Below are 72089 nucleotides of genomic sequence, written 5' to 3' on the forward strand. Positions count from 1 at the left end.
GCCCACATGGGGACCACTGAAGCAGCCCAGAGAAGGCCAGACAGGTGCCAACAGCAGCCCACCCCCATCAGACACGTAGCAGCCCACAGCCCCCGGAAGCCCTATGAGGACGTCAAACACAGAGACCAACCAGGCCAGACCCCGCACAATAAATGAGAGCAGGATGGATAGACCGCAGGCCCAAAGCCCAGAAGGGAAGAAGGAGCCTGGGACAATCCAGGAAACAAAACAAATCTGTGGCTCCGCAACACACCCCTAAATGCCAGCAAAACACCAGGAACACACAACCCATAGGGCCAATCGACGATGTATGTGCTCCCACCAGTGCGTACATGAATGGCAAAACATATAGCACCCCTATGAAGTGCGTACTACCGCCATATGGAACCCGTCATGGCAACCTTAGAATAAAGAAAGGTTGAGAAAACACCTGGAAGTGCCCAAAGCAGTGTTTAGTAGAGCACGGTACAGAGTACCCACGGCTCCTTGATGCCGTGTCAATAAATCAGTAAACTGCACTGCAAAAATAGACAAGAATGACCAGCAGGAAATAAAACCAAGAATTTTATAAACAAAAGGAGTACGTAGCCCCTTCCATACTGCGCTGTGAAGCAGGTCATGGACACAAGTAAATAAGGGGGAAACCAATGACTAAGTAGCACCCAGCCCGGAAAATGTTACCACTATTAACCAATGAAAATCTGCTAGGTAAACACAGACATACTGCCGCAACTGACGCCTGAAACCCTTTCAGGAATTTTGAAAGATATATAACAACAAAGATATAGCACACACCCAGAGCACGTTGTTCCTGTTATACAGCACCGGGTCACCACGATCCAAAAAACCACAAAATGAGAGAGCCTTAACCTGTCTGCAGCAGAAGAGCCGAGTAGATTTGAGAGCTCCCAACAGCACTTGCTCCCAACCACAGCCAGCTGTAAACCAGGTTTTCAGTTGCACTGCGTGAGCAGAATGTAGTGCGAATGTGCTTGTGCAAGATACGTCAAACATACACAATGAAAACTACGCATTTCAAGGCGACAGTACTACAACTCACATTGTACTGAAAAAGATGATGAAGGAATCCACCCTAAGGACCTGCACCACTCAAAGGACACAATTATATATCACAAGCCGCACGCCGTCAGCCCGAGTAACGGTTGAGGTGTGTGGATATAAACGGGACAGGGTTCAAATGAGGCAACGGCAGCAGCGAGCAGCTCCGAGCTGCATGCAGGTGCATGCACCACCTGTCAGCTCGCGTTCCTACTCTTGGAGCAGGTGATGCACAGAATGAAACCCAGGCCGCAGAGTCCACGCTCATCAAAGGAGCAGCCAGAGATAGACCCGGTCGAGGCTAGTAAGTTAACGACCGGCGCCACACGTTCCTCCGAAAAGCCACAAGCACCCGTAGTCAGGCAACCCCCAAACACACGGTAAGCTGGTCAGGACCAACCCTGCGCGGGCCACCACGAGGCCCCCGCAAACTACATAACAATACTAAGGAAACAGAGTTGAGGATGGGGACCGTAGAATGGTCCGCCGCCCCGCCCTGCTGAACGCCCTAGCAAAACGGTACTAGGCAATAGGTTGCCCCTCGCAAAGGAAAGCAAAGACTCGGGGTAAGCCACCCAGCACCTCAAAGCCAGAGACCGGGAGTAGGAAAAAGGGTAAATAAATCCCAGATCAAAGGAGTAACAGCCCAGGCAAAAACAATGTCCCATTACATTGTCTACACAGAAGCGGCCATTAGGCAGAGCCTCAGACCACCCCAGGCACCCCCCTTTAAACCCTTGTCTCACTAGGGCAGAGCCTAACCGGCCCTGACTGGATGCCGGGGGAAGGCAGGGGGGGAGGGCCCTAGATGCCCAGAGCCCGCTAGAGCAGGACCACCAACCATGGACCCATGTTCCTGCTACAGCAGGAACCACTTACCTGAAAGCGCATCTGGAGAGTCTGCGCAGAACAAATAAAACAGGCTGAGGGTTGGGCCAACCCTCCTCTTATAGAGGTCAAGGATGATATGGGTCGGCCATGTTGGGAAGGGATGGAAGTCACGGAAGGCTAACTTTTGCTATGGAGGGTTCTGGTGTTGAGCTGAAGCTCACATCGTTAATCATGTGGCCAGGAAGACTTACGAGGAGGTAATAGTTGCTAGAAGCAGCAGGCAAAGGTGTTAGTGCTTAGGACACTTACAATGACATCTCAACCTCTGATTTGTTCAGTGTAGGCTCACACCACTCTAAGTTGTTATTACGACCTATGAGCTCTGCGAAAATGTATATGTATATACAACCCCTGGTTTTGGGGATAGGTCAGCGACTTTCCCAAGATCAAGCAGTTTAATTTCTTACCAGAGACTTTCCCTATTCCTTCTGAGACTCGGTCCACTTGCTGTGAGATGTTGCTGGTTACCTTTATTTTGCACCAGATTTCCTAATTGCTTTACTGATTTTGCTGTATTGGTGGGACTATTTTGAGTATTCTGCATTGCATTGTCTTTTTGTCAATTGTTTATTCTGTACCTCCTTTTCTTAATTATGTAATGAATCTTTTAAAATTCCACAAGGTCTACAACACCATTATTGAGTGACCTGATATACTACTGGTGTATTGATGTTATGTGATGTCCCCTATATTGACAATCGTGGCAGCTCTACATCTAGATCAAGGGTGCTGGAGCTGAACCACTTGAGGTAATATTGGGTTGAACTGAAATATTGGGGTACGGTGAATATTGCGGTCCTGCTCCCACAATGATATGGGGTGGGTTGCTATGTTGGACACCCCCGGCTGTTTACTGCAGATCTTCCTCCAGCTTCCTTGAATAAGAACAGGAGAGCAGCAAGAAGAACATCTGAAACCGACCACAAACAGCTGCACTTGGTAACATCCTGTCCAACCACAACCGTCTCCAAATCTTCCAGTGAAGACAAACCTTCTCCCAGAGAACATTTCTGTTTTTAAGAACCTTCCAGCCGCTCTAGGATTGCGAACCATGTCCATGGTGTCTGAACAGCACATCTCCCGTTTTACGCCTCTAAGCTACAAGTCATTGTTATCAGTAAATTCTGCTCGCTGGAGGAGTTCGTGGATTTCAGCCCACTCTAGATTACGCTAGTAACGCAAAGTTCTGACATAAGTCCTCCAACTACTGTGTTGCGGAGTTATTTCTCGCATGCGGCTCGCCAGTGTTAAGTTTGCGAGAGCAAGCAAGAACTGTTATTTGTGGGCACTAGAACGGCACCTGGTGAGATTTTCTGAGGCGGGCCTTCGTGACGGTTCATGGTAAGAAGGCTGCCACTTCAGTAGAAAATCTACTAGAGCGGCAGCAAAAAAGCAGCGCCCTCTGGCACGCTGCATGGTGCCCTTTGCACTGATTCTGCTGCATTGAACAAGCTCCCGGTGCTGCTAAACAGCATGAGCAGCGCAACAAACCGAGGGGCATATTAGCAACAACATGCGAGATTTATCGCAAAATGCGTTCAGCGCGTTTATTTCAATCGTTGCCTATCGCCGGATATTTTAGCGGAGAAAACATGCTATTAGCAACATTTATCTCCACTGTGCTAAAATATCCAGCGATAGCGGCGAAATGCCTGAATATCGCTGGAAATCCAGCGATAATCGCGCATTAACGCCATGGTGGACTTAGCCTGAAGATCCACCTCCCATTGAGGAATACAGGCAAGTCAGGTTTCCAGCAGGTGTTAAATACCAGCGATAATAGCGCTTAGAGCGATTTTTTTTTATCGCTTCACCTGCGTTGGTAATAGGCGATAGCTGTTTTAGCGACTGCTTTCAGTAGCTACCAGTTTGGGTACGCCCACTTTGCATGTCATTAGCGATAAATATCACTGACATGCAAAGTGGGCCCCAAACCGGTCGCTATTGCCTGGACAGCTTGATGATAGGGCAATAAAAAAATCGCCGATTTAGATGCAAAAAGTGCCGCTATAGCGGCGATCAAGCCCTTGCTAATATGCCCCTGATTTCTGCACGCTCGCAGAGTTTGTATGCGACTCCGAGGAATGTCGCAGAGTGAAACCCCTTGGGCTCCCTCCCGCGATAGTTATGAGGTCTGTAGGCCCGTGAAATCAGCCATGCTTACAACTGCCAGAGCCCATGAGTGTTACATATAAAATCGCACAGTTGGAATAAATGTCTTGGTGACATTGATCTGGGTTGAACCTGCCTCATGAGGGGGCACCACAGACGTGCCACTGATGGCAACACCAAGCATCACACAGGCCACCAGTCACAGATCCTTTGCAGTTTGATTGGCAAAAGCGCTTCACCTCTTCAGTTTCTTAGCACAGGGCCTGGTAACCAGATACTGGCATTTTACACTGACCATCTCTGCCAAACCACCCAATGAATGCCTGTGGTTATAATTTATTTTGTAATCAATAAGAATTCTGAAAGTAATTAAGACTACAGAGTGAAAATATTTTTCTAGACTAATATTTAACTTTGACAAACAGTGCTACTTTAACAAAATGCAAATATGTTATACGAAGAGCAAAAGTGGAAACACTTCTTCATTTATGAAGCCTTTTAAATAACCCTGTAGTTGACACTGTGCACTGGTGCCTTACTCTGAAGAGCGTGCATTATGGCATGCCCATTGAAGCCCGTGGTATGGCGGGTGTGAGGGTGGCATCCAGCTGTGTCCCCCACTGATCTGTAAGTGAGGAGCCCGAGGGATTCCCTTCTGCAGAATGGCAGGTGTGTAAGGGGTTTGACTTTCCGAAAAGTGGCACTTTCCGCCCTCGTAGCAGCACTCGGGGGCAGCACTGCACCTGTGGGGGTTGTTGGAGCAAGAGGGGACCAGTTGGCCTGATCCCTGCACGCACAGGTGCTCAGGAGGGAGGGACAGAGGGAACGCACCCGACATTATGAAACCTCTCAGCGGGGAAAGCGCCAAGTGAGCTGCTGCGCACACTATGAGTCCCGTCAGGTCTAGAATGAATAGTGTCTGTGGAGATCATAATGTTCACCAGGGATTTCCAGGTGCCTCACACCTGGGCTCAGGCAAATCAGCCCCAAAAACTACCGGGATCCTGTTCTGGGGACACACACCCGCCATAGCTGGGGAACCTGTCCCGGACGCTCTAGGTTCCCCTGCACACCAATGCATGAGCAAGGTTTAACACAGTGGACACATCAGCTGGAAGGAAGCCCTCCAATGGCCAATACACCACTCCTGCCAAACCAAATCGTGGAAACATGACTGAGTCTGCCAACACATGGGCGGAGTGAAAGCCCGTCTCATGGTGATTCTCGCCTCAGACCATAAAAAGAGGACTCAAATTGTGCCTCTCCATGAATACTAGGTTTGAGTAGTGCTGCATGCCAGGCGCTAGTTGACTTCAGGGAGCTTTGTGTCACTATCCAGTAGTAGATTCTAGTGGGGATAAAGAGAGAGAGAGAGAGTGAGAGAGAGAGAGAGAAAGAGAGAGTGAGAGAGAGAGAGCGAGAGAGAGCGCGCGAGAGAGAGTGAGCGCGAGAGAGAGAGAGCGCGCGCGAGAGAGAGAGAGAGAGAGAGAGCGCGCGCGAGAGAGAGAGAGAGCAAGAGAGAGAGAGAGAGAGCGCGCGCGAGAGAGAGAGAGAGAGAGAGAGAGAGAAAGAGAGAGTGAGAGAGAGAAAGAGAGAGCGCGCGAGAGAGAGCACGCGAGAGAGAGAGAGCGAGAGAGAGAGAGAGAGCGCGCGAGAGAGAGAGAGCGAGAGAGAGAGCGCGCGAGAGAGAGAGAGAGAGAGAGAGCGCGTGCGCGCGCGAGAGAGAGAGAGAGAGCAAGAGAGAGAGAGCGCGAGAAAGAGACAGAGAGAGAGAGAGCGCGCGCGCGAGAGAGAGAGAGAGAGAGCGAGAGAGAGAGAGCGCGCGCGAGAGAGAGAGAGAGAGCGAGAGAGAGAGAGCGCGCGCGAGAGAGAGAGGGCGCGCGAGAGAGAGAGAGAGCGCGCGCGAGAGAGAGAGAGAGAGCGCGCGCGCGCGAGAGAGAGAGAGAGAGCGAGAGAGAGAGAGAGTAGCAAAACCACCAGTGGCGCAAATATGGCTAAAAAGGTTAAGCCCCGAAAGCTGTGTGTGGGCACTTTTTATCCTGTTTTCTATCTTCAGTCGTTGGCCACTAAGTCATAAATCGGTTCAGTCACAAAAGTCACTGTGGCTTCCATTTCCAAACATGCAGCTCCTGCAGTAGAGGGATATCGGAGGCAGCTCGGCTTGTCATGAGGTCGACAATCATTCACCCAGTCCTGTTTAGCACCAGCGACAGACACCCCAGGACGCCCTATACTATAATCCTTCATAGAAAAAGAGAGTGAAAGTCTCACTGCTGAACCATTAAAGGTGAGGTCATCCGCCTCTGCTAGCATGGCAATGTTGGTGTGACATGGCCCTGTTTCCATGCCCAGGCCCAGCTCCAGGCCCTGCGCAGGCTCCACAGTCCCTCAGAGATGGGGGTCAGTGAACTCCTCTCTGTGTCATGAATATGCAGCTTGTCAGTGTTCACATGACTGAATATCATAGTGATAGTCATCAGCTGTGTGTGCCTGCAGGCATTACACATACAAAGTTGGTGGATGCAGTTTCATCTAAGTTTGTTTTTTCTGTAGGCTTGTGCTGAATGGAGTCTCCTTGAAGGGTTGGCCTTTGAAGGGTAGGGGTCTCCTGAAGCGATGACACCCCTCATGCTGCAGGGGCTGCAGGGGCCTCTGTTACACCCTTGCTGCAGTTAATTATTTAGATCCATTCCAGAAATGTAGCAGTTCATATCACATCATCTTTTTAGGTCTCGCCTGACCCAGCGCATGCGCTGGTCTGGCGATACTTTTTGAGAGGGCTCCAAAAAGTGCTACCAGGCCAGCCTAGAGCTACAGCGCATGTTCACGGGCGCGCGCGCTGCGCTTTACCACGATTACTTTCACTTTCGCGGCCGCTTTGGTGTTTGATCGCGATCACTTTCGCGGCTGCTTGGCATAGCCAATAGGTCTCGCTTTTGGGACCTTATAAGTATTTAGTTATGCAACTGTTGCATGGCTAAACACATAAGGTCCCAATAGGCGAGACCTATTGGCTATGCCAATGCTTGTTTATAAGGTTCTTCAGCTCATCACTGACGTGAGAAAACCATTCTCCTTAGTCCCATGATGCACTTTACCTTTCTTTTCAGAGCAGACTTCGCCACAGGCAGAACCTCCTGCCAGTGTGTCATTAATGGCAGATCACTTATGAGAGTTCTCAGTCACACTGCAGCTGTGGCGAAGGTTCTGTGCCTCCCTGTATGGCCTCTGATGGAAATTTGAATGTCAAAGAGCTTTCAAGTGCTTCGAACCCCAGCTTCAGTAAACCTGGGTTTCTTCATTATTGAAATAGATTTATTTCACCCTACTTCTATCTACATAGACTGTTCATTTTTTGGACTCGGTACCTACTTGGCAACAGATCTGTCTAGGACTGGGGCAGTGTTCCCTGTTGTGAGAAGCTGGCTTGGTATATAGTGTGCACTTATGTAGGTGGACACCTTGCACCAATCCAGGTGACTATTATGATGATTGCAGTGGTCTTAGACAATCTTAGAAACTCTCTAAGGTTTAGCTGTGGAGAGCAGCCTTCAGGCTTAGTCCAGAAGGAGTAAAAAGCAGCTTGTTTTACCAGAACATACTCCTATTGATATGGATAAAGTGAAAAAGAACCACACAGTGTATTTATAAAAATATGTAGTTATTATATAACACACTAACACATACAGGTATCTCCTAGCCGGAGATACACAGAATGCACACAGTAACAGGTAAGTAGCACATAATACACAGTGGTCAGCGGGGGAGACTTTATCATATATTAAATTAGTGGTATGAATGAATGAATGAATGATTACAGTCTTATATAGCGCGTAGCTACCCGGAGGCATCCCAGCGCTTAACTCACTAGATCTTGGAGAAATCAGGCAAACAGGAAGGTTTTTAAACTCTTCCTGAACCTGAGATGGTTAGCTTCCATTCTGATGGAGTCGGGGAGTTTGTTCCAAAGGGTGGCGGCTTGGAGGGAGAAGCGCCTGCCTCCCATTCGCACTCTCCTGGTTCTAGGAATTGCAATCAGCTTCTTATTTTCAGACCTTAGAGCTCGTCCTGGTAGAAATAAATGGAACATAGATTGAATCAGGGAAGGTCCTATTTTATTAATAGCTTTATGGACCGTAGTCAGCGCTTTAAACTGTACTCTTTGCTGGACAGGCAGCCAATGTAGTTGACGCAGTGCTGGCTTAGCAGAAGTCCGGCGAGGGATATTCAGCAGCATTCGGGCCGCGCAGTTCTGTACTGTCTGCAAGGTTTTTATGGTAGCTTGTGTAGTGCCTAAATACAGCGCATTCGAATAGTCCAAGCGTGAGAGAATCAACGCCTGCACTAATATTCTCCTGGCCTCAAACGGAAGAAGTTTAATTATCTTCCGAAGTAGTCTAATGAAGGCATAGCAGGTTCCTGCCACCTTGCGAGCCTGAACACCAAAGTTCAGGGCTGGATCCAGCCAGACCCCCAGGCTCTTAATTTGTTCTTTAGGTGGCGGTGGAGGGCCCAAATTAGACGGCCACCAGTTCTCTACCGTATTGGATGGTTTATAACCTAGCAGCATCACCTCCGTTTTTGATCCATTCAACTTTAAGAAGGATCGGTCCATCCATTCCTGAACTTTATTGAGGCATAGGGAGAGGTTCTCAAATGGGTCATCCTGAGAAGCCAGGGAGATGATAAGCTGCGTATCATCTGCATACGTTACCAGCTGTACTCCCCAGGGCAGCACCACCTCAGCCAATGGCCTCATGTAAATGTTAAATAGGGTAGGGCTGAGGGATGAACCCTGGGGGACACCGCATTGCAGACGCATTTGGGGGGAACAGGCATCATCCTCAAAGACCGCAAAAGTCCTATCGGACAGAAAAGAGCGCAGCCACTTTAGTGCGCCTCCTCCGACACCTACTTCCATCAATCTATGAATCAAGATGGAATGATTCACGGTGTCGAAGGCGGCACTAAGATCTAATAACAGAATGGCTGCCCTATCTCCATTGTCCACAATCTTCCTAGCTTCCTCCACAACAGTGATTAGGGCTGTTTCGGTGCCCTGCTTAGCTCTAAATCCTGTTTGAGTGATATGGAGGGAATTGCTACTTTCAAGATAGGATCCCAACAACGAGTTCACATGCTTCTCCGCCAGCTTACTGATGGTTGGCAGTAAGGAGATAGGGCGATAATTAGCCCAATCTTCTGGGTTTAGGTTTGGCTTCTTCAATAAAGCTTTCACTTTTGCCTGTTTCCAGGAAGAAGGAACTATGCCTGATGTAAGTGAGGCATTGATCACCTCTTGAATAGCTGGGGTCAAAACATCTGACACCAAATTTAGAATGGTAGGCGGGGCGGGGTCCACTGGAGAGCCTGATTTCAGATTATTCAAGAGGGACCGTGCAGTAGGATAATCTAGTTGAGAAAAATGATACAAACCGGTTTTACCGGTGTCCATTGAGGGGGGCAAGATCCATTCAACGGGCAGAGGCTTAAACGAGGAGAAAATATTATCCACCTTATCGGAGAAATAATGCGCCAATTCATTACAGTGGGAACTTGCCAGTCCAGGGTCGTTAACAGGCACAGGGGGAGTAACCAAGGATTTGAAAATTTGGAAAATTTCCCTGGGGGCATTGGATGCCGAATCAATTTTTTCCTGATAGTAATTTGATTGGGCAATTTTGATTCCCTGTTTATATTTCTTCAGGGCCAATTTATAGGTATCCTTACTCTCTTCTGAGTAGTTTTTGCGCCAGTGTCTCTCCTGCTGCTTACATTGGCGCTTTAAAGCTTTAAGTTCCAATGTATACCAGGGTTTTTTATTGTTGCCCCTCCTATGGGACAGTTCACTTTTGGGGAGGCTGACATCCAAAGAGGACGTTAGCCATTGGTTAAATTGTGTATCGGCTATCAAAGGGTCCTGGGAGAGCGCAGGTAATGAGTCACTCAGTTCCTTCCTCCACCTCTCGGTAGAGAGTTTGGACCAGACCCGTATGGACCTCCTTGTTGTATTAGAGGGCTCAGACAATAACAATGGAACCAAGGAGAGGAGCAACAATTTATGGTCAGTCCAGGGAATATCAATTAATTTCTCAAAAATGAGATTATCCAAATTAGTGTAGCAGTGGTCAAGGGTATGTCCAGCTTTATGAGTAGGGCCTGTCACTAATTGCCTCAGCTGGAGCACTTCTAACCCTGCGTTTAGACTAATGCAGGCTGGTAAATGTGCCTCATCGGAATGAATGTTAAAATCACCCAGTAATGTGAAATTAGAGGTGGTACTAGCATAATTAGTGGCACAAATGGGAAGGTCATCGCAGAATTGACCGTAGGGACCTGGTGGCCTATATAGCAGGAGGCCCGACAGGGTGCAAATTGGGGAAACGGTAATAGCAAAAAATAAGCTTTCCGCACCTTTTATTGCTGCTTTTTCAACCCTACAACCCAGTACGGATTTATAAATTATGGCAATCCCTCCCCCCCTACCTTCTGGGCGATCGTGTCTCAAGATAGAATAGTTGTGTGGTAATGCTCGGACGAGATCTGGGTCTGAGCTATCGTTCAACCAAGTTTCCGTTAAAAATAGCACATCTAGATCTTGTTCCTCTAAGAGCAAGGAGACCTCGATGGCATGTCTTGGTAACGAGCGCAATAATGCGAGGTGATACCGGCGGAGCCTGTCTCCAGTGCTTTTGGATGTTTCACATGTGAAATTATAATTACATCTAGTGCAAGGTGCAATGTTCCTTACATGTGTTCGCAGTTTACTACACAGCGAGCTGGGCGTGCCTCTGAGTCTGAGTAACTCTTTCCGACTGTACCTCATCAGGGGGCAGAGGCGATCTATACTGGCAGCATCCTCGGTCCCTGGGCCCGACCTGGCCCGGACGGGCCCAGACGGGCTTTCCTTAGGCGCTCCTTTGGCGCGGGGATGGCGCATCCGCTCTGCGCGTCCGCTGCGCGGAGGCATACCCGTATGCTTAAGTACTAGCCCCGAGTGCCTTGCAGTGCCTGACAACTAGAACTGCACCCAGCCTGGGAGATACCTCCCTAAGATGGCCGCCGCGTTCCTTCCCCTCGCCTCCTTGATCGAGGCCGGACTGAGCCCTAGATCGGCTGTGTCTCGCTTGGGGGAGAGGTCAGGTAGTTTAAAAAGCCACAAAGCCAAATTAAACCATAACACAAATTACAAAAGTTCAATTTTAAAATACTGCTAAGCGCCGATTTTATTTACTGCAATCGTGATAACAGGTAAAAATGTACAACTCCCGGCTTCCGCCTCAGGAGAAATAGCGAGTCTCGCGAGCCAGTGCAGCTCCTGCTTAAGTACTAGCCCTGAGTGCCTTGCAGTGCCTGACAACTAGAACTGCACCCAGCCTGGGAGATACCTCCCTAAGATGGCCGCCGCGTTCCTTCCCCTCGCCTCCTAGATCGAGGCCGGACTGAGCCCTAGATCGGCTGTGTCTCGCTTGGGGGAGAGGTCAGGTAGTTTAAAAAGCCACAAAGCCAAATTAAACCATAACACAAATTACAAAAGTTCAATTTTAAAATACTGCTAAGCGCCGATTTTATTTACAAACCACGACTCAAGTCAAGACTATACCCATAAGATGTAGAAGTACTGGGGACCCAAGGAACCACCCAAGGTAAGTAACCAGGAGCCCCACGAAGGCCGTGTGCAGTAGGAACACAAACACCGAGGGATCAATGCTTGGGTAAGTCGTGGTTGTTATTTTAAAGGAGAATGACCCTTCCCAGTGGACCATGAAGAAACCCTGTGGAGGACAGATGGCTGCAGAGCCACCCCACCCATGGATATCTTAGGAACTAGGATACCTGCCCCGAGGGAGCCGGGTGCAACGGTGTGAAGTGGCGTTGGAAACCACAGGCGAACCCAATGGAGGACTTCAGGAAGATGCCGTTGCTCGAGAAGGTGAAAGTGTCCAGTGGAACCCAAAGGTGGATTCAAGTCGAGAAGTCCCGGAAAGCAGAGGGGACAAAGTCTATACCACTTGGAAGTGACCAGGAGGCACGGAAGACAAATTCCCACTGATTTCGGGTGCTGTAGTAGAGTTGACGGTGACCTTGGAACTGCAGCAGTGTGGACCAGGCGACGTTGAGGTAGACGAAGAGCCGTACACAAGCTGTACCATGTCGGATGTCAAGAGTTGAGGGGTCGGTGTCCGGTGGGAGCACCAACAAGCCTTGGCAAATGCAAACAACGTGAAAGTAGATGAAGGTGTAATATCGGGACCACGGTCCAGGAGATGCACCACAAGCAGGGCATTCGGGGCAGACCCGAGCAATCAGGGGAGCCCAACAGAATTGAAAAGTGACCCTCAAGAAGACTCACAGCCCGGAGGCACTGGAATCGCGGAGGACCTCGAGCAGCTCACCAATGATGCAGGCCCACGGTGTAAGTCATGTGATGAGGATGAAGATCTTGGTCACTGGAGATGCTGGGGGTTGGGGCTACTTGGAGCACAAAGATCTTGGTAGTAGGAAGCCAACAAGCCTTTCTAACTGCAAGTAGACGCTGTGCATAGAGGTTTGGTTCCTGCTGCTCCGATTTGGGATACTGGCCTCAAACTTGGTGAGAGGACAGAACAGCTCTTGAGGGATGTGAAGAACCACAACATGTGTTTCTGAGTCTTTTGGAGTCCATGGGAGCCCAGGATCAGCAGACCAGTCAGCTTAATTGTGGTGCCTGCAGATGTAGGGAAGTGACTCATTCACTTCAAGGGAGATTCCTTTAGTTATCTTGGATGCCCACAGGCCTTGGAAGTTTTCCTGTATGGTGCACCGGAACAGATGTTTCAGCAGACGAGCAGTGCGAGAAGATGAAGAGAAGCAGGAGTCTTCCGGGTTGCAGCCTTGATGCTCAGAGTGCCAAGATGGTCGGAGAAGAAGTGGTGTCTGAAACAAATCCTGTCCCACAATGCATCTAGGGACCCACCCTCAGGAACGCCCTTATGTACCCTAAGGAAAGGGTTGGGACGATTCAGGGGTTCCTCCCTAAGGATGGGCTGGACGAGGGGGAGGATACTCCCCTGTCCTTTGTCCAGTTTCACATCAGAGCCACAACCAATGGCTCCCTGAACTTGTCGCGTTCTGCTATGGTTTCCGTTGAGTCGAGTGAAGCACAAGGGTTCCACCTCCCGACGTTCCCGGCTCTGAATATAGTAACACAGAGTACCAGGGCAATCAGGCGAGGGAAAGGGAATTAGGAAGGGAACAGCGGAGAATGGGATACCTGTAACATAAACATAAATGCAGTACAATAACCATAAGGCAACCTACTCTCATTAGGTCTCGCTAGTATGCCTCTGCAATGTGTCACCTCACAACATGCTCATACAACAATCACCTAACCTCATAAACATAGTGTCTCAGCAGGAAGCACTTCCCCTTCTACTTATGACCTTCTAGGTGGGAGATAACGCTCTCAATATCACCTGTCTGTTCCCTGAAAATTAAGTGAGAAATGTCAAGAGTTCTCGCACCAAAAATAGTCCTGAACCAAAGGTCCCAGAGAGAATAGTTATAGTCACTCTCTCCCCAAGTTCTGATACTCGTAAGCTCGAACAACCCCCAACTATTGTCCCGAACCGAGCCGCCCCTCCTTCTTGGTGGTCTACCTGACCGTTGTCCAGTTTGCGGCTCCGGTAGTCCTCCTGCTCGTGTTCCGCGTTCGGAGTATGAAGCGTCCGCTCCTACTTCCTCTTTTATCCGGGGGGGTTGTAAAGGCGGCGACGCTTTGCTCAACGTCCCGCTCGGCTGAGATCCGGGGTGAAGAAAGGCGGCGACGCTTTGCTCAGCGTCCCGCGCAACGGAGGTCCGGGGTGATGAAAGGCGGCGACGCTTAGCTCCGCGTCCCGCTCGAAGGAGATCCGGGGTGTTGCCAAAGGCGGCGACGCTTACTTCAGCGTCCCGCGAACAACGTCCTCGGTATTGAACTCCGAGGTGCTCTGACCACGCGCACCCCCACGACGGAATCCTGAGTACAGCGGGGGCACTCCGGTACAATTGTCTCGCTCCTGCGAGCTCCGGCTAATCCTCGTGTCTTCGTTCTGTCTCCACTAGACCACAATCCAAATAGTCAGTATTACGCGCTCCGATTGGTGTTCCTTGCCCGTACTTAACAGCTGTGGCCACGCCTCCTCCCCGCCGAGGTTCCTGGGAGTTGTGGTCTGACTGCATCTTCGGTAGGCACCTGGACTCAGCGCCTGACAGAACTGGTTTGGACTGGACTATGCATGGAGGGTGCCAAGTGTGCCCTGAATGCAGACTATGTGGTGCTGGCAAGCACCCCCACCCTGCCCCAATATACTAAACCCTATCTGGGAGGTGGTCACATCTCCCTTTGACAGGATGCCTATTGTTCTGCTGCATCTGCTCAAGCTTGGCTCAGCAGCAGGAGGGCAGAATCATGTCTCTGGTCGGCAGCAGCCGTGTTGTGCTGGCCCGGTCTAGAAGACTAGTACTGGGAGCACTAAGGAGCATGTGGAGGTATGATTCCAACATGTTTGATACCAAACACTACAGGGCTCGTTACAGCTAGTTTCGAGATGGTCATCGCGTAATGACGCGGTGCCCCTCTATATGTCATATGGCTGTCTCACTTACAACCCAAGAGAATGGAATCCCTGGGCTGTAGAAAATGTTTAATGTTTGTTTTCTTATCATTTGCATTTGTGAACTGAAAGTTTTTCTCTTTTATTTTGGTGGAATGCTTTTGATTTTGATGGTGGCAAATCATGCTGTGGTTTCAGCATTGCTAGATATACAGTTTGTTTAGTTGCATGTATTTGGTAAGGAAATTGTTTTTCCAATGCTTACTTCAACTGAATATGATTCCCAGCTTGAATGCTTTTATCTCATTGCAATACATTGTGTATATTTAGCTTATGTTGTATTGTGTTTCAAATTCACTTTGGAAATCGTGCAACATCTATTGTGTGTTGCCTTGTGCATTTTGTTTCCTTTCTAGGAATCTATTTTGTAGTAGAAAGATCATTGTCTATTGTTTTCTGTTTTATGAGGCAATTTTTTAAGCTATTTTATTAAATCATAGATGCCAACAGTTTGACCACACAGCAGGTTGCTTGATTGCTTTATGAATCTGCCTCCAAGCATGGCTTGGACACTGACTCTGAATCTGAGACCTAGTGCAAGATTCTGGCAGTGAATTTCCTGTCCGAAAGGAATCATTTGATAATGTATCCACTATTAGCACTGATAATGTGCATCATTTGGAAGAGGACATTAAAATGCATATTGTGCAGCTTGAGCATGTTGGATCTCAGCCAGGGGGAGGAAGTCTTTCCATTGAACAAGCTCAATCTTTGGTGCTCCCAACATTGTGCAACATATTTTGACTGCCTTAAGTAGTGTTTCAGGGTATAGAATTATTATGGAAACCTTTTTTGCATGATCAATTTCTCCCAGCACCTTTGTGCCCCACTTATGACCCACTCTAGTGCTGCTCTAGAGTTACCAGATGAACTCATAAGATGAAGCAGTTCTGAGGTTTAACTTTCTCTGGTCAAATTGCTAAGGAAAACATCATTGTCTTAATATTGTCTACTAGCCCCTTGATGGTAACTGCTATTTTTATAGCAGCAACGAGTACAGATCGGAATTTGCTCCCGCATTGGAGGCTGCATTTTGTGGAAAATGCTAGACTGTTGCCATAAGATTACACTGATTGTGACCATCCATTCAAGATTCAGTCTGTCCTTGACTAGTGAGGATTTCTCCGACATCTATGTTCTAGGGCAAGATATATCTGTTTATGAGTCTCTGCTCCTGTGCAAGGACAGTTTGGTTTTCAGGCAGTACACACCCAGCAAGAGAACATGTCATGGTATTAAGCTGTGCATGTTGAGTGGAGGCACCACTGGATATGCATATCATTTTTGCGTATACATTGGTAGGGATTCTTCAATTGACACCCCTTGTTGCCCTTCCACTTTGAAGTCAGTGAACCAAAATGTGTGGGAACCTGCTAGAACACATTCAAACGCAGAAAACTATGTATATATTACACATTGATGATTTCTACACGGGTGTGCAATTATTTAAACAATAGTTCACATTTTGCATTGTGGCCTGTGGCACAATTCCCTCTAATCAGGTAACTGTCAAGAGGCTGTGTGTATAAGTAAGGGGACCGAGCAGCGTCATCCAAAGTGATAAACAACTCCCTTTAAATTTTTCAGACAGAAGAGATGTCCACATCCTCAAAACTATTCACAATGAAAGCACTCAATCCATGACTATTTGGGATCAGGTAGCAAAAGTGCACAAATCAATGAGCACTCTAGAATACAACAATCACATCAAGCAGATTGAAGGTAATGCTGCTTGAAAGTCATACATCTGGTACAAGAAGATAGCTGCTGATTTGTTTTACTTGGCATCCTTCATAGCTTATAAGGATCATTCTCCATATTCCAAGATGACTTTTAGAGAGTTTCGCAATATATGTAATAGACAGCCTTATTAAAGTAGGGCAAGCAATGTCGGAGTGGTTGAGGATGTGGCTAGAACACTTTCCTGATATTTCCCTAGTTGAGTGGAAGTCTAATTATAGCATGCAATTGGCTCTGTTTATTTTGTGTTTTTGAGGAACCTGCAAACTCCCTCAACCAGATTTAGAAAGCATCTGTTGGATGTAATATTATAATGAATTTATAACTGGGCCATCCTGACAAGAAGTTACAGATGAAAATGTTGTCACAAATGGGCGCTTTTTCCTGCTCATATTTATTTTTTATTTCAGCATTCAGTTCTTTGAGAAAACCTTGAGGGATGCACACAAATAGTCCCTTGCTGAATTCAAAATTGTGTCTACTTCTAAAAAATGTATAACTTCCTGGGATTAACCATGGGTTTTGCAGCAGTTTCCACCTCTAACTGTAAGTAGATTGGAACCACAAATGGACTATCTCTTAGAAAAATGCAAAAAGCAGTGGTGAATAAAAATCTTTTTGATACAACTGGGCTTGTTTCCTGAAAGCTGATAGATGGTGGTGAAGAACAGCTAACCTATAGTGGAAGTTTTTTATTTTTTTTTAAAGCTTCCTTATGAAACACTTTTTTCCCTTTCTTCACAAAAATCAAATAATTAACAATATTTTGGCTAGATATTCGGTCCAGGGGAATCCGAAAACTGAGAATTCACAGGAAGATATAAGAAAAGGATGCAAATGTTGTGTGGATGCCGTAGATGGGAAAAGTTGTGAAGCGGTAAGCATGAATTACTCCACCTTGAAAAAGTGTCTAGCATTCCGGGGTAAAAGCTTAGCCGCAAAGGTGTTAATTCTCATTGTGGGCGAGAGGCTGGGTGAGTGTGTGAACTGGTGACAGTGAGACCTTATATTCAGTGTTGCAAAAGCTTTGAGTTTACTGAGCTGATAAAAAGTGAAATGTGTATTTGAACCAAGTGATGCTGTTACAGAAATCCACAATAGGCTCCTCAAATGTTATGTTTTCTTGGTCTTAGTTTTGCTATAAGAGGGTTTTCTTAGCTATGTGATTCAAATCTTATTGAATAAATTTTTGGAAGAATGTATGCTTGTGTATTATTTGGAGGAAAAAACAGTAAACACATTTTTTGGGATGCTGGTGTGTGTTTATGTTCTTTTAGAATTAATCTGTTTTTGTTAGAATATCTGTGATGATTGAAAAACTTTTCATTGATCAAATTTCTAGCATTTCAGAAAAAGCGTCACATTTATGTGCCGATTCCGATCCGGGTCGGAAAGCACTCAAACCGAGCTGGATCCAGAGTGTTTTCTGACCGAGCCAGAGTCCTGTAGTCCGACCGAGCAAGTACGATGCTGCCATATGCTGCCAGACTCGGTTCGGTCGGACTCCCATAGAAGTCAATGGGAGCCGGTCGTACGACGCGTACATGGGCTTCCATTGACTGAATGGGTACGTCTTGCGCAAGGGCGCCCCCTACAGTGGGTACGCTTCTGTGCCATCTGCCCGTACATGCCTGTGTTGGGGGTACCCTTGGGTCTCCCCCTGTGTCCGAGTCGTAGGGCCGCAGGTGACAGGGGGTCCGACGCAGACCCCCAAAGGCAACGACCCGGACGTTTTGTGAGCCGGATACTCCGGCTCGCACAGGCTGTCCGACGCGTGTTTTGTACTGGCTCGGTCGTAAATCGCATCCATTGCACGCCAAGGTTAGCTTCCGACCAAGACGTCCGGAGCGGTTCGGACCTGGAAACAACTCGGTCGGTGAATTTCACGTAGCTCGCATCGTACTTGCTCGCTCGTACAGCTTGTAGGAGTCGGGCGGAAAACACGTGTTCGGCTTGTCGTTTTTCCGGCCGGATCGCGTTTGCTGCCCTTCCCACCCAGATCGGAATCGACCCCTTATTGTTAACCTTTGTGTTAAATGTTTAAACTGTGCTATGCTGTGGTGTGGCCATATGGTGATATTTCCATCTACAAATAAAAGTATCTGGGACTAAAAAAGAGGTGAAGCCTCAGACAGATGCACTTCTAACATTTCCAAATGTCGAGAGCTCTTAAAACAGTTAATACATGTCTGGTGTAAGATGTCATGTATTTTATTAGGCAAAAAAGAGGTATAAAGTTACAACAGAGAATAGTGTGATCTCTCCAGACCTCATCCAACAGGAATCCACAATGCCATCTTTGTACTTTTTGTGTTGCTTCAGTTCTATGTTGTAGCTTTGAATTTCTTTTAGGACAAAACTTTTACAATATACAGAATATATTTCTGGTTTCCAAACCACCACACTAACCACCACATTTCTCAAATTAAAACCAACACATCCGCTGATGGTCCTGGTTAGTTTGGTACAACTATTCCCTCTTCAAAGTGTGCGGGAAGCCCGTTTCTGCAAGCAATGACAATTTTTCTGGTGGTGGCGCTGCTCTTGTACTGACAAGGATGCACTGATCCATCGCCCTTGTTCTTGCAGGTTGTGACGCTGAAAGGCTGGAGACTTACTCTCAGGTCCTTCATATTGTTATAAGGTATCCCTCCTTTGCTGCAGACGGCTTGCACTAACTTCTTGTTGGCATGGATGAACGAGTTGGTTTCCTTGCATTTCTTCTTCGGAGGGTCTAGGTTTGTCATACACCTTCGGAGCATCGTTTTGTCACAGTAGTCATTACCGCCAGAGCCCTTTGGGTTGTCATAATGTTGTCTGAGGAATCTTTGGTAGTCATTCTCTCCAGAAGGTGGTTTACAGTGGTTGTTGGCACAAGAGACAGAAGCCACAAGCAGTAGGAGGCCGAGTAATTGTAATGTGATCAACGACATGTCAATGACCGATCACCCAAATCTAAAATAAAAAATAGGGGAGAAGCAACATTAGACACGTGGTGGTGCAAGGTACTCATTAAAATAGACATTTCATTATATCAAAACATATGTGTAAGTTAATTTTACAGTTTGTGCCGCTGCACGGGCATATTATCAAGGGCCTTATCTCTGCTTTTTTGGCTTTAAAAGCCAAAAAAGCTGAGATAATGTTTTCGCTCTATTTACAAGGCAGTGCTAACATGCATTAGCTCATGTTAGCAGCCTTTTTACCGACGCCTCGCTTTGCATCTCTAATGGGATGCAAAGTGGGCATTTCCTTCAAACACAACACGGGAATCATGGCTAACAGCACTTGTCCCTATCAACAAGCTGGCCCAGGACACCAATACCGATGTTAAAATCAGCGCTAATCGCGCATATCGCCGAAAGCTAATGTCTGCAACCAAGCAGACTTAGCTATACATATGATGGGAGGTGGATTCTATGGCTGAATCCACATCTTCCTATTTGCAAGGAATACCTTATCGCTTCCATTGTTGTGCTGGATTTCCAGCGATGTTCGCGGATTTCGCCGCTATCGCCGGATTTAATATCGCCGTGGAGCTATGCGTTGTAAATAACGCGATATCTCGGCGATCAAATCCGGCGATAGCCGGCGTAAAGCAAATATGTGGTAAGCCCGCTCACCGATATTTAACGCTGTTCTTTGATGATATACCCCCACATCTTCAAATAGCAAGATCATTCCATCGATGTCAGTCCACATTAAACTTTGAATATTTCAGTCATGCACATCAAAACAATGGATCATTCCTCAAAACTGTGAGACCAACTTTCTTCATCTGTTGTATTTTGATAATAATTTACATTATTTCAGCCGTATTGTCACTTCTATCTTTCTGCTCTATGCAATCAAGTGTGGGCCTTGCACTGTTGGCCACATGTCCGTTTGCAGTGTAGTAAGTTTCTTGCAGATGAGAATAAGAGTCAAATTTAAGAACATCTTTTTGATCATGATTTAAGACAGGCAGATCTTACCTAAAAAGCCACATGTTGCAGAGTACATGCTGTTCTTTGTTGGGGTGGGGGTAGCATGATTAATATTTTAAAAATCTCAAATTGAAATAATGCACAAAATCATACCTTGACTCTGAAATAGCTTGCTTAAACTCTACAGTCATACCCACTAGCTAAACTTAAAATGTCATATTCAAAGTACTGCATAATATTTGTAGATGCACTAGGGCCATTGTTGGACCTGGCCCTTTCTGCAGGGTCTACTACAGACTTTTCCCTTCCTCTTCTTACTTTTGCTGAATTTGTTTTTGTTGGCTTTAGGACTCTGTGCACATTACTAATATTAACCAGTGCTAAAGTGCTTATGCTCCCTACATAAAGCATTGTAGCAATGGCTTATACCCAATTGGCATATTTCATTTACTTTAACTCCCTCGTAAAGTGGCGCTACATGTGCTCAGGACCTGTAAATTAAATGCTACAATTGGGTCTTCAAAACAGACTGTGCCAAGTACGTAGGTAGCCCTTTTACCAAGTCCAAGGCCTGCCATTGCAGAGTCTGTGTGGGCAGTTCAAACTGACAGGTCAACCAGGTAACATGAACCATTGCCAGGCTGAAACCTACCTTTTTAATACATATACGTCAACCGTGAGGTAAGCCCTGGACAGCCAAGAGGGCAGGGTGCACTGTATTTAAAATGTAGAACATGTACTTTTAAGTGTTAAATGTCCTAGTAGTGAAAAACTATTACATTCATTTTTCACTACAGCAAGGCCTATCTCTACCATAGGATAACATTGGAGTTGTCATATTATATTTTAAAAGTGTAATTTCCAAATGGGAAGAGTTAATTATTTCATGTTTTGTCTTTCTGGAATCCTAATTTAAAATCCCCACTTATAGTAAAGTCGATTTTAAATTACAATTAAGAAAATGCCACTTTTAGAAAGTTTCTTTCTTAGTCATCAGGCTTCTGATCACGTGACTGGGTGTAGTTTTCATTTGGGCTTTGTGTATTCCTCCTAGACAGCCACACACAATGGGAGCTCAGGTGTGACTGGATGGATCATCATTGGCAGGATGGGAAGCAGGAGCTGGGCCCAGCCTCACTTATTCCTGAATAGGCTGTATCCTGTCTTAGCGACCCTGCATTGTCACTTCAGACAACTAAGAACCAGGGCAGGGAAGATGGACAATTCCATGCATTGCAAATCCACTATCTAGAAGCTTCTCCCACCTTCCAGAACCAGTATATAAAAGAAAGCCCTCAGACACCATCACTTCAATGCACTTCTGAATCTCTGGATAGTCGGCCAGAAAGAAGGACTGCTCTGTTGCTGCTAAAAGGACTGGCACTCTGCTGGACAGGCACTCTGAAAAGGCTGCTGCCTTGTTGTGCTAAACTGATGCCTGTTGCACTCTTGCATGGGGAAGAAGAACTAGACCTGCACCTTTATCTTGAACCAAGTACCCCAGAGTGACTCAAAGGGCTAGTCTACTGGCCTCCTGATCTAAACCTCAAACACCTAAAATGCTCCCCAACAGCTCCTGGACACATCTTCAGTGAGTTCCCGGCCCCCAAGAGGTGCCTCCCAGGTCCTAGACCCATAGTGTGGCTCTTGAGTTCTCAAAATTCAATCTTTTGAGCTCTTTGTGACTGTGAACTTGTCCGGTTCGCACTGGACCTGTGGTGGTCACACTGAAAATCAATGCAATCCGCCGCCAGCCCTCTCTTCGCATAGCAGAATCGACCGCTTGAGGGGGACCACCAGCGTGAAGCACCAGTTTGCCCATCTGCAGCACCTGGCCCCTGTGACCTTCTCCAACGCGATTGCGAATCTTGACACAAAACCTTGGAAGGTAAAACTTCAGTGGGACTCATCTGGGAAAATATCCAACCCATGCTCCATCACAGTTGGCTTGACCAGATAGCCCCGGTTGCACCTTTATGCATGTAGGTGCTCTATTACTGTTTATTCTGTAAAAATCTATAACTCTGGTTCTACTGATTGGATGTTTGTTGGTTTTGTCTTGTTCTATTTTATTCATTGAATTTAACTCTTTTCTTCTAACATGGTGTGGGATACATTTTGTGTGCTGTTTCAGTGTTTATTTCATTTGAATTTTTGCACAAATACTTTACACATTATCTCTAAGTAAAGCGAGATTGCTCTGTGTCAAGCTACCTTGGTGTTGAGCACAGGTACATTTTGGGTTTACTTCTGCCTCAACTGACTAGGATCGGGTTTGCAGCTTGAGCAGGACTCGTAAACCAGTCAACCAGTCACTGAATTTCTGACAACCATGTTTACATGATCAAATACTACACAAAAGTGTCTGGATCTGTGACCCTTATTCCCCCTTGGTTTGATAAAGATGTTTTATGATCCTCAACAACAGGGCACTTATGGTTATTTGGACAACTGAAAAATACCCTTGTCACTGTCTCATGTGAGAGAGAGCGTGGTTATGGAAACTTGAGGGGCACTGTTAAAGGGTAGTAGTGAAGGAATCCGTGGCAGAGGTGGTCATTGAGGGGCACCAACAAAGTGGAAGAGGTGTGGCGCCGCAGCCAGGGCGACTGACTCCGGAATCTGGGGGTTACGGTTCAATCCCCGGTGCCGGCGGCTTATTAGCCCAGCACCATGTGACTCTGGCCAATAGCTTGCTTAATATTCCCGACGGCGCCTTGAGACCCTTAAGGGTGATGGTTCACGCTTTACAAATGTGGATATTATTATTCAACGAACATTGTTGCACAGGGCGCCACCAGCGCTTAAGCTGGCCCTGCCCTTGAGGCCAGTTTGCCTCACCCATTGGTACCTCCATTGGCCTAGTTTCAGCAGTAGTAGCTGCAACTTACTAGGGATTTACAATGCAGGATTTGCATACACACCAAACTAAGGGGCATATGTACAAACCCCTATCGCCACCACAACGTACCTTTTTCCGACGTTGTGGTGGCGATAGGGGCTTTCCCTTATTTACAAGGCAGCGTTAAGCCACTTAACTTGGCTTAACGCTGCCTTGTAAATAAGGCCCCCTTTCACGCAATCGTTAACGTGAAAGGGGTGGGCAGTGGGTGTTGCAGTAGGCGTTCCACCGCAACAAACATTGATTTTGACGCTGCCCCCTACGTACAAGGGCAACATGCATAGGAGGCAGCACCAAATTTAAGACCAGGGAAAACCTGGTCTTAAGTTGGCGAAACGAGGAGAAATACTTTATTTCTCCTTGTTTTTGCTTTTTCCATGTGTGCTGCCTTATGCAGCACACATGGAATAAACACAATGCCATGGATTGTTTATGTACAGGAAGGTTCCCCCTTCCTGTACATAAAGAATCTGTAAAAAAAATGCCATTTTGTGACTTTCATGTGTGCTGCATGAAGCAGCGCAAATGAAAGTGACAAAATGGCATTTCAGGATTGTTTATGTACAGGAAGGGACACCTTCCTCCCCATAAACAATCCTTCCCTGCACGCAGAAACCCTTGCACTAAGGTGCAAGGGTGCTTGCGTTGGCGCTACACTGCTAAGTGTAGCACCATCGCAGGGGGAACGCAAGGCTGCACCCTATTGTTCTAAATATGGTGCAGCCTTGAGTTTCTGAAGTGGCGCAGTGAGGCGTTAAGCCATTACGGCTAACACCTCACTCCGCCACTTCACTTGTACATATCCCCCTAAGTTTGCGAACTTCACAGTCTCTCTGCTTCATGCACAAGCACTTTTAACATGTGCTGCCTGCTTTGGGGCCATTGGAATTATGCAGCAATGGAGGACAAAATGATGCCGCAGCGTTGACTAAATTAAGCAGGAAAAAAAAGGCTGCAGCGTAATGCAATATATTTTCTGATACTTTATTATTTTGAAATTTTTACACATACTACCTCTCTGGGAAAATGTTGCCTCCTTAGTACCAGTGTAACATACAAATGCAGTAGTGACAGAGGTGATCAGTCAACCTTTGAAAAGGGCCGTCCACTTTGCAGCAACATGTCACATTTTTTAGTAACTTTTGACCCGTTTCAGCTACAAATAAATTCTTAGTTAAAAATGTCAGATTATGCAGCAGATTATGTATTATGTGTCAAATACGGCAGAGCCATAATTATATATAAAACGTTTGCAAACTAGGATATTTTGCCATTCGTGTTTGAACTGATATTGTGGAAAAAGAGAGAAGTGCTGATGACAGAAACGCCATGGCTCGGAGACAAATCGCTTGTGCTTTCACTTTTAACCGTATGTGGGACATTCTGTGATTGAAAACATATCCCGCATTGTGAATGTTTTTAATGTCAATAACTCATATTAAGCTTTAAATAATCATGTGTATCCATTGGTTGAATTAAATAACATAATAATCTGTAACTGGTCAGTAAAATGTCAAACAAATACAAAAAATTAGGATGTTTTCCGCATTCTGGCCACACCTCTGACTCCGCCCACTGATCCAGTCCTCTGGTTATTCCCGCCCTCTGATTCTCCGCCCACAGTTCCCCTACTTTTTTCCCCCCACTTCAACCACTGGTTAGGACGGACTCTTTGCTTCCAGGGCCCCATATTTTCAGATCAAATGACACACGTTAGATAACCAGTGGAACTACTTCATATAAATGAACCCAACCCAATTGTGGTAACTACTTATTTTGAACGAAAGTTTCCTCGCCTGGAGTACAAGCAGGGATGCACACACAGTCCCTGACTTGTTTCTTTGGCAGTTGCTTTTTCTGTGCAGCTGCTTATAGGTGTATGTGTCCATATAAATGTATTTGCCCATCAGAAAAGTTTGTGTGCACTGCCGACGAATGTTTGTGATCCAAAGCAAGCATGCAATGTGCCCCAGCAGGACAAAATACTTGAAAATAAACACCGGAAATAAATCCGGTGCAAGGTAAAAGAACGCTATAATTACGACTTTTAATAGCTATTACCCACACTTTAAATGGCGGATGCACGTCGTGTCATCATTAAGGTCATGAGTAGCCCGCCCTGTTTCTTTCACCGTAGCTTGTTCTCTGCAGCTGCTAGTAAGTGTATGCGTCTATCCGAAACATTTGTGTGCACAGCTGATGAACGTTTGTAAACCAAACGAAGCATGCACGGTGCCCGAGCAGAACAAAATACCGGAAAATAAACACAGGAAATAAGCCCGGTGACAAAAAAAAAAGATTCTAAGTTTAACATACTGTGCCAGGAGATATATAACTATTCAAAGTTCTTATGCAGTGAAATCTCCTTATCCCATCAAAATTCATTTTCAATAAACTATACAATGCCAACAGATTTATATTATCGTTGGTCAGTGTGCCTCTCGCAGCATTAGATGATCAGCTGTCTCGCAGTTACTTTCCCACAGCGCCCCACTCCTGTCCCGCGGCTCCCCACCCTTCATGCTGCTGGCTCAGGGCTTTTCCAACCCCTCGACCAGGAGAGCTAAGCGAGGTTGTATTTTTATAATTGTCTCAGTGTATGACGTTCTTGTAATCTTTGGGTGTGCCTGAGTTCACGCATGCGCATGTGTGTGTTGCAGCTTGTATGTTTTCAGAGAGTTGCAGCAATAAGTGTCGCTGCCAAGGGGGGCTTGGGGGGGGAAGGCGACCGCAGGGAGTCCCCACCCCCGGGCAGTTTGGGAGGGGGCGTGTGGAGGGAGGGGTTTGAGGGCCCTGCGCGGTTTTTGAACTTGGGCTTGCTAGTAGGGAAAAGATAGCCCAAAAGCAGCCCAATTAGAGCCCAAAAGTAGCGGAATGTTGCCCAGGTATAAATACCTTGGGACCCCGCCCCCGGCCACCATTTTAGGTTTGGTGACCTGGTGGCCGGGAGCGAGGATAGTGTCGTGTTTTTTGTCTGATTGGACTGTCAGTTAGGGTGTATTGTCTGCCGTTATTGCCATTTGTCAGTTGTGATGGCGTCGCAAGATTACCGGGTTCTTGAGGCCCTCCGGTTGTTGTCCGAAGCAGGCCGCATGGATTTGGTCGTGGGTGAGGTGGCGGGGCCGTCGCGCCCTACGCGTCAGGCCTCTGCCGGAGTGGCGGCTGCGGTGGCGGCGTGCTCGTCGCCGAAGAGGGTGAAGCAAATAACGGTGAGTGAGCGGGGCCGCCCGCGTCTACGGAAGGCGGCCCCCGCTCGTGTCGCTTCGCCATGTGGGCTGGGTGCGGTGGGGGGTGTGTCGGCGGGTGGGGCGGGCCTATCTGTGGTGCCGGCGAGCGTGTCTCTCTCCCCTGTGGTGGGGGCTAAGCGCGGGGGCGGGCGCGGGCTGAAGCGACGCGCGTCGTCTGCGCCGAAGGGCGAGGTGTTGAGCGCGAGGGAGGGGGGACGCGCGCGGAGTGCTGAAGGGGCGGAGGTTTTGTTCCCTGTCCCGGGTGAGGAGCGTGGGGGTTTCCATGAGGTGGAGTTAGCCGGGGGTGAAGGGGGAAAGGGCTGGGAGGATGGTAGTAGGACGAGGTGCTATGAGGCAGGGGTGAGGTTGTCAAGGGAGCTAGCGTCGGGAGGGCCGGGGTTGCTGAAGTCGCATGAGTTGTGCGGGTCGGGGAGGGTGCGACAGGCGGGTGGGATGGCAGGGCCTGAGAGCCCCTTGTTGTTTTCTCCGGCTTCTTCGGCGGGGGGCGCGGTTTTCTCGGTGGGGGCGAGCTCTCTGGGGGAAGGGGAATGGGCACAGGTGGAGGGGTGGGGTTCGGCGCAGGACTTGAGGTGGCAGGGGGAGCAGGGGATTTTGGAGCGGGGGAGTTTAGAGCAGCTAGAGGTCCAGGGAGGGGCGGGCTGGCAGGCCATGGGTGAGGAGTTTGTTGGGGGGGCTGGGGACGGGGAATGTGGGGAGGAAGGTTGGTTTGTTGGGGTAGGGGAGACAATTGGGGGGGGTGTGGCGAGCGAGGGCTTGGATATTTTTCCCTCCTGGGCAGAAGGCGTACGGGGTCTCGGTGGGGAGGGCGTGGGGGGGTGGTCGAGTGCCCGGGGGTCGGTCGCGGGAGGTGGCAGCGGGTCGAGGGCAGTGTATGGGGCAAGCGGTCGTGCCCGTGCTAGGCCGGTTAGGTCGCGGTCTATGGGGAGAGGTGATGGCGAGGTTGCGGCGTCGGCGCTGGGGCACGCGGGACTGGAATGGAGTGAGGATGAGGAGGAGAGGGGGGCGCCGCAGAGTGTGGGAGTGGGACGAGTGAGTGCGTCGGTGAGTGGGGTGTCGAGTGCGGGGTTTTTGCGTGGTTTTGGATCGCGGGCAGCTAGTGTTTTTATTGCTCCTGGCACACCAGTCCAAACTTTTTCTTTCCAGGATAGGTCAAGTAGCAGAGCAGCAGACTCGGTAGGGCGAGGTACGGCCCATTATCGCCGAGGAGAAGGGAGGATGAGGCCTTGCGCGGCACATTCCGTACCGGCGGGGGATCCCGTCGCGGCCAGCGCACGAAGGTCCGGCGCGGCCTCGCTGGCCCCAACGTCACGCCGGTCAAGGTGGACGGAATTTTCTGAGAGGATGGACAGTTGTGTTAGGCGAGGTGGAGGGGAGGACCGGCGTGTACAGTCGGCTCCCCCGCAAGATGGTTTTAAGGCCGCGGAGGCCGGTAGTGCTCATTCAGGGTCCGGTAGGGCCCGTGTGGTGGATTTTGCTCCAGCGGAGTTGATGGTGGATGAGCCGATACTCCTGGATTATGAGGAGGACAGCCCCGAGGAAGGGGAGATTCGGGGCTCCGAGGGGGGGGGAATTTCTCATGTTTCTCATAGTCTGTTGCAGGTTCCGGGTGTGGCACCTATCGCACAGTCCTTGGTGGTGAAGCCTACAGGAGAGCACGGCCCGTCAGTGAGGGCGCATCCTCCAAGGGATTCTTCTGCACGGGGCATGAGGCGGTCGGAGTCGGTCCGCACACCCTCGTTAGAGCCAGGTGAGAGCGCAAAAACACAGGCCAAACCTATTATGGTGTCTGTGGGGTCTGGAGAGGACGGGGGTGGGGGTCTGTCCGAGGGGAGATTGTATAGAGGCAAGTATGTGAAGGACACTGGGGTTGGTACGGGGACGGAGGGAGCATTGTCGGGGGCCAAGGTGGAGAGTGGGTCTAAGGCGGAGGCAGGCGATGGTAAGGAAAAGCCGCAGAGCAAGGAACTAAAGATTAAGAAGCTCCCCTATATGGGGGTGACTAAGCCCCTGGGTGCGCATTTAATGCTGGCGACCAAAGAGCGTATTTGGAAGGGTGAATATGTTGAGATTCTGAAACTGTTACACAGGGAGGTGAGGTCTAAGGAGGGTTCTAAAGAGGAAGAGTACGAGCTGGCCAAGCGCCCTAAGGTGCCGCTGACGATCGAGAACTGGACGGCGGCGTTCTTAATTTATGCTAGTGTTTACTGCGAAAAGTTTCCTGAGCGCTGCGTAGCCATATTTAAGTATATGGACGTTATTCGGAAGGCTCAACTCACTGGTACGGGTTATGCTTGGGCCCAGTATGATGAGGAATTTCGAGCACGTATGGCTTGGGATGATGAAGCTAAATGGGGCGAGTTGGATAATGACCTGTGGCAACATACTATGGGGGCCGCGCCAGGGGGAAAGACAATTTTTACGGCTAGTGGTCTGCCGTTAGTGTACCGGCCCTTTCAGGGAAAGCCCACCCGGGGTGGGGTGGGAGGCTCAGCCGCATCACAGTCTGGGGTCGGGGCTTGTTGGGATTTCAACAAGGGCCTGTGCACGCGTGAGTATTGTAGATACAAACACGAGTGTTCTAAGTGCGGCAAGCGGCACTCCCTCGTCAACTGCTGGGGAGTCAGGCCATCAGGAGGGCAGCAAGCAGGTGCAGGGTTGCCTGGCAGCGCGCAGCAGTCACAGGGTGGGCGAGGGGGTAGGGGCGCACAAGGTCCTGGGCCAAAGGGCTCCTACACCAATTAAATTGGCTCGGCTACAGGCTGCCCTGGAGGGCTACGAGGATTTGGTGGCAAAGCGAACTCTTTTGGATGGTTTCAGGTGGGGTTTTCATTTGGGGTACCACGGGCCCCGGCAGAGAAGGTGGGCGGATAATTTGAAATCCGCAGCGGAGCACAAGCTGGTGGTGCGAGAAAAATTGAGTAAGGAAGTGCATGACGGGAGGATGGCAGGCCCGTTTGGAGAATGGCCAGTTCCTAATTTGATCATTTCCCCTATTGGTGTGGTGCCCAAGAAGGAGGAGGGGCAGTTTCGGCTGATTCAGCATTTGTCATGGCCTGAAGGGTCGTCAGTCAATGATTTTATCGACGAAGACGCGGCTTCGGTGTCATACTCCTCAGTTGACGTCGCTATGTCACTGGTTGTGGCCGCGGGCGCAGCTGCAGGGATGGCAAAATGCGATATTAAGTCGGCTTTCCGGCTGCTCCCGGTTCATCCGGATGACTGGCCTTTGTTGGGCATACAATTTGAGGGTGAATGGTATGTGGATAAGGCGCTACCCATGGGTTGCTCGGTGTCATGTGCTCTTTTCGAGCTCTTCAGCACTTTTTTGCAGTGGTTTTTCACGCACCGCACTGGTCACAGCTGGGTCACACATTATCTGGATGATTTCTTTTTTGTGGGCTCTCCGGGCTCTTCGGAGTGCCGGCGTGCGCTGGAGTCGTTTCAGGAGCTTATGGAGGAGTTGGGGGTGCCTTTGGCTCCGGAGAAAACAATGGGGCCGGATACTGTCATTTCATTCCTGGGCATTGAACTTGACTCAGTTGCCATGCAGGCTCGGCTGCCCGCGGATAAGAAATCTAAAATGTTGGTTTTGCTGGACGAGATGTTGGCTCGACCGAAGGTGACGGTGAGGGAAATACAGGTGTTGCTAGGCCATCTGAACTTCGCTTGTAGGGTGGTTCGGGCGGGGCGGACTTTCTGTCGGCGCCTGGGCCGGGCCTTAGCAGGCCGGCACTTGCCTCATCATCATGTGCGCCTGTCGGCTGGGGTGAAGGAGGATTTGCGGATGTGGTCCTTTTTCCTGCACTCATTTAACGGGGTGCCTTTGGCCAGGGACGAGGATGTACAGTGGGATGTGCAGCTGTTTTCAGATGCGGCGGGCAGTGAAGGTTTTGGCATCTACTGGCAGGGGCATTGGTGTGCAGAGCAGTGGCCTCAGGAGTGGAAGAATGGTGGGCGGAGCATTGCCTTTTTGGAACTCTTCCCACTTTTGGTGGCTTTGACCATTTGGGGCAAAGAGCTGGAACACAAGAAGGTGCTTTTCCGTGTGGACAACATGGCGGTGGTGCAAATAGTCAATAGACAATCGGCCAGGGATGAGCAGATTCTGAAATTACTGAGGGTGTTTGTGCTGGGCTGTTTGCGCTATGACATTTCATTCAGGGCTTTGCACGTACCGGGCGTGGACAATGACATCGCGGATGCTTTGTCTCGTTCACAGTGGGAGAGATTCCATGGGCTGGCCACAGAGGCGGACAGGACACCGACCCCGATGCCGGAGCACCTCTGGTCGGTCGGCAACGCAGGGTGTTTCAACTGGTGGTAGGTTCTTTGTCGGTTTCCACGCGTACGGCGTACACATTGGCATGGAAGGAATTTTTGGCGTCAGGTGCTCGTAGGAGGGTAGAGCCGGGGCGCAGTTCGGAGGATGTGGTCCATTTTATCCTTGACCTCATTGAGAAGGGTCTGTCGCGGGTCACTATAGCAGGGAAGTTGGCTGGGGTTGCTTTCATGGGGAAGCTTTTTTGGGGTTATGCCCCGTCTGCTGGGGAAATAGGTCGCAGGATGCTTGAAGGGTGGGCGAGAGAACGGGGCGGTACTGGGGTGTCCCGTTTGCCGATTTCCTGGCAGACGCTGGCTCGTTTGCTGGCTGTGTTGCCTGCAGTTTGCACTGACGATTTTGAAGTTGCATTGTTTTCTACCCTTATGGTTTTCATGTTTTTCGGAGCTTTCAGGGTTTCGGAGCTCCTGGGGACCAAGTTGAAGCGGGGTATTTGTTGGCAGGATGTTTTCATATCGGACACTGGCGTACATGTTTGGTTGGCCAGTTCCAAAACAGATCAGAAGGGGGCTGGTAAAGGGGTTTGGTTGGAGGCGGGATCCCCTAGTTGCACATGTCCGCTGCGCTGGGCCAGGCAGTGGAGGTCGCTCTCGGGGGGGGACAGGGGCCAGTTAGTTTTCCAACACATAGACGGGGCGCGCGTCTCTGACTATCAGCTGCGCATGGTCCTGCGTAAGGGGTTGCAGCGGTTGGGGTTGGATGGCGCGCAGTTTGGGACACATTCTTTCAGGATTGGGGCAGCGACTGAGGCGCATAACCGGGGTTGGTCGCAGGGCGATATAATGCGCTTGGGGCGTTGGTCCTCTTCCTGCTTTCACAAATATGTACGGGAGGATCCTCCTTCGGCGCCTGCGTCTACTGCTTTGGTGTGAGTCTCATATTTGTTTTTCATTTCAGGTTCGGTGGCCGGGCCACACACGAGGGAGTTGACGGTGTGGATTGTGGGGCACTCCTTCGTCAAGTGGGCGCACGTTCAGGCGTGCAAAAGTTATTTTGGGGAAAGTTTGGGTTTCAATGGCAGCCTTTTTCGATTGGTATGGAAGGGTAAGGGGGGGATGCTGTGGAGGGAGCTGATCCCCTGTCTAAATAAAGCCATGGTGAAGGGTCAATGCCCGGATATTCTCTTAATTCACTTGGGGGAGAATGATCTTTGTAGTGTGAAAGGGGTGGTATTGTTGCGAGCCATGAAAAGAGACTTGGCGTTGTTGAAGGAGCAGTGGTCGGGTTGTCATGTTCTCTGGACGGAATTGGTCCCGCGGAGGGTGTGGAGAGGGGCTTTGAAGCCCAGGGCGGTTGATAGGTCTCGGAGGAAAGTGAATTTGGAGGTTTCCCGGTTTTGTCGAGATTTGGGCTTCGGGAGAGTCACCCATAAAGATATCCGCTTTGAGACAGTAGAGTTTTTTCGGGGAGATGGGGTCCATTTGTCGAGGTTGGGCATGGATCTTTATTTGTTGGAGCTCAGGGAGGTCTTGTCTCGGTGCTTGAGGGGGCAGAATCAGGCTCGTTGTGTTTAAAGCCTTTTTTGTTGGGGGGCAGAAAGAGGGGAGGGTAGTTGCACCGCCCCCCTCTTTCTGGGTGGCGGGGGTTATGGTGAATTCTGGTCAGTTTTACCGGAAGTTGGTGGAGTTATTGGGGTTGAGTTGAGGTTATCGACAGGAAAAGGTTAGTTTGGTAAATTTAGTTCGGTTACACAGTTTGGGGGCCGATAGCTGAAAAGGGGCAGGCAGGGGAGTTTTGGTTAACAGAAGGTTTGGATTTAGAGATTGTTGGGGGGTTATACAGGAGTGTAATGTTTTATAATGTTTTATAATGTTTTTATATTGTTGTAATGTACGGGCGGGGGCGGGCTCGAAGGTATTTAGGGGAGGGGGCGGGGGGCGGGGCTAGGCATGTTATATTTAGTGAGGCCTAGTTTTGGAAGGCGTTTCGGCCAAGGATTTTAATTTGTAATGTGCACCTGTTTCCAATAAAGCGGCCTTTTACACACAACGATCTTGTCAGTGGCCTGCTTCCCCCCCTCCACCCCTCCCTCCCAAGGGGGGCTTGGGGGGGGAAGGCGACCGCAGGGAGTCCCCACCCCCGGGCAGTTTGGGAGGGGGCGTGTGGAGGGAGGGGTTTGAGGGCCCTGCGCGGTTTTTGAACTTGGGCTTGCTAGTAGGGAAAAGATAGCCCAAAAGCAGCCCAATTAGAGCCCAAAAGTAGCGGAATGTTGCCCAGGTATAAATACCTTGGGACCCCGCCCCCGGCCACCATTTTAGGTTTGGTGACCTGGTGGCCGGGAGCGAGGATAGTGTCGTGTTTTTTGTCCCCGCCCTCCCTCCCTCAAAAAACACGTTTTTTGGGTGTTTTTTCTCCACTTTTTTCGTTTCGGGGTCTGGGGTTTTTCAGTATACGTTTTTCCAGTTTTTCCCCTTTTGCGAAATTTTTCAGGCGTTTTGTGGGAACAGATGTGCAAGGGGTTCTGCTATGTTTGTACTTTGTCGCTTGGAGCAGGTGCTGTGCGGGGGTTATGGTGAATTCTGGTCAGTTTTACCGGAAGTTGGTGGAGTTATTGGGGTTGAGTTGAGGTTATCGACAGGAAAAGGTTAGTTTGGTAAATTTAGTTCGGTTACACAGTTTGGGGGCCGATAGCTGAAAAGGGGCAGGCAGGGGAGTTTTGGTTAACAGAAGGTTTGGATTTAGAGATTGTTGGGGGGTTATACAGGAGTGTAATGTTTTATAATGTTTTATAATGTTTTTATATTGTTGTAATGTACGGGCGGGGGCGGGCTCGAAGGTATTTAGGGGAGGGGGCGGGGGGCGGGGCTAGGCATGTTATATTTAGTGAGGCCTAGTTTTGGAAGGCGTTTCGGCCAAGGATTTTAATTTGTAATGTGCACCTGTTTCCAATAAAGCGGCCTTTTACACACAACGATCTTGTCAGTGGCCTGCTTCCCCCCCTCCACCCCTCCCTCCCAAACGCCAAGGCTCACAAGCAGTGAGATGTCGTAGGCTTTGTATTTGTACATTTCTTGTCTGTGCAGAGGGAATATTTAAGAAAGGCCAGCGGCGCTTGCTTAAAGAGCGCCTCATGGCGGCAGGAGGCTGGAGGGCGCTGTCCCAGAGCAGGGAGCTGGTTTCAATGCGTGCCTGGCAGGCGACTCACCTAAGTCGGTTCCGGCAGCCAGTAGTTTATGATGTGACGTGGCATAACAGCCAGAGAGTGACAGCTTGCCTGTCTGCATATTAAACATGATGTTTACATTTCAGAATTATACAAATGCCCCTCTTAACCTCTAAACTGCATCTGAAATAAGGCTCTGCGATGGTTGCTTATATGCAACGTCAGTGGCTGGGTTGCAACAATATACCCAAGTGTTCTCGAGGAAAGATAGCGCCAGCATTCCGCTAAAAAGGCAAAGGTTTCACCTGCACATTTAATAACTTGACACAATCCGCCAATGGCATCCATTCATTTGCTCACAGATGAGAATGGAATAGAGGCTTCGCTTTTTTCAGCTTGGAATTACACCTGCAGCATGGTTTGCCGCCCGTAGGCCCTGGGTTTGCCACCCGTAGGCCCTGGGTTTGCCGCCCGTAGGCCCTGGGTTTGCCGCCCGTAGGCCCTGGGTTTGCCACCCGTAGGCCCTGGGTTTGCCGCCCGTAGGCCCTGGGTTTGCCACCCGTAGGCCCTGGGTTTGCCACCCGTAGGCCCTGGGTTTGCCACCCGTAGGCCCTGGCTTTGCCGCCCGTAGGCCCTGGGTTTGCCACCCGTAGGCCCTGGGTTTGCCACCCATAGGCCCTGGGTTTGCCACCCGTAGGCCCTGGGTTTGCCACCCGTAGGCCCTGGGTTTGCCACCCGTAGGCCCTGGGTTTGCCACCCATAGGCCCTGGGCTTGCCACCCGTAGGCCCTGGGCTTGCCACCCGTAGGCCCTGGGTTTGCCACCCGTAGGCCCTGGGTTTGCCGCCCGTAGGCCCTGGGTTTGCCACCCGTAGGCCCTGGGCTTGCCACCCGAAGGCCCTGGGTTTGCCACCCGTAGGCCCTGGGTTTGCCACCCGTAGGCCCTGGGTTTGCCACCCGTAGGCCCTGGGTTTGCCACCCGTAGGCCCTGGGTTTGCCACCCGTAGGCCCTGGGTTTGCCGCCCGTAGGCCCTGGGTTTGCCACCCGTAGGCCCTGGGTTTGCCGCCCGTAGGCCCTGGGCTTGCCACCCGTAGGCCCTGTCCAGCTGCTATTCTGTGCTGCTGCATAATCTCAACAGAATTGGCCGGTTGACAAGAATTCTTACTTTGTGTAAAATACTCTTATTTCTATCATTTACATTTGTAATAGGAAAGGTGTACATTTCATTAATTTCAGTGGAATTCCATCCACTACAAGTATATCGATTTTTTTAATGAAAAAAATATTTTGAACCGCATTCTTAATGATGAATTTAAGATGATAAATACTGTGGGAGTGGATTGATTGCATCTCCCTTGAACCAGTGCACGCTGGTAACTTTGACACTAATTGGAGACTGGGTTGCATGTTAAAATACAAGAGTCAGCATATAAAAATTCCCAGAATGCGGCCCCCGGGGGAAGTGAAGGTCGCAGACCAGTCTTCCCCCGGGGTATTCGCGCAACGACCGGAAGGACATGGTGGGGGTGGGATCACAGGAAGGAAGGAGGGGGGCGGGAGTTGGGAGGGTATATAGGTGTCAGGAGAGGAGTAGCCGGCCTCTTCCTGACACCTGAGCACCACCGGGGGGAAGATAGAAGTTTGTTGTGAGGAAGTTTGTAGCGGAGGCCGATTGGTCGATCGGCTGGTGGTCGGGGATTAGCGATATGTCCTGGGTGGGCTAGGGAGAGCGTCTCGGTTTGCGATGCCCCTAGGAGAAAATACGGCGCGGCGGCTGGCTTGGCCGTAAGGTGAGCGCGAGTCCGATCGGCCTGGAGAAGTGTTTGCGGCCGGGCATGTCCAGCAGGCGCAGGCCTGGAGTGTCGCGCTGATGGTGGTGTGCACGTGCGAGGGCCAGATCTGCTGCGGCCACCACCGGAACGTTGAATGTGGCAGGTAGGGGGGGCATCCTGAGCGGGGGAGAGGGAGCGGGAGCCGGAGTCCTGCCGCATGCCCGTCGGCTGGTGTTGTGTAATGCTGCCTTCGCCCGCAGGATGGGGGGGGGGGCTGGAGCCAGTGCGCGCGTCTGCTGTGGGCCCCGTAGTGGCGACGGGCGGGTTTGAGGCGGGGACGGCGAGATCGGCTGCGATGCCGCATCTGTTGCAGGGAACCAGGGTTTGAGCCTTGAGGTCGCGTCCCCATCTTACGATTCTGGGCTAATCACTTAACCCCCCAAGCTGGAATGTGTAACGTACATACAGAGCTCTGTGAAGCGCTCCAATACCTTCGGGTCGAGTTCGCGCTCTTGTCCGCATCCTGTGATTCTGGGCAAAGTATTTAACCCCCCATGCCTGAATGGGTAATGTAAACACGGAGCTATGTAAAGCGCTCCAATACCTTCGGGTCGAGTTCGCGCTCACGTCCACATCCGGATTCTGGGCAAATCACTTAAACCCCATGCATCAATGTGTGATGTAAACACGGAGCTATGTACAGCGCTCCAATACCTTTGGGTCGAGTTCGCGCTATGTAGTTATGCAAAAAAAAATACAGCTTTGCGGCGGTTCCTCGCTTTCGGTGGCATTCCATCCGGGGCACATTATGCATAGCAGGCATCGTGTAAATTTGGGCAGGCAAGGGTTTGTGAGTATCATTTATTGGCGATGTGCGGAGCCGGCAGGAGAGCCCACATGCGCTTATCCATTGCCAGCGGCGAGGTGGAGGTATGAGCCCATCAATTCTTGGACCTGCGCCATTTATTTGGTTCATGGTGCACTGGGGCCACCCGGAGGTTTCGACAGGTTGCTGTCTGTGTCGGTCGTGCTGCGAGGGGTATCTAAGACAGGGGTGAGGGACTGCCAGCACGGCATGAGGCCCGGTGGTGCTTGGGCCCACCTGGTTGTGGCGACCCGGTGGGGGGGTGGGGGATCCATGACCGGCGCATAAGGCCGGCAGATAGGGGGTGATGCCAGCGGGGCGCACAACTGCTCCGAGACGCTGGCCAGAAGCAGTAGGGGGGTCCGCGGCGGCCTGCCCTCCTTCGAGGGATTTGTGTATTGAGGACTACAACCTTGTGAATATTACCAAGTTTTGAGTATGTGCTGTGTGAAGGGTGGCATGGATGGTGTTGGGGGTGAGGATGGAGGACGGTGTGCGACGGAATGGGAGTTGGCGGGCCGGATGCAGTGCGATGGAAGGAGGATGTCCGATGGGGCCTTGGAGTGGGGGGGTTGCGGGGGGGGGGGTGTTCAGGTAACCAGTCCATTGTGTTATTCGTTTCAGCTTCGCTCCGGAAGAGGAGGTCCCGGACGGACACTCAGGCGAGTGCGGCCTAAGACGGAGCGGGGCAAGGAGCTCCAGGGGGGATGGCAGCTTCGGTCTGGAAGAGGAGGTCCCGGACTGACGCTCAGGTAAATGAATGGGGGGGTGTTTAAAGGCTGGGAGTCGTACTTTGAAGATTAGGTGTTCACGCCCTGGTTGTCACCGGGTGCTCATTTATAAGTGTTTGCAATGGCCTTTCTTTCAGTAAGGTTGGAACAATGCTGGGGGCCTGGGGAACCCAGGGCCCAAATGACGCACAGCTGGTCAGGTGGGGAGTTCGGGGTGATACAAGCAAGGAGGCGGTGTACGTCAGACGATGGGAACCTTGGGGCCACGCGAGGAGAGGGTTTTGAGTTTTGAACGGCCGATGGTGATATCAGGCGAACGGAAGGCTGGCAAACAAGGGGTAGCTTGTCCCTATTTGCCGTGTTTAGCGGCTATTTGCCATGCTTTGAGGGTGACTTTTGAGCTGGGGGTGCCAATTGACGCAAGTTGTGGATATAGGTCTCGAACACATGGGGCAGCATATTGAGGTGTGAGGCCCGGGGACAGCTGGGGGTATTATAAGATGGAGGGGGTGTGTGCTGGGCTGGAACGGTGGGAGAAGGGTTAAGGTCAGCCCGAACGTAGCTCAACTTGGGGTGGTCTTTCTTTGACGCAATATTCAGCCGCTACCCACAGCTGGAACGGCAGGCAGGAGAATTTTCTCGGCACTTACGTTGAGCGACTGGTGAGGGCTCCTGTGTCGGTTGGACAACGATGTGGGCGGGACGGAGTCATTCCCGGGGGCGAGCTGGGCCACACCAGTGGACGGGGGGAGAAGCCCTTGGGGGTAGGTAGGGGCCTGGAGGTCCTTCTCGATCAATTGGAGGCCATGGGTCCATGGCACTCGTTGACTCACAAGAGGAAGCAGTGGCTGCGGCGAGCAGGAGCACTGGGAGTCGTGGCTGGCCGTCACGGAGGCTCCCCCCCCCCTCTTATTTTTTTATTTTTTTATTTTTTTGTACAGGAGACCTGGGTGCAAAGTCCATCTGCACAGGGAGCACTTGAGGACTGGGAGTAGGTGAGGTCTCCGGGTGGGGGGGGGGATGTCGCTGGGTGCGAGGGCAGCGGTTAGACAGGGCAAATATGCAGAGGGAGCGGGATTGCCTGACTGACAGTGCACACTGGGTGGGGGGCTGCGGTCTGGCAGAAATGCGGGGCTCTGGGGCCTCAGTATCTGGAGCGCGAGCGTCGCGTGGCATGACGGGGGCCGGGTTATACAGGTAGGGACTTGCCTGGGGAGTGGGATTGGTAGAGGTAGTTTGTCGGCCACTTGATAAGATAATCACCTTGTGGTAGGCATCGCAGTTACAGAGGCTGAGGGGGTGCGCCGGAGGGGGAGCTGACGAGACGGAGAAGGCTTGGGCTGCTGCTTGGGGGAACCAGACAGGGTTAGGGGCTTTCGGGCACTGCAAGATGCGTTTGGGGTTGAGATAGTCATCGGGGTTGTAGCAGGCAGGAATTTGGAAACAGGGATTCTGGCTCCCAGGGCACAGTTTTAGTTATAGGGGCGGGGGGATGTGTTCTGTGTCGGGAGCTAGGAGCCAGTACACGGTGGTCGTGTCGTAACACCACTGACAATATGGTAATTTTGTCGGGGACATCTGGGAGTATGGTAGTGTAGGACACAGGAGTCGCGATGATAAGGTACCGGTGGGGCAGCAGACACGAGTGCAGTGGCTGTGGTGACGGGCGGTTGGTGCCTGGCTTGTCTGGGTGAAACAGGGGCACGGCGTTTTTTGAAATAGGTAGGCCTGGGCTAAAATTTCGTTCCGTTCGCGGAAATTGCGATAATTTGACATTTTCGCGGTCCGCGGAGAGCGCGAAAATGTCAAAATTTCTGCTTTCCGCAGCTTGGCGATAATTTGTTTCTTGCTCGCGCTGTAAAATAATACATTCTCGCACGCGCGCGATCGCCTTACCTGAATCCCTGCGTTCGCCGACAAGTTTTCTTGATCCGGTCGCGTTCTCCATGAGATGTTGTATTGTTTTTAGCCATTTGCGCTGTCTCGCGACAGTTCGCGCCCGCAGTGACGTCATGCGTCGGGCGATCACGTCTTTCTTCTCGCGATCATGCACCGCGAGACAACTCAAAACAAGATGGCCGCGCCCGCGAGCAACCACATGGGTAAGTTGGCGACCCGCAACCATGCAGAAAATCTCGCAAACATGCGGGAAAAAAACTTCTGCATCTTCGCGATATTTCCGCTTGTTTGCGATAATTTTAAACATTTTCGCGATAATTTGCGAAAGTGGATTTCGCAAATTCCGCCCACCCCTAGAAATAGGGCAGCGTTGGCGCTTGAGGCGTAGTGGAGGGGAAAGCGAGGAGGGGGAATGAGGCACCGGTGATTGTTGGTAAGAGAAGGGAGGCCTATGGCTGGGGAATTGGGGTTGCCACATGCGGAAGGTAGTTTAGCGGTGCTACAGGCTTCGGTTTCGTTCGGGGGCTGGGCCGACAGGAAGTGGCTCCCTTAAGGTGGTGCACGATTCTTACGCCTGAGGGCTGGCACAGAGGTGACATCATGAGGGCTGTTCGGGGGTGGGGGGGAAGTCGGAGATTGGGGAGATGGCAGTCTAGTAGGGTGTGTTGTGCCGTTATAGGTAAAAGAAGGGGTTTGGGCGGGGGTTGTGGAGAGACTGGGGATGGAAGGGAAAGAGACATAATCCTTACGGGACTAATCATTCTTTTTCTACTGCAGGTAGGGGGAGTGGCCTGGGATCCAGTGTGGTCGCCTGGACAGGAGGACATTCTCCCGAACGTTGGGCAGCAACAGAGGCGACATAGCGGGTGTACGGATGTCATCAGGCGGGGAACGCAGTCATTTGGGAAGTTTGATGATTGAGGGGGGAACAGTAGAATTGACTCAGGGTGAGCGTTGCGGCCAGTGAGAGTGACTGTGTCATACGATATGGGACCTGGCTCTAATACAAGCAAAGCTGTGGGAGAGAAGGTACTCAGGAAAATGGCAGGTCTGATTTTAATCCAAGAGGCATGGCAAGGGATATGGTTCAATGACAAGGAACTTAGGAAGTGGGTTATGGGGAAACACTGCGCCTGGCAATGAATGGTCTCAGGGGACGGCTAGCATGCTTACAAGGAACTGGTCTGCAGTGAATGAGACGGTTTGAAGCGAAACTGGTGGCCTGGTTGGGGATGGGGCACTTTCATGGATGGGGATGGTCCTGGACGTGTTTCTTGTTTACAACGGACACTGGAGTAAGGGTGGATGGTCATCCACCGATGATGCCTGGCAGAGGAGGTAATCTTTGGGGGTTGTTGAGCATGCTTAACAGCTAATAGCCCACAGGTAATGGGGACTGTTTGAGGGGACACGGGCGGTTTTTGGTTTTGGTTTGGGGACGGAGCACTTTTCATGGATGGGGATTGCCCTGGAAATGTAACTTGTTTGAAAGGGACACTGGCTTTATGGGTGGATGGTCGTCCACCGATGGTGCCTTGCAGAGGATGGACTTTGAGGGCTGTCGAACATGTTTACAGGGGAATGGCCGCAGGTAATGGGGACTATTGGAAGAGCCACAGGTGGTCTTGTTTGGGGCCGGGGACACTCTTCAGGGATGGGGGATTGGCCTGGAAGATTACTGGATTACAATGGATACTGGCTGCACGGGTGGATGGTCATCCACCGATGGTGCCTTGCAATGGATGGACTTTGAGGGCTGTCGAACATGCTGACGGGGGAATGGCCGCAGGTACTGGGACTATTGGAAGAGACACAGGTGGTCTTGTTTGGGGCTGGGACGCTCTTCAGGGATGGGGGATTGGCCTGGAAGGTTACTGGATTACATATGGATACTGGCTGTGCGGGTGGATGGTCATCCACCGATGGGGCCTTGCCAAGAAGGGAGTTTGGGGGCAATGGATCAGGATTACAGGGGGCCGGTCCGCGGTTAAGGAGACGGAGGGAAGAAAGACAGGTGGTTTTTGGCGCTGGTACAATTTTTTCACGGACGTGGTTTGTCCGGTACATACTGCTTATTGACACAGGACACAGTTTTGCAAGGGTGGATGGTCATCCACCTGGCGCCTTGAGGGTTGGGGGAGGCGTTAGGTGCCCGCAACCTGGAGGGCCAGGTACTCCTACTTAGAGTAGGTGCACCTTTCGCAGTCTGGGGTGTCCCGGCAATAGTGAACTTTATACGGGACGCAGGTTTAGGGGACGGAGGGTCGTCCACAGGGGCCGCGAGGTAGACTGGATGGAGGCAAAAGGTGCACTCGCACTGGGGGTGGGGCAGGGAACCGCCCTCCGGGGGTTTCCCTGGTTGGCGGTACTTTGGAGGGGTGGGTAGTCACGTACGGGCGGATCCACCCCTCGGGGGGGGGAGAACGGTACACAGGTGACTGATAGCGGGCGCGGGAAGCAATGACCAATGAAGGAAATTACACAGAGGATGCTTGGAGGGCAAGTGAAGGTGAGAATGGGGAGAGGAAGGAGGTCACCGAGTGAATGGGGGACGAGTCTAACAGGTGAGATGGTTTTGAGAATGGATGAAAGGAGAATGAGTCGGTATGGGATGGGGAAAGTATATTTACTGCATTTATGTACTGTCGAATAAAGTCTAAATGATTGCAACCATGTCCTAATAAAATGGCCTTTTACGCTTCAAGTAACAGCGTGGAGTGTGGTTCTTGCGCGATTCGGCCCCCGGGGGAAGTGAAGGCCGCAGACCAGTCTTCCCCCGGGGTATTCGCGCAACGACCGGAAGGACATGGTGGGGGTGGGATCACAGGAAGGAAGGAGGGGGGCGGGAGTTGGGAGGGTATATAGGTGTCAGGAGAGGAGTAGCCGGCGTCTTCCTGACACCTGAGCACCACGGGGGGAAGATAGAAGTTTGTCCGCCCACCCACCCTACAGACGTTAAGCGAAGGGTTGGGATAGATTTTGGGCTGAGCGTGCCAGTTTAGGGCAGGTTGCAGAGTAGAGGCGTCACAGTACTTTGGAGGGGTGGGTAGTCACATACGGGCGGATCCACCCCTCGGGGGGAGAACGGTACACAGGTGACTGATAGCGGGCGCGGGAAGCAATGACCAATGAAGGAAATTACACAGAGGATGCTTGGAGGGCAAGTGAAGGTGAGAATGGGGAGAGGAAGGAGGTCACCGAGTGAATGGGGAAAGAGTCTAACAGGTGAGATGGTTTTGAGAATGGATGAAAGGAGAATGAGTCGGTATGGGATGGGGAAAGTATATTTACTGCATTTATGTACTGTCGAGTAAAGTCTAAATGGTTGCTACCATGTCCTAATAAAATGGCCTTTTACGCTTCAAGTAACAGCGTGGAGTGTGGTTCTTGCGCGAGGTTTGCAGCGAGGCAAGACCACATGTTTGTAAATCTTTTTTTCTCCATTAACACTTATAGTTGTGGCCCATATCGGCGCCTCTTCTCCTAGTCCAGAAACGTACTGCAAGTGGTGGGCCACTGGGAAAACATGCAAGACCCCCCTGCAGGTAAATTCACAATGTCCTTGATATCAATGCAGCCTCCTCTCCCTCTGGCGTACATGGATTCTGAAAGGTATTTTCTGCTTTTGAAAGATGTGTTCATGCTGCTGCTTTTGAATGCATAATGTTAATTAGCCATGCAAGGCAAGATATATATCCGTCTGATGCATTGGAAATCTACAGACCATCTTTACATTTGCATTTACATTTGGAATGTGGTGCTTTTAAACGTGTGAGGTTCCTTCAGAGTGTGGCGTGGCAGTATATCATCTTGCTATAGGACATTCGCTCTGAGTATTTTTTTAAAATCCTGTCCTCCGTTATATAACAAGACATGTTTGCTCACAAACAGCAGCTGCACTCTTGTGTAGTGTCTAACTGCTAGTGCCTGCCCATGCTTTCTCATATTCACCCCAAATTATGTAAAAGTGAATGTAACTGTTCATAATGTCAATACCTGTTTTAAGCAGAGTCCTACTGGTAAATTAAGAGTGAGTTGAGCGGAAAATATTTTTTTTAAAGATACATGGAAAAATAAATGAGTTTATTTAATGCCACCCCCAGTTTGGAAAGATTATTACAAAAAGCCCGATTTTATATGGCAAGTTTGTCACCCACGAGATGGTCCAGTAGCTCTCTCTGGTGCATCCGTTTAGAGAGTTATTAGGTCTTTCTGGTCCTCAATGTTTAGTACCCAAGTTCAAAAAGTTCAGGAACACCTAGGCTTCAACCAAATACAGTGTTTCAACTTCCTGGCCACCTTTTTGAAGGCGTTAACATTAGCAGCAGTGAGGCAGGATACTTGCATACTTAGGGTTCATTGAGTTAAGAGCCGCCGCCCACGTCCGGTGTGACCATTGTTCCCATACCTGGCATGTCACGCAGTTTGGTGCTCACTTTCCCTCCATGTTAAAGAACAGTAGATGCTTCAGCACCCAGGCTAATGTGCTGCATAGCTAAATACATATAAGATCCCAATGGCGAGACTGATTGGCATTGCCAATGCTTGTTTCAGCATGTTTCCCGTGTGAGCAGGGCAGCAACATTACACACATTATTGTCTTTGATTTCAAGCAATGTACCTGTCTCAAAGTTGTAATTTTCTAATTAGTAAACTATCAAAGAAGGAACATTATTACTGTACTGATGGGCTAATAGTAAGGGTATTAATACACATTCGGTTCTTGCCATAAATCTCTAATGCGGGTGATTTGAATACAGGACTTAAAAGGTTCCTTTTAGGCATCTGTGCACACGGATGGGAACAGAAAGAGATAACCTGGATGCAGTCTGATAGTTTAAAGAAGGTGTGTGTGTGTGGATGCTACAGGTAAAGTTATGTTCAGTTCACAGGTTTTTCACTTCAGAGATTGCATAGCTCCACCTATGGGTGAAAACCTTTTACATGATAATAAGGTATGTTATGTTGCTTATTTCCATCGAAGATGTATTATAATGGAATGTTTACCCTTCAATCTTTGTGAAATTCACAAGCAAGTTACAACAATGTTTACCTTAAGAAGAAAATGTACTTTGACCTTCACACAACCTATTTAAAGGCAATCCCAAAATCACCAGAACACAATGAGTACAGGTCTTCCTAGTGGTATGCAAGGTGGGGTAAGAGAAATGTAGGAGGGCAGCTCATAGAATGACAGTATAGTACCAGTGGATTGTACGCCATGGTGTAAATGTGCATTAACTACAGTTACATGTAAGCCAATTTACACTGCCTTAACATAAAATTAGGGAAACACAACAAGGTGATGGATGGAGAACCAAACCTGCCAAACTTGTTAGATCTTTTGCATTCTCAACCATCTCCTACGCTTATTGCACACACTGCAGTGACTATCACTAGTGGCATCGAGGTGTTGGCACATCAGTTTAAGAATTGTACGCAAGAAGTTGTGAGCTGGATGAGAAGCAACTGCCTTACATTAAACTCGGAAAGAAATTAGGTTTTCCTATTTAGCAGGGACACTTCCTTCTGTAATGATTCCTGGTGGCCTCAGACCCTGGATCCTCTTCCCACCCCAGTCTCTAAATTTAAAAACCTTGTGATAATCTTTGATTTAGGACTCTCCATTGTGAAACAGAAAAATAAGCTGATCTGTAATTGTTTTCACCAACTGACCATTTTGAAGAAAATCCCGCCCTGTATCCCACTCGAGCTTCAGAACACAGTGATCATCTCACTGGTCTTATCAAGACTAGATTACTGTAATGCCCTCTATCTGGGCATTCAGTAAGGATCTCTAAAGAAAATTGCAAAGACTGCAGCATGCTGCTGCATGGCTTAGAAAAACAATCTGGAAATTTGATTCAGTCTCTAAGGCTCTGCAGGAGCTTCATTGGCTCACAATAAAAAATAGATTGGCTTTCAGGGCACTGTGTAGACAACACGTAAGACTCCACCACATCGGTCCAGACTACCTAAAGAACAACATTTCTTGGTACATGCCTGAAAGATGCGTTAGCATCCAAAACGGTCAGGGTTTCCAGAATTTCTATTGCTTTTTGGGGCAGCAGGACCCTGAGATACTCCACCTTCAAGCTCTGGAATCAGCTACTCAGAGGCCAGTCGAATCTGTTGACTTTCAGAAAAAATAACTGAAAAAATGACTTTTTCAATCTCCTATGTAGTTGGTGGTATCCTCGTCATTTTTATTATTAGCCTTGTCCCTGCAGATGCTAGCGCCCAGAGGCCCTAGGGCATATGTTGTGCTTTATAAAATTCAATAGCATGCTTGAACTAATCTCAACCACTGGCAATCACTCAAGCTGCATCTCAATTCCCCAATGTTTGCCACCCTGCCACCTCAATTTCGACCCAGTCATATGTAAATCAATCTTGATCCTGCTCCAGTGGAACAGTCCAGTCTGAATGGCCAGGTCAGGTCCTTCCTGATTAAGAACACAATCAGTTCAGGACTGGTTTCACCCTTTTTAGAGTTCATCAGCCACTTAATGCTTGGTTTTGGTGCCACAATGAGCACTGAACCCACGTCTGACATACCTGTCAAACTTAAGGCAACAAAAACAAGGTGATGGATGGAATGCTTGAATTATTATCTCACTCACTAGTAATCACTCTGTCAGCATTCTAATCCATAATTTGTCACACAGCATACCACCTCAGTTTGGATCCAGCCATATGCAAATCAGTCTTGACCCTTCTCCAAATAGTCCAGACCGAACTGCCAGTCTAGGTGCTCCCTGAACCGGAACACAAGTAACCCAGTGTCGGTTTTACCCTTCAATTTCCTTGTCAACCTCTTTTTCACAGCCCATAATGATATTCTCTATGCAACATAGATTTGTTACTGTAAGTGGGTCAATGTTTTTGTTTATAACATTGATGTATGGCATATAAGTTTAAAACTATAGGTAGGTTCAATAGCTCAAATTTATTCTGCTAAAATGTCTATTTCATAAAGCACAGCATCCTAATCCTTTTGTGGTTCCTAACTTTCCTCAATATTTTATTGAGAGTTAAAAATGCATCACCCACTGTTAATGCTGCCCTTGTCTGACTCTGGGGAAGTGGATAGGTGGAGGTATCCCATATACCTGCGAGTTGAGGAGAAAAGGATGGGGGACCTGACAAAGAAGGATTGAACTCTGTTTTTCTGGCTGCATGGGTGAGTGATTTCTCAAATGTGTTACATAATCAAACATGCTTAAAGGAAGTACTGCAGTCAAATATATGACTTATTTTGAAAGTCTTTACTAATTATTATCAAAGCATGAGGACAGAATCTTTATTTATTTTGAAAAAAATGATTAGGACATTTGTTGAACTCATTTTGAAGAGCCTTATGTAGGACCAGCTAAGCCTAAGACCATGTACGTACACATAAATAAGATGCACCCCTGGAATTCATGAAGTAGAGACATGTAAGAATTCACTCAGAAATGGTGAAAAGCCAAAAGTAGTTCATTTTGTACAAAGTGGAAGAGTAAATTTACATGAGTACATTTACAGACATATACATTCAACTGCTCCAGTTCCAACAAAATGGCATTCAGGAGTGCCTTGTTTGTGTCTTGAATATTAAATGTTAGTGCTCTCGTTTTTCATTAGACTTATGTTGTGATGCTGCTGTTGATCACTGGGGATTTAACTGACCGCTTGTTGCTGGTGTTGGGAGTTCATGTTTGACTCTACATGTCTGATTGTTTTACTGAAATGTATGGGGAATATATTTGATAACTCATTGTAAATATGATCTCATTTTAGTTTTCTAGATCACTAACCATAATTTCTTTTTTTTTATTTCAAAGTATTTTATTAATTTTTACAGATAGGTAAATTCGTGTTGCCGTTACAGGGTACCAGCCAAGCTCGGTTGGTGTTGCCATGGTTACAGGTAGATGGTATACATGTTTGGCTGCACACCTTAGCAATGTCTTGCTAGGAGATTAAGGGCAGCTGAAAGAGAAAGAAAGAGAATAGAAAAGAAAGGGAGGAGATGGTTTACAAGAAGAGTACTTTAGCACTGGGCCTAGTCTGAGTTTGTAGGGTTTTGAATTGTGGACAGCCGTCTCCCTCAAGTGAACTCACAGGGGTTCATTGGGGTCCAGATACTCGTCTATCAATTTCCACATCCCCCTAGTAGCTGGTCTCCAGGGTGCGTTTTGCAATGCGGTGCTATCTGCGCCCCTGAGGTACGTCACCCAATTGAACCAGCCTTTGTATGACGTCTTAAACCTAAACCCACTGATACCACTAACCATAATTTCTTAGACAAAATGAACCATCTCATTTTGATAATTTCTAAGGAGAAATTATGTAAGTCTTACAGCTTTGATTCCATCAAGGTTTCTTCAGGTGTGCCACAGTTTTGTAATTAGTAACAATGTTAGCGCTCTGGATGTAAGGGCCAGGAGGCTGCACTTGAACACTGAGAAACCAGCTGACAGTCTGCAGCTGCGGTTGGAAGTGCATGTTTTACTAAGTATTTCAGACTTTTTTCTCATAGGGCTGAGGAAGATGGTTTCAATTTACCGGACATAGGCTCTCGTTTTAGATTCCCAAGCACTTTCCATATACCTTACATACATTATCTGGGAAAATCATGAGAAAAATCAGTTTTCCTAAGAGATGGCTCCTCAAATCCCAGCAGCAGATTAACATTTGCAGAGGGTAAAATCACTTTAGTGGACACCATAATTCCTAAACTAAGCGTGGTAACACTTACAAATTATTTATACTGTCACTAAAATCTGTTATCACCCTTTTACTCCTTTTTCTGTCCATCAAAACCAGCTTTCTCTGCTATGCATTTTGATACGGAAATTGTCCCAGAGTCCTGTAATGGTTGCCTCAACTTGTTGTCCATTTTGTGTCCCCTTTGGGACATGGGTTTGCTCAACCTGCCCTGCTATGTATATATTTTTTAATTCAGCTTCAGGATAAAGAGTCCATGTCCCGGACTCTTCTCTTGTAATGGCTACCACAATATATTGTTCAGGATGTAAATGCAAATCAGGATTGCCTACTCTCCTTTAAAGTGGCCAAACAGAGTTTATCAGGACACCCGCATTCCAGATACCACTATCTTTTTTAACCCTTTCCTGACCACCTTAAGAACCTCATTAAATGCAAATTTCTCAGAAATTTCTCCACGGATTTAAACTAAATAATGAAAAGCACGTAGTGTAATTTCATTCAATATTTTTACGCTATTTCCTCCCAAAATTTCCTATGTGAATTAACATGGGAAATCAATGTTTTGGGAACCCCTTTTTCTTGGTCCCCACTTGGCAGATCAGTGCAAAACACTTCAGGATGGAGCTGAGGTGGGTGAACTTTTTTCAGGACAGTTACATGAAGATTCATCAAAAGGGTTTAAGAAAATGGTGAACGGTGTCTTTGCACATGAAGCATAATGTACTGCCAGGATCAAGGGACAAGGATAGGCTGCAGTCCAGCAGGAAGGAAGCAGCTTGTTTGTGTTCACTTGACTACCTCTAACGCACTCTTCTGTAACCAGCCAATAAAATGCATTAAAGCAAAGATGGGCCATCAAAACAGTTGACATTAAGTAACTAGGACACAACATTTCTAGTCCAGGCCTTTTCTTTTACAAATCACAGGACACTATGCAATTATCTGGTAGCTACAAATAAGATAAAATGTGATGAATACTCAAAATAAACAAAGTTCTTTAAACTTACCAAAGGTCCAATATATATCGGCACAGAGTTTGGAGATGTTTCAGAAGTTGAGTTTCTGATTCCTCAATGTTACATTAACAGCTGCTGGGTTTATGCTGCTATTTATATCATATCTAAGGGAAAAGTTGCACAATGAATCATGAAACTTTTATTAGCCACACCTCCACAAGCCTGTTGCCAAAGTGCTTCTCGGAAATTCCTGCTTTAATTTTGGGCAATTGCTCAGATCACAGGAATTGGAAATGACCAGCTTAGAAGTGCACAGCTATTGCGAACAGTGGCCACTCCCTCTTATGTATCTCATGTTCTCTGTTTACTTTTAGCTCTGTTTGAATCATAGCATCTACAAGATGGACACTGAAATGTATTTGGACTATCATTGGTCTACAGAGCTAAAGTTTTAATGGTCTGCCTTGACAGCACAGCTACAACCAGACAGATTTGTGGGAATCACCAAGAGAAGGACATTGTCTCTGCCCACATGTTGCCAATCAGAAGTACGTTTTTTATTGGGCAGAAGTTATGTGCTTCCACAGAAAGTGCTTGCCCTTCACCAACTCTGATAATTTTGTCTATTTGGAAAGCTGCATGAGCTTGCACTTACAGGGCACATATTTGACATTGTTATGCTATTAAAGTGTCTTAGATAACTAGATAAGTTATGGTTTTTTTTTCTCTGGCAGCAGCACAGATAAGAGTCATTGACCTTCATGGAGTTTTAGATCTGGCTTGAAAGTGCAACCGTCATTTGACCTTATGTGGTCCACAAAGAACAACATTCATAATCCTCCTGAGTGAAGGGCTTAGTATCCCTGTTGGCCCTCCTGCGAAAGAATTTGCTAGGCCTGAATTTGTCTGCTTCCATTAAAAGGACTGCATGTACTGCCCTTTATGGCTTGTGGCAAAGATTATACTCGACACAGCAAGACTGATTTAATTACGATGGCTAGTCAATGATCATGGCTATAGGCCTGGTCTGTTTATTATGTAATATTATGGAAAAGGCACTAGGCCTGATGAAAATCAAAAGTTAACATTGAAAGGCTTTTAGGTGTGGATTGTTTTATAGTCTGCTGATAGGTATTTTGTTGTATGAAATCTCATCAATTCCATTAGTGAGCAGGGGTTTTGGTTTTGGTTTCCCCCTCAGACAAACTGTGAGTGTAGATTTTCACTGTGAGGATTCGTGTTAAGCCCTGTTAGGAGAGATAGTATTTGCCTTTGCCAACTGTAACTTTGTATACATTTGCAATTTTCTGTATGCCTGGTGATTGCCTTACGGGAAAGCTTATGCTTACTAGAGTAGGCCTGAGTTAGTTATGGTGACAAGTCAATAATAAAAGGCATTTGCCTGATTGGTGTGCAGTGAAATGTGATGCCCTATGCCATAGATCTGGCCTGTTTATTATGAAAAGTTATTACGAAGGTAGTAGGCCTGGCTTCTTTGCTGTGAAATGCATAACATAAATCACATAGGTCTCTAACAGTAGATTATTATCAAAATATGATGCAGGCCATAGAAAGGTCTTTGGGCACGTGTCATTGCACAGATTACCAAAGGAGGAAAGTGTTTTTTTGTTCGTCATTCACTATGTCAAAGCCTGGGAGATTTTCACCGTGATGATTCTTGTTCGACTCTATTCAGATGACTTGTATGTTGTTTTGCAAACTGTAATTGTGTATATATTTGTAATTTTATAAATGTGAGCGGGATGTTCACCATTTTTTGGGCACTTCTATAAGCATCGGTTGTATATATCATCAAGTCACTGGGAAAGGTATAGGCCTTATCAGTTCACTGGGAAACGTTATGTCAGATCACTAAGGTGTGATTGGTTTATAATGAAAAGTTATGAGAAAGAAAGCCATATTTACTTACTTATTGGGAAAAGCATGTATTAAAGACAATAGGCTTCTAATGATGATTGATATTACTGCACTGTGCTAAAGCCTGAAGGCAGGTAGTTTGGTACATGGAATCTCACAGATCACTGTATAAGGCAAGGATTTTGGCGATATATCTGAACACACAATAGAGAAGGGCGATTTGTACAGTTGTAATCCTTATTGGGATGTATTAGAACTGCTTTCATATTATTTTGACAACTTTATTACAGTTCACCTGATAATTCACTTCTTGGCTCAGCTATGAACGAACAAAAGTAGGTCTGTTAGAACTGGGGTTTCTGGTTGGCAGAGGTATTCACCTTGTGCAAGCAGGAATCACCACTGTAGTCAGAGTAAGATAGATACACACTAAAACATAGCCTGTGCTCCCCATCCATGAGCTTGGCACAGAGCAGTAAGGTTTATCTAAAGAGGCAATGTGTAAAGTATTTGTGCAACACACACACACAATTGAGATGGGTCCAGTCCTTGTCCTCAGCAGGGTAGAGATCAGCAGGCAGGCAGCAATGATACACAGCAAATCAGAAAACCAGTTCTTCCAGAGCAGCAGTCAAGCAGAGTGGCAATCCTTTTAGCACAGCAGTTTTTACCCCTGGCAGGGCCCCAGTACTTCTACCCAGTTGTGCCTTTGGAGTGGGGATTACTTCAAAGAAGGAACGAGAGCCGTCGCAACCTGGATGAAGAGCAGCTGTCTGAAACTCAACTCAGGGGAAACAAAAGTCCTCATCCTCTGCTCCACCCCCTCCTCATGGGACGACAAATGGTGGCCCCCGCCATCAAAAACTGACCCACCCCGATGGACCATATATGTAACCTCAGCATCATACTGGATTCATGACTCACTATGAATTGCCAGATCAACGCCATCTCCTCCGCATGCTTCAACTCCCTCTGCATACTACGTAAGACATTCAAGTGCATCCCCTGACTCCAATTAAATAGTCACTCATGCCCTTGTCAAAAGCAGACTGGACTACAGCAACACCCTCTATGATAGAATCAACAAAAACCTCCTCTACAAACTCCAGACCATCCGGAACGCCACAGTCAAACTAATCCTTGATATCCCATGGCACAACTACATCACCCAACACCTCTATGACCTTCACTGGCTCCCCATTGACAGAATAACTTTTAAGCTGCTCAAGCTTGCCTACAACGCCCTCCACAACATCAGACCTCATTACCTCAATGGCCACCTCTCCTTCCATGCCCCCAAGTAAAACCTCTGCTCAGCCAACCTCTCCCAAGCATGATTGATTGAGGTCCCTCCTCTAATCTCATTCACCTTTGAAACATATCTATAGGAGGATTTTAGGACTGTATTAGTGGGCATGTGGACAGGTGGAGTACGAAGATGACACATCTGCCAAAGCAAGAACATGCAAGTGGATGGATCACAGAGGTTCGTAATGTGGCTCATCCAGGTGTGCTAGGGTCAGTGCCTGCAGAATGGAAGTAAGTGAAAGCAAAGGATAGATAGTGTCTTTCACGTTTATGCCATCAGGATCAAGGCGCAAGGACAGGCTACAGCCCATCAGGGACACAGCAACTTGTTTACTTCTATCTGACTACCCTCTAGCTCTTTCTGTGTTTGGCTGCAGCTAATAAAATGCATCTAAGCAAAGATGGGACATCTTACCAGTTGTCATTATGTAACAAAGACACATTTCAAGTCCAGATCTTTTCTTTTACAAATCACAGCACCAGAAATTTGTAATTATCTGGTTGCTAAAAATAAGTGTGTTTACTTTGTTCACATTAGGTTGGCAGGGTATGGCCAGACTTGGGTCCCTTGTTCACTTTGCCACTGGATTTAAAATAGCCTGGCTGATGAGGGGTGTTACCCCAAAACCGATCCCAGTATGTTTCCTGTCCAGGGAGGACCTAACCTGGCAGTTTGCACTGGACTGTTCCCATGAGGCACAGGGTCAAGACTGATTTTCCTATGGCTGGGTCCAAACTGGGGTGGCGGAGTGAGGAACGGAATGATGATGGATTCAACCCAGATCAGACACTGGGGGTGAGTGCCTGAAAACCTTCGGCACTCCGTTCTTCATCTATTTGTGTTTTCTTTGGTCGCTCTAAGTTGGCAGGGTATGACCAGACGTAGGTCCCTTGCTCACTTTGCCACTGGATTCAAGCTAGCCTGGCTGATGAGGGGTGTTACCCTGAAACCAGTCCCAGGATGCTTGTTTCCGGTCCAGGGAAAACCTGACTTGGCAGTTTGGGCTGAATGGTTCCCATGAGACACAGGTTCAAGACTGATTTGCATATGGCTAGGTTCAAACTGGGGTGGTGAAGTGAGCTAAGGAACGATGATGGATTCAACCCAGATCTGAAACTGGGGGTGAGTGTCTGAAAAATGTCAGCACTCTGTTCATGATTTCTTTGCATTTGCTTGTTTCACCCTAAGTTGGAAGGGTATACCCAGACGTGGGTCCCTTGCTCACTTTGCCACTGGATTCAAAGTAGCCTGGCTGATGAGGGGTGTTACCCCAAATCCGGTACCAGGATGGTTGTTTGCGGTCCTGGAAGGATCTGGCCTGGCAGTTTGGCTGGACTGTTCCCATGAGGCAAAGGGTCAAGATTGATTTGCAGATGGTTGGGTCCCAACTGGGATGGCGAAGTGAGCTAAGGAATGATGATGGATCCAACACAGATCTAAGACTGGTAGTGAATGTCTGAAAAGTTTCAGCACTCTGTTTGTCATCTTTTTGTGTTTGTTTTGTTCGCCCTAAGTAGGCAGGGTATGCCCAGATGTGGGTCCCTTGCTCACTTTGCCACTGGATTCAAGCCAGCCTGGCTGATGAGGGGTACTACCTCGAAATTGGTCCCAGCATGCTTTTTTCTGGTCAAGGAAAGACCTGGCTTTGCAGTTTGGACTGTACTGTTCCCATTAGGCACAGGGTCAAGACTGGTTTGCATATAACTGGGTCCAAACTGGGGTGGCTAAGTGAGCTAAGGAACTTATATTGATTCAACTCAGATTTGAGACTGGGTGTGAGTGTATGAAAATATTCAGCACTCCATTTATCATCTCTTTGCATTTGCTAAAAATAAGAGAACATGTGGTAAATACTAAATTTAAACTAATTTATTTAAACTTATCAAAGACACATAAAATATAGGTTCACAGTTGCATAGTACTTCAGTAACAGCAGCTGGCTTTTTATGCTGCTTGTTATGTCACGTCTAAGGAACAGGTTAAACAATTATTCACAAATCTAAAATTGGCCACGCCTGTACAGGCCTGTTGTGAAAGTGCTTGCGGGAAATTCCTGCTAACAAATTAGGCAATTGCTCAGATCTTAGGGAACAAAAATAAATGGCATAGCAGTGCATTACTGTTGTGAAAAGTGGATATTCCATCTCTTGTATCACATTTTCTCCGTTTGCTTTTAGCTCTGTTTGAATCATAGCATCTACAAGATGGACACTAACAGTTCAGCTGTCACCAGATAATGCTGTGTGACTCACTAAGAGATGGGCATTGGCTGTGCCCACTTGTTGGGAGTCGGAAGTAAATGTTATGATTGTGCAGAAGTTGTCTGCTTCCACAAAAAAATGTTTGCCCTCCACCAACTGTGATCATTGTGTTTAATTATCCAGCTCCTGAGACATCTTTCAGGGTACACACATGAAATTGTTATGCAATCAAAGTGTCTTAGATAACTAGATAACGTATGGTGTTTTTCTATGGCAGTAGCACAGAGAGTAGGAGGGCAGTCATTAACCTTCACGGATTTTAGACCTGGCTTGACATTACACCGGGCATTCAAATGTTTGTGATCAAAAAATAACTATCAGGGTCCTGCTGAGAGAGGGGCTTAGGCTCCCTGCTGGTGGCCCCTGAGTACAGGATTTGATTGGGCACCATTTGTGAACGTCCACGAAAAAGACTGCACGTATTGCTCTTTTTGCCTTGTGACAAAGTGTATACTTGATGCAGCTAGACTGATTTGGCCATGGTGGTAAGCCAGGGCTCATGGCTATAGGTCTAGCCTGTTTATTATGTAATTTTATAATAAAGTCAGTAGTACTGATGTATTTATTGTGAAAAGCATATGTTAACATTGATAGGCTTTTAGGTGTGCATTGTATTACTTTGTATTACAGCCTGCCGATAGTTACTTTGTTGTATGAAATCTCATGAACTACATTACTGAGTAAGGATTTTGGTGTTGGTCCCCCTTCAAACCATGCATATATAAGAGTTTCAGTTTGAAGATCTTTGTTAAGCCCTGTTAGGATGGGAGAGGTAGTATTTGGCTTTGCCAACTGTAATTGTGAATACATTTGCAATTTTATGACTGTGCGCCTGATGCTTGCTTTATGGAAAAGCTTACGCTCACTAGAGTAGGCTTGAATTGGTTGTGGTGACAAGCTAATGATAACAGCCATTTACCTGATTGTATTGAGTAAGGGCATTCAGAATGTTTCTGTATTTCAGCAACAACCGGCGTGTGGCCTATTCAATGTTTTCATATTCCAGTTCATCTATAGGTTACACTCTGGGGCATATTTACAAACCCCTATCGCAACCACAACGTCTCTTTCAGTGACACTGTGATGGCGATAGGGGCCTGGCCTTATTTACAAGATAGCGTTAAGCCACTTAACGTGGATTAATGCTGCCTTGTAAATAAGGCAGCCTTTCACGCTGTATTTAGCGTGAAAGGGGAGGGCGATGGGTGTTGTGGTGGGCATTCCATCGCAACACCCAATGATTTTGATGCTGCACCCTGTTTACAAGGGCAGTGTAAATAGGTGGTAGCGCCAAAATTAAGACCAGGTAAAACCTGGCCTTAAACAGGCAAAATGAGGAGAAATGCTTTATTTCATCCTCTTTTTTTGCTGTTTCCATGTGTGCTGCCTTGTCCATTACGTCATTTCTTTGGATCAGGATGTTAGAAATCTTTTTTTTTAAAGTCCCCTTTAATTATGGCTCATTATGTCTCATTATGGCTTGGACCATTATTACCACATGTTAGAAATTATGTTGTTGATTGACTCTGGTATGAGCACAAGTCAGGCAGTAATCACAATCCTAATCAGGGTAAGGAGCTGGCAAACCCTAAATTAACACATGCACACCCTCTGGTAACCTTGCAAAGAGCAGGCTTAGCTTAGAGGAAATGTGTAAAGTACTCGTGCAACACTTCTAACAGTGAAAATGCCTCACCATTTTACAAAAATTGAACTTAATTTAATAAATAAAACAAGACCAAAATGACAAAGATCTAATGAGTAGAACCCGAGATATGAATATTTAAAGAGTAAACTGTAAAATAGCACTTAGAGCAATAAGCGCTCACTTCAAATTTCTGACCATGCTGGACAGGTCAAGAGAAAAATGTTTAGCGGACCCAGTGACACTTGCTGAACAAAAGTACCTGGATTCCGGCAGCGTCGATGCCGAAGATGAGGGGTGTGGCTGAAGCAATGTGTCAGTGTCAATCCATGTAGTGATGGCAATGCGCCGGTCCTGATCCACGCAGCAGTGGTGATGCATCGGCTCCAATTAGCAAAGAGCTGTGATGTGAAGATTTGGTAGCATAGTGGAGGCTGTCAACAGGAGATGTATGGACCTTGTGCAGTTTTGGTTCCGAAGGTGATGTGTGGGGGCAGATCCACGCAGTAGAGGCAATGCACCAGTTCTGGTCATAACACAAGAGCAATGCACTGGTTCTGATCCACGCAGCAGGAGCAATAAACCAGCTACGATCCACAAAACAGGGGCGATGCGCCGGTTCTGACCCATGCACCAATCAATCAATCAGGCATTTGTTGAGCACGACTACTCACCCGTAAGGGTCTCAAGGTGCTGGGGGTGGCGGGGGGTGCAGGTTCCAATCAATCAAGAAGGGGGTCAGTTGAAGAGCCAGGTTTTGAGGTTTCTTGCAAAGATGGGAAGAGATGTTGTCTGCCTGAGGTGGAGTGGAAGGGCTTTCCAGGCTTTGGCCACGAGGAAGGAGAAGGAGCGGCCTCCCGATCTGGTTCTTCTGGTGCGAGGGACCAAAGCGTAGGAGAGCTGGGCTGATAGTAGGGTCCTTTGGGGTGCTTGGAATTTGAGTCAGCTGTTGAGGTATGCTGGTCCAGTGTCGTGGAGAGCCTTGTGTGTGTGGGTGAGCCTCTTGAAGGTGACTCTTGCCTTGATGGGGAGCCACAGGTACTGGGAGATGTGGCAGTGTCTTGTCAGGACAGGCACTCAATTACATCAAGGAACGCCTGGAGAAATACGCCTCCTGCCACTCACTAAGGTCCTCAACAGAGGGCCTTCTAACATGCCCACGATTCAACTACACCACTGAAGGCGGTCGAGCCATCTCGGTCCTTATGTCGCCACTTTGGAACAGGCTGCCTGGTCAGCTTTGCTCTGAAAGCTGCCTCCTTCCATTCAGGAAGAAACTTAAGACCCTATTATTTACAGAAGCCTGGGCATAACACTCTCCTCTGTGATACAACTCTCTCTTGGAACTTTCGTGGATCTTCTTGATGCGCTTAGAGACCTGCAGGTATTAAGCCCTCTACAAGTCAAAATTAACATAACATAACATAACAGGTTGAGGACCAGTCTTGCTGCGGCATTCTAGATGTTCTGTATCTTGCGTGTGAGTTTTTTTTTTATTCCGGCGTAGAGTGCGTTGCCGTAGTCAAGTCTGCTGGTGACCAGGGCGTGAGTGTCGGTCTTTCTGAGTTTGAGGGGGATCCATTTGAAGGTCTTCTGTAGGAGGCAGAGGGTGTGGAAGCAGGAGGACAAGACAGAGTTGATCTAGCGGTCCATTTTGAGCTCAGAGTCCAGGATGATTCCAAGGTTGCGTGTGTGGTCCATGGGGGTGGGTGGGTTTCCGAGGGCGGGGGGACTCCAGTTGTCGTTCCAGTTGTTAGGGTTTGGGCCCATGATGAGTACTTCCGTCTTGTTCGTGTTTAGTTGTAGGCAGCTGTTTTTCGTTCATTTGGCGATGGCTTCCATGCCTTCTCGAAAGTTGTGTCTGGCGTTGTTGGGTTCGTTGGATAGGGAGAAGGTGATTTGGGTGTCGGCTGCGTATGACAAAATGTTGAGTCCACAGGTTCTGACGATGGGGGCGAGCAGAGCCATGTAGACGTTGAGGAGCGTAGGGCTGAGGGAGGACCCCTGAGGGACTCTGCAGATGGTTGGTGTAGGGTCCGAGAGGAAAGGGGAGTCTGCCCCGCTATGTTCTGCCAGAGAGGAAGGAGCAGTTCCAGTCGAGGGCCTTGTCCTGGATCCCTGCGTCATGGAGTCTGCGTATAAGGGTGCGGCGGGAGACTGTGTCGAACGCCGCTGAGAGGACGAGGAGGATGAGATCTACTGTTTCTCCTTTGTCCAGTAGGGTGCGAAGGTCGTCTGTTGCAGTGAGGAGGGCAGCTTCCGTGCTGTGTTTTGTTCTGAAGCCAGAATGGGAGGAGTCGAGGATGTTGTGCTCTTCGATGAATGTGGCGAGTTGGCTGTTGATGGCTTTCTCGATTACTTTCACAGGGAACGGGAGCAGGGAGATCAGCCTGTAGTTTTTGAGGTCGGTGGGGTCCGCCGAGGGTTTCTTCAGGAGGGGATTGACCTCAACGTGTTTCCAGTCGTCGGGGAACAAGGTGGTCACCAGGGAGCAGAGCATTGGTGCGATGGTGTCAGCAGCTCCGTTGAAGATGTGGTGGGGGCTGGGGTCCATGGGGGCCCGGAGTGGATTTACTTAACCGTCTTCAGTGTGTCTTCGGTGGTGAGGGCTGTCCATTTGTCAATCGATGGCTTCAGGGTGTTGGCGGTGGTTGGTGGGGGTTCTGTGTGTTGGTTGCCTTTGTCTAAGTTGTCGTAGATGTTATGTTCTGTTATTATCACTTGTAGCACACTTGGTTACTACAGGAGTGTCCCGGCACGAACCTTGAGAGGAGGTACAGGTCAGTTTAGTTAAAGAGGAAGGATTTCATTTTTTTTTTTTTAACACGGCAATGTCCAGAAAGCTGCGAAGAGCAAGAGGAAGTGCATTCCAAGCCAAAATTGCCCTCACGCTAAGTGCGCTGCCACCCATCCTTTGTAGCCGAAACCGGGGAACCGTGGCCAGAAGTAGGTGCAAAGAACGGAGTGGTCTTGAAGGAACGTAGAAGGAAAAACGGTTTTAAGATAGCTTGGGCCCAAGGCATGGAGCGCGCAATGGGCTATAATGAGTGATTTGAATTTCACCTGCTCAGCTACAGGTAGCCAGTGGAGTGCTCTCAGATTTTGTCTCACGCTATTTCTAGCAGGAATATCAAGAAGGAGCCTAGCAGCCGCATTCTGGACTACCTGCAGCCTATTTATCAGATAGCCTGGAATGCCAACATAGCGCGCGTTTCCATAATCTATCCGAGATAGAATAAGGGCCCGAGTAACCGTTTCCCTTGCCGGTCTAGACAGGAGAGGAAGAAATCTTCTCAGAGTTTTTAGAAGCTCAAAGCATGTATCGGCCAGCTTCTTAACCTGCGTAGAGAAAATGAGGTTCTCCTCAAACCATATCACCAGATTTTTTACTGGGAGGCCAGTTGACACTGGTAGGGCTAAGCCCGGTGGCCAGAGTGTTTCTCTAAAATTAGGAGGAAACTTCCCAAAGAGAAGGATTTTCAGATTTTTCTTCATTGCACTTGAGCTGCGCCGAGGACAACCAGCGAAAGACTGAAATTAAGCATTTTTGGGCAGCGTCAACAGAATCCTCAGTTTTACTCCAAGTGAACAGAAGCTGGGTGTAGTCAGCATAAGCGATGATTTTTCCACCCAGATCCTCCGCCAATTGAACTAGGGGTGTTACATTAACATAAAAGAGGAGAGGACTCGGGGAAGACCCCTGAGGGACACTCGTGTCTACATTCTGGGGCAGGGACGCGGCTGGAGGGGCCAAACCTGCTGTGTTCGGTCCTCCAGAAAAGATTTTAGCCAGCCCCAGGCCGTACCAGTGATACCTATCTCAGCCAATCTGGTCAGCAATAGTGAATGCGGAACCGTATCGAATGCTGCCGAGAGGTCCAGCAAAATCAAGGCTGCCCTTCCGCCAGCATCCAAACATTCATGGATACTCTCAGTGACTTCCACCAAGGCGAGTTTGGTACAATGGTTATCCCTAAATCCCGACTGAGCCGGATGGAGCAGGCCTGCAACCTCTATAAACTCCGTCAGCTGCCTGTTCACTACCTTTTCACAGATTTTAGCTATACTGGGCAAAAGGGAAATTGGGCGGTAGCTTCCGGGGCACATAGGGTCAACAGAGGGCTTTTTCAAAAGATCTTGGCCTGCTTCCAAGCATAAGGAACACACGCCTCCTGAAGGGACATGTTAATAAGTCTGTTGACTTCTGGATTGACTGACTCGGCAACAGCGGCCAACAGTATAGCAGCACAAGGGTCTGATGGTGAACCAGACTTCAGACTTTTAACAAATCTAAGGGAGCTAAATAGATCAATAGGGGAAAAAGTGGCTCATGTTTGAGAGGGAAGTGGGCACACTCTATCTGCCAGAGAGAGACCTGACTCCAGACTGTCGGAGGAAACTGATGTCTGAATGGAGCGAATTTTCTCCAAGAAGAAGTTAGACAACTGTTGATGCTCTTGATTTTTGGGTGAAAGAAGATGCTGTGTTTGTCTCAGAGGTCTTGTGAGGGAGTAATGTCAGCCGACTCGCTGGTGGGTTGGGCGAACTCCTTGATGATGTTGAAAAGTTATTTTCTGTTCTGTGCGTGTGTGGAGATTCTGTCTTCAAATGCTTTTTTCCTTGTTTTTCTGATGAGTTGGTGGTGGGTGTTGGTAGCGGCTCTGAAGTTGTGTGCTTCTGAGGATTTGGTGTACCTCCAGGCCTTTTTTTAGGCAGTGGCAATTGCGTCTGTACTCTCGAAGTTCGGTAGTAAACCATCCAGCTTTCTTGGCGTAGGTGTTGTTGTTTTTCTTGAGGGGGGCTATGGTGTTGGCGCTGTTGGAGATCCACATGGGCAGGGTTCGGGCTGCTGTGTTGGGGTCATCGTTTTCCGCGATGGTTGGGATGGAGTTGCTGAGTGAGGAGGTGATCTTGTCGTGAGCAGGTGCTGGTGTCTGTGGATGGTGGGTGTTCTGAAGGTGAAGTGGATGCATCGGTGGTTGGTCCATGGGAGTTCGGTGGTGTGGCTGAAGGTGATGGAGTTTCCTGTTGTGAGGAGGGGATCGAGGGTGTGTTCTGCTGAGTGCATGGGTTCGGTCACAATGTTGTGGAGATTGTCCAGAAGGGATGTGGTGTTGGGGTTCAGTTGGCTGTTGAGGTGGAAGTTGAGGTCTCCCAGCAGGATGTAGTTGGTGGATGCAATGGCATGCAGAGAGATGATGTCCGTGATGGAGTTGGTGAAAGCTATCCTGGCTGAAGAGGGGTGAAACCCCGAAACCGGTCCTAGGATGCTTGTTTCCGGTCCAGGGAGGACCTGGCTTGGCAGTTCGGGCTGGACTGTTCCCATGAGGCACAGGGTCAAGACTGATTTGCATATGGCCAGGTCTAAACTGGGGTGGCATGGTGAGCAAAAGAATGATGGATTTAACCCAGATCTTTTGACTCGGGGTGAATGTTTTGATTTGTTCTGCATTCCGTCCATCAATTGTGTGTCTTTTGCTCCCCCTTAATGTCAGCTAGTATTATGACTGATATCTGTGCATAGTTACCTAGTAACTTCATCCCTACATATTGCATTAGTCAAGAATACATACATGAATATAAAATGTGTAATAGAATGCAGTCTAAAAGTGCGCGTACTCCTATGATGCCTAATTAGATGTACCTAAGTGTACCTAGCATGTGAGTAGTTGTAAGTGCCAAGAATCCCTCTAGGATTTAGTTGAACCCCATTACCTTCAGTCAGAGATTGTGGGACTCAGTCCTGGTCTCGAGCTGAACACCCCGCTTGGGATGTGTCAGATCACTGTCAGCTGAAGCGGCTGCATGCAGGAGCCTCAGCGTCTCTCGGTCAGTGTGTCAGCCTGGAAATCATGGTTCCTTCTATCTTACCATGGCAAGATGTGGTGTATTTATTCCCAAAAGTCTCTCATCCCTTAGTATAGTTTTTATTGGTCTTTGATAAACTGAGGAAGACGTCAGGGGTGAATTTTGTACATACATTATATACAGGTGATGTAGTTTATGAATGCTCATGCATAATTTATGAAACCATTACAAAAAATGGGGTAACCCAATAATGTCAAGGACCTGGGTACAATGTAATACGAAAAACAATGGTCCTGGACCATAAATCAAGATAGGTCGTAGTTCCTAACTTAGTGATATCATTCACATATTCTGAGCTACATATAATCTATTTTGGTAGCTCTTAGTATCCAATACAGTATTGCTCATAAAGTCAACCATGCAACAAAACGATATCCACAGTTAATAAAGCATTTTATTCTTTTTTTATAAAAATTTTTTAAATTTCCATTAACAATTGTGTCGAGGTTGTTCCAAGGGGAACGTGCAAATAGTAAGGGTGCTTGAGTAAAGAAAGTGAAAAGGAAAGAGGGAATTATTTCAGAGGTTGTGACATAAGAAAAACTTAAATAAGTTCAGCAATGGACTGGTTGTCATTCACCATCCAAGTGCAAAAACCTGGTCACGTGTATCAGTTTATGCGATAGATAAATCTAATTTATGAGTAGATTGTAGGCCTGTGTTTGGGAAAAAACCCTTCTGCATTCAAACCACAGACTAAATAATGTTCAACCCTCAGAGCTTGTTGTGTACTTTAGGGAACTAATGTAGGTGAAAGATCGTGCCTAAATTATGACATAGAGGATAATGACTATTATAGGGCATATACGATTATGACCATAATAGGGCATATACGATTATGTCTATATTACGGTATATATGAACATGTCTCTATTAGGGCATCTATATGAAACATAACACTCTGGGAATCAGTTTGCTACCTAACATTCCAAGCATAGGGCCAAGAGGGTGGTTTTAGGAGGACTGGTGTACCAGAAAAAGTGTGCATTGAACAATATCTAGAAGATTTGCTGAGGAAACAGATAGAGCCTTGTGTCGTATGGAGCTTCTTGTCAGTAAAGAGGGCACTCCAGGTTCCGAGGCCTTCCCCTCCACCAACATCTCACCCTAGACTGGCGGTGACTAGATTAAGAAATTATAGGGACTGAGACCATCTAAACCAGAAAAAGGAGATATTTGCAGGTTAGCAACATGAAAATGGTCATCCTTCTAGACTTCATGACAGCAGTGCAGTTCCAGTGCAACTCATTTCTGGCAATAAAAAGGAGAATCAAAGAAAAGAACATCAAATGAATGTTAATCTTCAATGTGAAACTAAAGATTATCAGAGGAGGAAACACTTGCCTCTTCACAATCCCAAAGAAGCAGCTGCTAATGACATTCATGAACAGAGGGCAGCTTGGCATGCTCAACCAAGAACATGGACACAATAGTGCACCATTAGGAAAAACTCTAAACATTCATCAGTACAAATTCAGACTGGTAAGTGGATGCAGATCAAGTCTGGGCCATCCTGAAGAGTGAAGCACACTGACATCAAATTCTAGCATCTCCATATTGCATCCAACATCAGAGCATGAAGAGCAAGAACTGGAGGATAAAACTAGAGGATTAGTCTCAACTGAAAGCCACCCCAATGATGATCAACTCTATCATTTGGACAGAAGGCACTATGACCTACAGGAATCAACACCGCCGGAGGGGCGAGCTTCGAGACAAAGGGTGTGGCAATTTTGAATGATAATACTAAATATGAGGGCTACATTATGTGTAACAACTTCTTCATCTGTGGTGATGATACAGTAGGGGTAAATCACAGATGTGAATCCTAAACAATCCAGAAAATATTGCTCATATGAAATGTCAAACTGTGCAATTAGCGTGGAACATTAATCATTAGATTTTACATCCGTGATGTATTCTCTGTTGTATAAATGTGTTAGTTTTACATGCTATATATCTTAGATTTTTAGATTGTTGTTCACCATACCTTTGACACAACTCTATACTCATGGATTTGAGGTATCCAATGAACGTCAAGTTTCTCTTCTTGCGGATTTAGGGGCATATCAGCAACAATCGGCGATAATTATCGTTAAGCACACTTAGCGCTAGGATAATTATCGCCGGCTAACGTGGATTTTTATCGCTGAGATAGCGTGCTATTAGCAATGCTTATCTCACTAGCGATAAAAATCCTAGCGCTAGCTGCCTAACGTGAGATTATCGCTGGAAACCCAGCGATAATCTCACAAAATGTGGCATTAGCTTGTTGATAGGGCCTCACAAACTTAGCCATGATATCCACCTTGCATAGGATATCATGGCTAAGTCAGTCCTGAAGCAGGCGTTTTAAGGAAAGTAGCGATAACAGGGGTTATCGCTACTTTTCTTGCCGCTATGCTTCATAGCGGGGGGCTTGATGATAGGAGAAATGTCGCTTAGCGACATTTCTCCTGTCATGTCAGGTCAGGAACGCCCACTTTGCATCTCATTAGAGAGGCAAAGCTGGGCGTTAAGAATTCGTGCTCTAATGCAAGGTTTCACGCATTAGCGTGACCTTGCTAATTAGGCGATAAAATTATTGCCGCTTTTCGGCTGAAAACAGCCGCAAAAGCGGCGATAATTTACTATTGCCACCTTGTAGATATGCCCCTTAGTCTCCATAGCATGCTAAGACGATCAGGGACCACAGCCTGCTGCTGCTGGTAGGCTACCCGCCCCAGATCAATAGAACTAGTTGTTCCCTCTCTCCGCAACTGGGAGAGGAGACGATGGTCTTATACACACACCTCTAAGTCGCAGTATCCCACTGGAAACAGCCATTACAACGCTGCTGTCTCCCTGCATACCATTACATCGCAAAAGTTACCACAAATGCGTTGTAACACCGCGTAGCTATTACTATGCATTTTTTTCATCACATTTGCTTTTACCACGCATGCCTTTACAACAACTTTCGTTCTAAAGGCATGTGTGGTAAAAGCACATGCGATGTAAAAAAATATATAGACAATCCTCCTTGTTGGGAGGAAACAGAGGTTCTTCCGTTTCCTCACAACGACAAGCACCGCTCCTCAGACCTGATGGAGAAAGAGGAACCACAAGGAGAGAAAGGTAAGGGGAATTGGGCCTGGGTGAGGGTTATTTTTTTGGGGTTAAAGGGGGTCGGAGTGGGGTGTGTGTGTAGTGCAGGGTACTGTTTTAGGCTAGGGTCGGGGCGGGTCGTTCAGGGTAGTGTTTAAGGGTAGGGAGAGGACTGGGGGTTAGGGGAGGGCACATGCAGGGGGTAGTGTTTTGGGGTTAGGGTAGGGTCAGGGGGTCGTGCAGGGTAGTGTTTTAGTGTAAGGAGAGGACTGTGGGTCGGGGAAGGATCTTGCAGGGGTAGCGTAGTAGGGTTTAGGGCCGGGTCAGGGGGTCATGCAGGGTGGTGTTTAAGTGCAAGGAGAGGACTGGTGGTCGGGGAGGGTTGCTCAGGGGTAGTGTTGTAGGGTTTAGGGTAGGGTCGGGGGTCGTGCAGGGTAGTGTTTTAGGGTAGGGAGAGGACTGGGGGTCGGGGGAGGGTCTTGCAGGGATACTAAATTTGGGTTTAGTGTGGGACAGGGTAGTGTAATTTACCTTAGATACTTTTACCAAGAGTATATCTTTACCACGTATGCCTTTGTGTTGTAATGGCATGCGTGGAAAAGGCATATTCATGGTAAAAGTATGCGATGTAATGGTAGGTTGTGGTAAATGACAACACATAGTAATACCCACGTTGGAATGACACGCATGGTATTAGTATGCGTTGTAATATGTCATATTTGTTTCCAACGCTGCAGGGACCTTTTGACATCACATCAGAGACAACCCAATTTGCCCATTTTTACCCCCTTTATTATGCTGGGTCTTTCCCCAGACGGAAGAAAGTGACAGCAAAGAGAGGAAAGGAGAGAGAGAAGTGAGATGACAGAGAGGTTACAGCAGTGAGAGGGGAAGAGACAGTGGTGAAAGGGAAGATACAGCGGTGAGAGGGAAGAGACAGCCGTGAGAGAGAATAGACAGCAATGAGAGGGAAGGGTAGCAATAGTGGTGAGAGGGAAGCTACAGTGGTGAGAGGGAAGAGACAGCGGTGGAAGACAAGAGACAGCAGTGAGAAGGTAGGGTAGTAACAGCAGTGAGAGGGAAGAGACACCAGTTGGAGGGAAGAGACAATGGTGAGAGGGAAGAGACAGCGGTGAGAAGGAAGTGACAGCAGTGAGAGGGGAAGAGACAGTGGTGAGAGGGAAGAGACAACGGTGAGAGGGAAGATACAGTGGTGAAAGAGAAGAGACAGTAGTGCGAGGGAAGGGTAGTAACAGCGGTGAGAGGGAAGTGACTTCGGTGAGAGAGAAGAGACAGTGGTGAGAGGGAAGAGACAGCAGTGAGAGGAAAGAGACAGCGGTTAAAGAGAAGAGACTGCAGTGAGAAGGAAGGGTAGTAACAGTGGTGAGAGGGAAGTGACAGCAGTGAGAGGGGAAGAGACAGTGGTGAGAGGGAAGAGACAGCGGTGAGAGGGAAGAGACAGCAGTGAAAGAGAAGAGACAGCAGTGAGAGGGAAGGGTAGTAACAGCGATGAGAGGGAAGTGACAGCAGTGAGAGGGGAAGAGACAGTGGTGAGAGGGAAGAGACAGCGGTGAGAGGGAAGAGACAGCAGTGAAAGAGAAGAGACAGCAGTGAGAGGGAAGGGTAGTAACAGCAGTGAGAGGGAAGAGACAGTGGTGGGAGAGAAGAGACAACAGTGAGAGGAAAGAGACAGCAGTGAGAGGGAAGAGACAGCGGTGGTAAGGAACTCACCAGAAGTGTTTCTGTTTTGCCCCTACAAGAAACATTTATTAACTCAATCGGGCTTCTATGATATCTAACCAGTATAGCTAATGAATCTTCACCCCAATCATAGCCATAGACACTCCTGGGTCCAGGTTACTGGGCTTGCCTTCATGATTTTTTAAATTGTTTTTGCGGTGACTGGTGAAGTACTGTGAGCCCAGGTTGGTCCATGGGCAGGCTCTTGGCATCATGCCATATATATGGTCCAAAGCCTAAATTGGAGCTGCACCACTTCTCGCGAAAAAGTTATATTTCCTGTGAGTATTGAAAGTTACACACTGCAGCGAAGCCGAGGTACAAAAGTATAATTTTATCTTCTTTTATTCATATGTTCATTAGGGAAAACAGCCAAAGTGTTTCATCCTTAAACACAGGACTTCTTCAGGGCATTGAAAATATTGTGAAAGCCATTGATCATGGGTGAAGATAGTAATAACCATGAGTTTCTGTCAAACCAATTAAGGATAATAGCGCCAAAGTATATAGCTGGAATTTCAACTCATCTGTCCAATCAAATGGAAGATCCGATCAAAAACGGAGCGTAAGAGATCCAATAAAAGTCCATATTCCTCATCCATAATAAAGATGGGCAGCAATTATTGTAAAACACGTGGTATGATAGCCACAATCAGTTACTATTAATATGTGATCAGTAATCGTTAGGATTAGCGGGAAATCTCCTGACGATATGCGGTGAAATATATTTTCTGGGTCAAGTACACCGAATTAAATATCGATATGACTAAGGGATTACTGATCGCATATTAATAGTAACTGATTGTGGCTATCATACCACCAGGCACATGCATCAAAATTGAAAAATGCGATTTCTAAATAGCAATTTTTAAGGAATCGCTATTTAGAAATCACAATATGCAATGCATGAAGTAAATTGCGAAAAAATACAGAATCGGTAAAAATTGCAATCGCAGTTTGCGAGGTGACAATAGCGACGTGCAAAAGCAGGTATTCCCGTTTGCAAGTTTGCTGTTAGAGAAATCACAAATTGCGATTTCGCAAATAGCGAATTCACATTTAGCGCGTTGCTCTGGAAACAGGCTAATGACATCACAACAAGGAAGTCAGCCTGCCCATGCATCATACTGTTGCCAGTAACAGTGAGAGGAGGAAGCAGAGTGCTGCAGCTCAGCTGAAGACACCCAAGCAGTTTGTATTTTTGTAACTTTTTGTGGACCACAATGGAGCAAGCAACAGGAGGGGAGACTGCCATCCCCCAGGAAATACAAAGTCAAATTCAGTGAGAGGGAATTAGAAAACCTGATTGAGGGCATGGCCAAGAGCCATGACAAGCTCTTTGGGAAACTGCCCCTGAAAGTGACGGAGGTGGAGAAACGCAGGATCTGGACACGCATCAAGAACAAGGTAAGTGCTGTGGGGGTCACACACCGCAGCATTGATGACCTAAAAAAATGCTGGTATGACCTGCATAGCCATGCAAAGGACTGAATAGCAGACAGGCTGAAGGAGGCACAGAGTACTGGAGGGGGTCCATCAATAGCTCCCACCAACACAGCCCTGGAGGACCTGGTGGAAGCCAGAATGCAGCCTGAGGCAGTGGTGGGAGTCACTCAGCTGGACACATCCAGTGCGGCTAGTACGTCACAAGGTAAGACGCATGCAACCTTTAATTTCATAGTACTACCCATAAGTGCCCCCCACAGTCCAACCCCAGTGTACTCCTCAACCTCCGGTCCACGTTTTCACTAATGATACTAATGCATTGTGGGAGTTGTAGGTATGTCAGACATTAGGGAAATCAAACACAACTATGGCAAGTAAAATACTCCAATACTGCAGGGCTGTCATAGAATGTGGTCAGTGATTTATTAGAAAACAAGGCTGCACTATGTCACACGACACACACCTTAACACAAATTAATATTGCACTGTTTGCCATCACAGATGCAGCAGATAGAGACACTGACGACAGTGAATGCCTTCAGATCTCAGTCACGCCTGCAGAGACTGACGTGGAGGCACCTGTTGCCCCAGCCACAACACTCCCGCACCAAAAAAACACAGACTCCAAGTCCAAGCACTGCAACCTTGGAATCAGATCCGCTCCTGAAGTGGCTCCTTTGACTAGCCAGCCACTTGTGAGCCCCACACCTAAAGCCCAGGCACCGGTGCAACGTAGACACAGGTGCAGCTCCAGGCCCACATTGCTGTTGAGGAAGACCAAGCTCCGAATGTGTGGGTGGTGTGGAGTCCCAGATGTTGAGGGTGCAGCGCCTGCAGGCAAGACACATGGGGGCAATACAAATGCAACTCATGAAATTGGCCAAAAACCTCTCTGCAATGACAGACAGTGTGCGGGAACACACTACAGCGGTGGTGGAGGGACACCAGCGGACTAACAAAAGCATGCAGAAGCTGACCAGGGCGATGCTTGAGGGGCAGGCAAGGAAGAGGAGAAGGCATCGCCAGTTCATGATGCGCATGGCTGGCAACACCCGGTCGAACAATCACCTGTGCAACACCATTGCACTGCTATCACGCGGTCCATGGCCATGCAAATAGAAATGGTCGATTGCTCTGGGGATGTGGCCAAGGCCCTTGCACAAGTCACCACTGCCATGGAACAGATCCAGGCTGTTGTTGGCAGCAATGAAACGGGAGAGGAGGAAAGTGAGGAGGCATCCAGCCTTAGCAGCCTGTTGGTGCCAGGGGCCACTGCCAGGAGGTGCAGTACCCGCAGCACAACACCTGCCGGTGCACACCAGGGGGATGTTGCAGATGAAGGAGAAAGGTGTTTGGGGGTGCGTGGCAGGAAACCATGACTGTAATGGTGTTCCAGGCCCTGGAATGATTTACGTTGCGGCTCTTTGCATTCTATCACTGTACTTGTTGGCACCTACTATGTGTGGTGAAACACAATGCTATATGGGCTCATGCTAATTAAACTCTTTCTGTTCTCAACCTGAGTGTCATGTCTCATCATTACATACCTCAGAAATAATGTTGTGCAATGTCATTCCTTCTCCTCTGCCCCTCTGCTGAGCTTGCCACATGTGCTAGTCGTCTTAGTGCCAGTGGCTGGTTGTCCCCCTCTGACTCACTGTCGGACACTTCTATGTGGATGCCTCTCCGGGTTGCGATGTTGTGCAACATGGCACATGCAGCCACTATCCTGCAGCAATGCTCCAATTGTTTTGTGAAGGATGCGGAAGCGACTTTTCAGTATCCCAAACATAGGTTTGATCACATTCCATGTGCTGATGTGTGCTGCATTGTACCTCTGCTCCTGTGGTGTTGCTGGGTTGAGATATGGCATCAATATGTAGTTCCGCACTGCGTATGCGCTGTCACCTACAGGGTATGAAGCACAGTGTTAGCAACTGGTATGCATTGGCAAATGGTGAATAGGTATTGAGCATTAGTATATGTGTTTACCAAGCAGGTGTCCTCCTCCAAATTCACCCCTAAGCAGGCGGGTGTGGATGCCACTGTGACAAAATATGTAGGAGTCATGGGTGCTCCCAGGGAATTGCGCCACTATTTCTGTTATGGTGTGTTTGGCATTGCACAACATTGATCGAATGAACAATTTCAGGTTCCTAAATATATATTCATTATCTTCTGCGGGACAAATGGGGATGTGCGTGCAATCTATGCTTCCAATCACATGGGGGAACTGTGCTATCTGATAGAAGTCAAGTTTGGTTTTGTTCAGTTCCTGTTGGGTTGTGGGGAAGGTGATGTGGGTGTGGATCCTACACATCATGGCGTCCAGGAAGGCTTTAAAGATACATGATAGGGAGCTTTGGGATACCCCTCCAGCAACTGCTACTACTCCCTGGAAAACTGCCAGACGCCAGTTGGTGCAGGCAGCATAGGACCTGGACATGAGTGGGGATGGCATGTGTCCTACATGCCTGACGCAGCAATAGGGGGTTCAACTCAGCTATGAAGCGTAGGATAGTAGCACCGTCAAGCCTCAGTTTGGCCCAGCAAGGTGATGCGCACTCTGAATATCTGCTCTTGTATGCTCCTTCTGCACTGTCCTGCTGCCTGGATCCTCATCCTCCTCGCCATAACGCAGAGCGCTGCCATTGTGAGACACTTCAGGGCCCTCCTGGGTGAGTTTAAATACTTTTGGGATAGGTTGCACCTGTGTGTTTTTTTTATCCAGTTTATCACCTGTATGTGATTCCCCTTAATCTGCACTTGCAAAATAGCGATTTTCAGCCGATTCGCTATTTGCGAATTTTGATGCATATGTTTGTGAATCTTTATTTGCGATTTGCAATACGCTACCGCTGTTCAAGGAATCGCAGTTTGTGTTTGCATTTCTTGCTTCTCGCTATTTCGCAATTCCTTATTTTAGCGATTCTTGGCCATTTAGCGGATTTTTCCTTCATGCATTGCCAACGGCTGTATTGCGGTCGCAAAATCGTTTATTTTGCGATTCGCAATTTTTGCGACCGTTTTTGACTCGATGCATGTGCCTGCATGTGTTTTACAATAATTGCTGCCCATCTTTATTATGGATGAGGAATATGGACTTTTATTGGATCTCTTACGCCCCGTTTTTGATCGGATCTTTCATTTGATTGGACAGATGAGTTGAAATTCCAGCTTTATACTTTGGTGCTATTATCCTTAATTGGTTTGACAGAAACTCATGGTTATTACTATCTTCACCCATGATCAATGGCTTTCACAATATTTTCAATGCCCTTAAGAAGTCTTGTGTTTAAGGACAAAAAGCTTTGGCTGTTTGTCTCTAATGAACATATGAATAAAAGAAGAGAAATTTGACTTTTGTACCTCGGCTTCGTTGCAGTGTGGAACTTTCAACACTCACAGGACATCGAATGTTTTCTCTAGAAGTGGTACAGCTCCAATTTAGGCTTTGGTTTTGTTACCCCTTGATGTAGGAGAGTGCCCTTGGACAGGGGGCACCTTTGGAGCTTTGCACACAGAACTTATTCACATGGTAGAATTGTGATTGGCTATTTTATGTGATTGTTGCCTCATTGGTTGTTTTGGTCCACTGTCCATTTTTCGTGTTTGCATATATATGGTCCATTAAAGTGGTCTTTATGAATGCCATGCAGGTCGCGCACGAGCACTTCCGGATACGTTTCATAGTTGTGATTACATCTGCAGCATCATCATCATGTCCTTCGTTAGTGTTGTGCCTGTGCTGTTCTCGAAAGAAACCTGTTTTCTGCCTGCAAAAAAGCTTAGTGCCAATATCGGCAACACTCCTTATCCATCACACAGCAATACTTTGGAATAATAAATAGACACAACACATTCTTGGTGGAGAAAATTGCTACAGGTTTATTTGCATAACAAATATGCCAACATGGTGGGTTAACTTACGGGCGATCCCTGGGCAGGCAGCCCCTTGCAGCCT

The 72089-nt window shown here is 48.0% G+C and overlaps 1 protein-coding gene across 1 annotated transcript; it reads right to left on the reverse strand.

The window, feature by feature from the left end:
- Window positions 1–18631: 18631 nt before the first annotated feature.
- Window positions 18632–49027, reverse strand: LOC146813261 (ribonuclease-like). Its single transcript, XM_085614737.1, has 2 exons — window positions 48943–49027; window positions 18632–19391 (listed from the first exon to the last, which is right to left on the reverse strand). Exon 2 carries the CDS (start codon window positions 19367–19369, stop codon window positions 18893–18895), a length of 477 nt encoding a protein of 158 aa, XP_085470863.1. The 5' UTR covers window positions 19370–19391; window positions 48943–49027; the 3' UTR covers window positions 18632–18892.
- Between the last annotated feature and the right edge of the window lie 23062 nt (window positions 49028–72089).

The sequence above is a fragment of the Triturus cristatus genome, chromosome 7 (assembly GCF_964204655.1).
Source record: "Triturus cristatus chromosome 7, aTriCri1.1, whole genome shotgun sequence".
Lineage (NCBI taxonomy): Eukaryota > Metazoa > Chordata > Amphibia > Caudata > Salamandridae > Triturus > Triturus cristatus.

Excerpts from the sequence above, each read along its gene's own strand:
- LOC146813261 (XM_085614737.1), bottom strand. The coding sequence starts at position 19,369 with ATGTCGTTGATCACATTACAATTACTCGGCCTCCTACTGCTTGTGGCT.